The following is a 60,948-nucleotide window of genomic DNA, read 5'->3' as shown; positions in this document are numbered from 1 at the left end:
AGGATGGACAAATGTATTAAGTGCCAACTCTGTGCTAGGCACTATATAAATATTATTACATTTGATCTGCACAATAATCCTGGGAGGCAGATGTAATTAGTATCCCCATTTTATAGATAGGAAACTAAAACAGACAAGTTAAGTGACTTGCCCAGAGTCACACAGCTAGTAAGTGTCTGAGGCCAATTTTGAACTCAGGTCTTCCTGACTCTGGGTCCAGTGCTCTATCCACTCTACCACCTAGCTTAAAGATCTTCAGTAATGGGGAATTCACTGTGTAAGGAGGTAGCCCCTTCTGCTTTTGTCATAGTTGAAGAGGAGTGTAGTGGATAGATATCTTTGGGGGGCATGAAGATCTGGAATGTAGCCCCATCTATTAAATATTAACTATGCCACATGCCATCATCGTGCCACTTAATCTTTCAGTACCCATGAAAAGTCAATAAAACTAAGTCACAGGGCAGCCAGGTGGCAAAGTGGATAAAGCACTGGTCTTGGATTCAGGAGGACCTGAGTTGAAATCCGACCTCAGACACTTGACACATACTAGCTGTGTGACCCTGAGCAAGTCACTTAACTGTCATTGCCCAACAAAAAATAAAAATAAAAATAAGTTGCATATAAGTTTATGATCTGCATTTATGATATGCATTGATAGAGATCCTCACACTGATGAAATTAGAGGTCTGGTCCAAAAGAAAGTTATGAAGGATGTATTAACTTTGCTGTTTCACTCATAATTTGAGTTCTAACATTCAAGCTGAATAAACAATGATTTCTATAAAATTATTGCTACAAAAGTCAGTATTTTTTAAACAATTTAATACACATTCATTTCTTAGGACAGCATGAAAAAGAAGTGATTTGAATGTTTTGTAGAAGAATTCTTTTGTAATCCACAGATTATTATTTCCCCAATTATTTCCTGCTTTTTTTTTTTACTTTAAATTTGCAAGCTTAATAATGAGTTGCTTCCTGTTGCTTTAAGTAGCTGAAATTTCTTCTGGACAGATAAAAGTATCTATAAAGTTTATGTAGTGCTTTATGGTTTGCAAAAGACTTCACAAATTTTGTCCTCACAACGAAGATGCTATTATTACTCCCATTTGACAGTTGAAGAAACTGAACCAATAAAGAGTGGCTTGCCCAGGCTCACACAACTGATGAATATCTGAGGTCAAATTTGAGTTTAGGTCTTCCTGACTCCAGGTCCAACACTCTAACCCCTGTGCCACTTAGCTCTCTAGACAGTTATTTATTCCCAGAAATATGTAGGGCAGCTAGGTGGTGAAGTGAATAGAGTGCTGCTCCTGGAATCAGGAAGATTCATCCTCCAGAGTTCAAAAATCTGGCCTTAGACACTTACTAGCTGTGTGACACTGGGCAAATCACTTAATCCAGTTTGCCTCAGTTTCCTCATCTATAAACTGAGGTGGAGAAGGAAATGGCAAACCACTCCAATATATTTTGCCAAGAAAACCCCAATTGAGATTACAAAGAGCCCAACACAACTGAACAAAATAACTACATACACAAAGCAAAATACCACATTAGTAAGTAAATATGAAATACAAACAGGAAAGTGATATTTGATATTTGAGTTTCACATTCTTTCACTATTATTTTCTCAGGATTTTTTTTTTAATTTTATGTAATATATCAGTATGATTACATAAGAAGAGTACTCATGCTGGATTCCTTCTGGTCCCAAATGCCAGCTTTTCTGAGGAACTCTACGGTTCTCTATCACAAACAAATTTACTGGCAACTGTCCCAGATGTTTTCTGGAAAAATGTTCAAGGAAGATTCTATTTGTGTTTTTGTATAGTTAGGGACTGAGGATGTGTGTGGTAGTGTAGAGACCTGATTCCATTTAGTTCAGTATGATTGATGGAGTTTACAGGACTCAGAGGTAGAAAGGGAAACTTAGTGATCACTCTAGTCCAACCCCCTTATTTTACAAAGGATGGAATGTTCAAGATCACCCAGTGAGAAAGTAGCAGAACTGAGGAATTCAAATGCAGAATTGAAAACCTTTGATTTTAAATTCAATGCTTTCCCCCCATGTACTTCAAGCTACTTGGGGAGTACCCCAAATTGTGTCATAAAATCTGAATGCAAGCATTGGCAGGTCCAGGACACTGAGGCTAATACAGGTTGTGATTTCCCCAAGTCATATAGCAAGCAGATGGCAGAGCCCAGATTTTTTCAAGCTTTATCAAAGTACTGTTCCATCTTGGAGAGGGTATCTTCTTTAGCAATGTTTTCCAGCTTGTGAATAGAAATGGATAAAGTAGATAGTAATTATGATACAGTTATGGAGATTGGCATAAGATATATCCAAAGGTTCATACGAAAATGAGCCTAGAATTTTACTGATGGTAGCATTGAAGTGATTGATCATGAGGGGAAACTGGAGTCCAGTCTGGTTGGAAAATCAATGATAGTAAAAGAATACTAATGAACTGGGAAGATTCAGAGAGGTCAGATAATCAAGGTTCCAAGAGACCACTGGGAGACTTAGAAGATAAAGAGATTAAGGTCAGAGAGAAGTATAAATGTTGATCTCTTAGAGATAAAATAGTAATGTATCATGAAAAGATATACCATGTCGTATGAATTACTTGTTAGAATGTAATGTTAAATTTACTGACTTCCACAACAAACTTTACAACCTTTCATATTTTAAAATGTTTAAAATGCAACATGTCCCCTTTTTGCTGCAACTACTTTTCTGTACTATTTGATATTGAAAGCATAAGCTTTTTGAACATTCTTTAGTTCTTTATAAAGAAACTATAAATCATATTGGATATTAAGAGTGCCTTTAATGAACAGCCTATAACTCATAAGTTTTCAATGGGATCTAAATAAGATGAGTCCTCAGGTCTTTGAAGCAAATTCCTATGCCTTTGAAGTATCTGAATCTCTTGGATAAAATTCTAAAAATTTCATCACAAATCCATGGGTCAGGGTTATGTTATAATATCTTCTCTTTTTAGGAATTTATATATCTTCAATGGAGATAAAACTTTTAGGCCCACTGGAAATTTTTTTTTAATTCTAAATAATTTTTGGTGGTAAATGTTTTACAATCTTATAACCTTTTTCATAAATCCATTTTAATTTTTAAAAACTTATTTGGACTTTTTCTGATACTAGTTTTGCTTTAGGTTTGAATGAAAAAGTGAATTTCATTATTTAAAACACCCATGTCCAATTTTTAATACTCCTATATTTGTATTGTCTTGCCCCTACAATATAGTTGAAGTTAGTACAAATGAAAAAATGTACCTAGTGAGGAGGGGATGGTCTCTTGGGAGTAAATATTGGAAAAGTAGATGGCATAAATTACCCAACATTTGGCATACAGGGCCATAGGCTGTGGGCCTGGGACTGCATTTGAGGTCTCCCAGTTCTACTTCCTCATTTTTGTTGGCGCAGAAACCAAAACTCAGAAAGTTAACATGGCTTGCCCAAGTTAATAGACAATAAGTGTTGCAACTGATATTCGGGATTCAAACCAGATATTCTGATCCCCAATCCAGTTTAATCCAGTAGAACAAGCACCTATTAATGCTAGCTAATGCAGTTACATAGTAATCCCTGGTTGTGACTTTATAATTTTTTTAATCTGCAAATAGTAAACTGTCTTCTTGTGCACTTGTGTTGCCAAAATGGTTTATTAACTAAGGATTTATGTTAAAATCTAAGCCTTCATCCCCTAGGGCATTACAAATATGTAATGCCATTTTCTTTCTCTCTCTCTCTCCCCCTCCATCTTTCCCTCCTTCCCTCCCTTTCTTCCTTCCTTCCTCCCTTTCTTTCTTTCTCCCTTTCTCTCTCTTTCCTTCCTTCCTCCCTCCTTTCTTTCATTCTTTCATTCTTTCTCCCTTTCTCTCTTTCCTTTCCTTCCTTCTTCCATTCTTTCTTTCCCTCTCTCTTGCTTCTCTCCTTTCCTTCTTTCATTTTCTTCCTTCCTTTCTTCCTTTCTTCCTTCCTTTCCTCTACAGGTTGTTATTTTAAGACTTCTAAGTGTCTATTATGTGGAAAGGCACAGAGATAAAATACAAGGGAAGAGAAAAGGGAAACATAGTCTCTGTCCTCAAAGTATCCTTTTCACCTGAAGGAGCTTACATTATTTATTTAGGTCTCAAGTGAACTGTGCCCCACATATTGCATATACTAGGAATTTAATAAACATTTGCATATACTAGCATTTAATAAACTTTTTAAAAATTGAATTGAGCTGGTAAGTTAGCAGATAAGGAAGGTTGGGAAGGTTGAATAAAGAATATTTTGCCACAATATTTTGCCAAAGCACACCCAATTTCTTATTAATTTATTATTTATTGATTCACTGAATACAATGGGCAAGATAAAATAAGTTTATTATATCAATAAAAAATGATTAAGGTCAGACTCCCCACAGCCAGGGTGATGGAGTAAGCAGTAATCACCATGGCTCTCCCATTTTTGCCTCCAAAAAACCATATAATATCACCCCAAAACAAATCCTAGAACAGCAGAACCAGCAAAAAATGAGGCAAAACTATCTTTTTAGCCCAAGAAACTTGGAAGATCATCAAAAAAGGTTCATCTCACTTTGGTAAAAGGGAAACACAGTCCAGGACAGGAAGCATCCCCATAAGCCAGCAGCAAGATCCACCTCAGCAAATAATTAGGAGATACTGAGCCCCAGTGTGGTGGAACAAGCAAACACCAACACCTAGACACCTCCCCCCAGCTGCCTCAGCATAACCAGGGGAACTGGCAGGCTCCAACTCTGAGAATTGCTATGTGTTTCAGAGCAACCCAGGGCAAATGGGCAGCTTCCAGCATTCAGATGCTTCAGTGTAGTTCTGGGGAAATGCAGAAACACCCCACTGAACTCAGCACACACCAGACACTAGCACAAGGACCCTCAGCTCAGCACTAGGTAAGCTGCCAGACCACTAAGGCCTCCAGCAGTACCAGCCATCCCCCACCACACCCCTTCAGTGCACCAGACACAAGGGTTTGCTGTAGGCCCCAGGGCAACATCAGTGCTGTACCAAGGAAACATCTAAGGCCTTCAATCCCTTGCATAAGAAGACAAAGATTTCCCCTTGAACCCCAGGAGCAGAGCTTAAAATTTAAAAGAAAGGAAAAAGAGCAAAAAAGATAAGCAAAAAATGATGAAAAAAGAATCTGACTATAGAAAGTTATTATGGTGACAGGGAAGATCAATACACAAACTCAAAATGCCTATGGGCAAAACCTCAAAGAAAAATGGGAAGTAGTCTCAAGCCCAGGAAGAACTCATGGACAAACTCAGAAAAAAAAAAAAAAACTTTAAAATCATATAAGAGAGGTAGAAGAAAAATTGGGAAAATAAATGAGAGTAATGCAAGTATAGAAAAAGAAAACAAATGCTTAAAAAGTACAATTGGCCAAATGGAAAAGGAAGCACAAAAGCTAACTGTGGAAAACAACTTCTTAAAAGTTAGAATTGGACAAGTGGAAGCTAATGAGTCTAGGATACGTCAAGAATCAATCAAACAATTTCAAAAGAATGAAAACAATAGAAGTAAATATAAAGTACCTCAGGGGACAAACAACTGACCTAGAAAATATATCCAGGAGAGATCATGTCAGAATCATAGGACTACCTGAAAGCCATAATCAAAAGGAAGACCACAACAGCATCTTTCAAGAAATTATCAAGAAAAATTGTCCTGATATCCTAGGACACGAAGGCGAAATAGGCATTGAAAGAATCCACCAATCACCTCAGAAAAGAGATTCCAAAATAAAAATCCCAAGGACAATTATAGCCAAATTACACAATTATCAGGTCAAGCAAACATAATGCAATTGGCCAGAAAGAAACCAAATATCAGGGAGCCACAATAAGGATTACAAAGGATTTAGCAGCTACATTAAAAGTTTGGAGGTCATGGACTGTGATTTTCTGAAAGACAAAGGATCTTAGACTACAACCAAGAATCACCCACCCAGGGTAACTGATCATAATACTATGAGGGGGAAAATGGCCATTCAATGACATAGTTTTTATATGGAGAAGACCAGAATTGAACAAAAAAAAATCTGATCTCTAATATGAATACCCAAGAGAAGGCTAAAAAAGATAAAAAGAGAAAATAAAACAAAAGGGAGACTTGGGGATGTTTGAAGAAACAGGGAAAAAACCAGTTGGTAGGGAGAGGATGAGGATTTGAGAGTGGGGGGGGGGGTGATTGAGGATACAGTCTGTTGAAGAAGATAGGAAAGGATGGGATCAAGTACACATGTAGAGCATTTGACTTTGGCAAGGAGAAGGGCTATCTCTTTGTCAAAGACTGGTGGAAAGGAGAAGAGAATGAGAGATCATAATGTGGAGTTTCAAGAATGGGAAAAAAAGAAGCCCACATAGTCCTCAAAAATGTGTTCTTGCCAGTAGAGTGGCAAAGTAATAATACTGTTACTATATTCACATTCCAGACAAGGAAACTAAAACCCAAGAGAGGAAGATGATGTCAAACTGCTAACCAAGTTGTTAATGTTAGAGACAGAATTTGAACCCATGCTTCCTGATTTCAGGTCCTTCACCCTTCCACTAGCTATGCCATGCTGCTCCCAGGATCCATTTTTGAGATCCCTACACTTTAAACTTTATAGTCCTGTCATTCAGGGTCACAACCAATTTGCTCCTCTAAAATGCTTAGTCGCAATGACGAAAGTGGTACAGAGAGGTAAAATGATGTATTTCTGAACCTCACACAAAAGAACTAGCTGAGCAGAGACAATGAGTGGCTCATAGTGGACAGAGAACTACACTAGGAATCAGGAAGCCCTGGGTTTGAATCCTGATTTGGACACTTGATATTTCTATCACCCCGGGCAAATCAGCAAACTTCAGTGGTTATGAGAATCAGATGAGGTAACAGGTAGACTGTGTTATTAAGTGATCTTTTTTTTTTAATTTATTTATTTATTTATTTTTTTTTTTGTGGGGCAATGGGGGTTAAGTGACTTGCCCAGGGTCACACAGCTAGTGTCAAGTGTCTGAGGCCGGATTTGAACTCAGGAACTCCTGAATCCAGGGCCAGTGCTTTATCCACTGCACCACCTAGCTGCCCCTATTAAGTGATCTTTTAACTGAAAACAGCAAAACACAGATCTCTTCCCCTTCTGTCTCCCACAAATGAGAGCAAGCAGAGATTTCTGCCTTTGCTGACATGTCAGAGAAATGAGTTCCACAGTAGCATAAAAAGAAAAGGGAGGAGGGAGGAAGGGGGGAAACATCTCAGCCTTGATAGTCAAAGCAGATGCTTACTTTTGTCACATTTTAATTTTGCAAATTTGTGGATTGATCTGCAAATAATAAACTGTCTCCTGGACCTGCTACAGATTTGATAAAATAGTTTCTTAAGGATATAAATTTAAAGTCAGGCCCTTCTTACCCGAGTTATAAAAAAATAGTGTCATTATCTTTGACTCTAAGTTGATTCATCCAATCACATTTCAGTATGCAAATGATCCTCAGTCAGTCCAGAGAAAAAGGAACAAATAAAAGCCAAGGGTTCAGTCAGGACAAAAATGCAGAGCCTGTCAGCTCCTTAACTTCCCTTGTGTCTTTTAGGACCAGCTCAGAAATGTCGTCTAAGAAACAGACCTCAGCAAATCCAGCAGAGGGGACCATACCTGCCCCACTCACCAACTGCAAAATTCAATATACTAAGGTTAGTAGATTCAAATTGCACATGTTACCTTATCTTAGGTGGGTGAAAAGTACACTTATTTAAAGACTGGGAAGGTTACTTTAAAGTAGCCTTATTTAAAGTATCTTACATAAATAAATAGTAGCTATACATAATAGGAATTGGGGTAAAGAATCTTACTAAAAAAAAGATATTAAAAGAGAAAAAAATAACCTTAAATAACTTTGCTTGCATTTTCATGTTCAAAACTGTTAGCAAGTCTTCTTTAAAGGAGCTAGTGCAAGTCCCTTAAGGTGCAGAGTTAACCACTGTGTAGCCTTGTACTCATGGATGTGGGGAAGCAGGGCATATTTAAGGAAAATTATTTCAGTGAGCAAATTTGAGGGGAAAAGCTGAAGGAAGGCTAACATAAAGCCATATGCATCATGAATACATTTATTTATCTCACTAGGCAAGCATTACTATTGGAACAGATACCCAATAGCTAACTAAGTCAACATTATTAGTAACATGAAGCCAAAGCAGACCTCCAGCATTTCCACTTAGGAAGTTGTTGCTAAAGTGAAAATAAGGAATCGCTCCCAGCTTTAAGTCTAAAATGTTCCTGTGATGTGTGCTCATTCCAAACTGTTATATAAAAGCTTGCAAGTCAAATTGCAAAACCCATGAAGACGTTTTGGGGTTTTTTCCCACCTTAACTCTCTAAATTCATGATGGCTTTTTGTTATAAGATTTCAAACTTTTACTTTAGCTGAAGTAGCCAAAACTGAGAAAATTGATTATATTTATAGATGCTCATTTTTCTTTGTGAAAAAACTATTTTTAATAACTGAGAAACTGGCAAAGGAAAAAGGAGGGATCTGTGATTTATGGTCTTGGAGAATTTAGGCATTTTAAAATTTAGCATGTTTCTGTTTTCATAAACAGAATGCATGAGACAGCCTTGGTTACTTCAGTGTTTAGTTTCATTTTTTGAAAGTGTCAATTTCTGCAGACTATTCCTTTCAGAAATGCTTTCTTTGGGGGGTATAAATTTTCTTTTAACATTATTGCAAGTCAGGTTTACATATGAACTTTGTGAACTCAATGAATTTAATAAAAATCAAAATGACATCTATATTCCAATTGGTTTTCTTCTCCCCAACTCCAAGGTTTTCATAGATTAAGAGGAAACTCACCCTCTACCGATCCCCACAAGTTGACAATTTAAAGTGATATTTTAAAAAGTATAATATTCCACATAATATTAGTTGTTTGGTCATTTTAGTCTTCTCCTCTTCATGACCCCATTTGGGGTTTTCTTGGCAGGGTTACTGGAGGAGGTTGACATTTCCTTCTCCAGTTCATTTTACAGACAAGGAAACTGAGGCAAACAGGGTTAAATGACATGCCCAAGGTAACACAGCTAGTTTCTGAGACCAAATTTGAACTCAGGAAGATGAGTCTTCCCTGTGCCAGACCCAATGCTCTACCCATTGTACCATCTAGCCATTTGCTCCACATAGTAGCTGGCTTAATTTGGGTTGATTATTACAGGAATATGTGCCCTAAGTAGATGTGTGAAGTCAGGTAGATGACATAACCTCCCTGGTTCTCAATTCCCTTTTTGTTGACATAGTCTGACTTGGAATAAATTATATTTATCCCTTCTAACTCTCACATTCTGATAATGTCTGATCATTTTTGCTATCATATTCTGCTTTAGTAGAAGCATATCTCCTTAATCCAAACTAATAAGCCTAAAACCCAGCCCCTTAGCTGGTGGGAGTGGATAAATGGGGAAACTTTGTTCGTGGTCACTAAGAAACCTTTTGATGATCAATAATAGCTTTGTTTGCTAGTTTGGGCACGTAAGAATTAATAAAATCCTTTTCACTTTGCTTGTGTAGCTCAAGGAAGCTTTAATGTTACATATTTTCATCTTACAAAATAATAATAGTACATGAGACTTCCAGATCATAGAACACGACTAACAAGATAGTAAAGTAGGTAGTTACCCCATAATGAATACTAAACCCTCAAAAAGAATAAAAACTCTTTTAACTCATATTAAAAGGCAAAAGAACGTGAAGCAATGCCTAATGATTCTCAAGCTAGGGATGAATAACAAAAAGCAATTCCAGATTGGTTCAAAAAGAAAATAAAATCTATAAGAAAAGAAAGTGGGAAAGAAAAAATGTGAGAATTTGTGGATCTAAAAGTAAAAGTAACTAGATTAGGGGAAAATTAAATTCAAGGTAGTGTTTGGTTGTTTGTTTTTTCAAAGAAGAGAAAGGGGAAATTTTTTTAAATTAATAGAAAAACACAGAAGTGAAAAAAAATAGTCTAGCAGAAGGTAAAAGGCAAAACATTTTTTTAAAAGACACATGGTATCTATATAAGGCAGAGGCAATAACCTCAAATACAGCAAACAGGAATTCAAAGTAAGACTTGTGAAGGGGGATAAAGCTGAAAAACTTGCATGCCATATTGTAAGAATAGCAATAGCCCAGGGCTTCTGAATAAATAAATTAGTTAGAAGATGGAGCTGAAACTTGGTACATCTGTAGAAGCTTTAATTCTTTGAGGAACCCAAAGAAACTAAAGAAGAAATGTCTCTAAACTATGAATCAAAAAATAAAAGTTGAGAATATTTTATAGGAAAGAATTGTGAAGAGAATGAGGTAAAGAAATGCTTAAGAAAAAGAAACAATTAAACAAAATAAATTGGAAATAATAAGAGGATTTTGAACTATTCACCTGAAAGATGGGGGAGGAACAAGGGGAGAAGAGGAAAAGAATTAGGTAATTTAGGGAAATTTTTTAAAAAGAAATTAATAAATTAAATAAAACAATAAAACTAGGGGAAAAGTTGACAAATAGGAGACTTAGTGAGGTGGGGGGAGAACAGACTGTGGAAATAGGGTTTCATAAAATAAGATATAAGAAAAACTAATCATTGGGACAAAGTATTGGCCTAAGAAAAGGAACAGGAACCAATTTTTTTAAAATAATAAACATTTTTATTTAAGGTTATGAGTTCCAAATTTTATCCCTCCTTCCCTCCCTCCTCTCTCCCTTCGCTGAGGTAGTAAGCAATTAGATATAGGTTATACACATTCAATTATGTAAAACATTATCATATTAGTCATTTTGTATTACAAAAAAATAAAAGATGAAAGAAAGTGAAAAATAGCATGTTTCAGTCTGTGTTCAATCAATATCAGTTATTTCTTTGGAGGTGAATAGTATGCTTAATCATTTGTCCTGGGGATTGTCTTGGATCATTGTATTGTTGAGAATAGTTGTCATTCACAATTCTTCATCAAACAATATTTCTGTCAATGTTCTCCTGGTTCTGCTCATTTCACTATAAATCAGTTCTTATAAGTCTCTCCAGGCCTCTCTATAATCATCCTGCTTGTCATTTCTCATAGCACAATCAAAAAAAAAATTTAAGGAATTCCATAGACACAAATGGAGGAAAATATTAACCTAACTGTTAACTTGAAAGGTTTTTTTTAACCAATACAAAACGATGAGAATGACAGGTAGAATAAGAAAACAAAACCCTACAAGCTGACAGTTACAAAAAACACATATAAAAAGTGAAGATATATATCAAATAAAATTGAGAGACAAAAGCATAATAATAATTTACTATGGATCAGGTTAATCCCAAAAAGCAGGAGTTGTAATTATGTAATCAAACCAAGCCAAAATATAGATTCATAATGTAGAGATCACTGAGGAAATTACATTATGCCTAAAGGAACCATAGATAACAAATCAAATAATACTATTAAAGTTATATTCTCCAAATGTCATGGAATCTGTATCTGGAAATGAAAATACTAAATTGGAAAAAGGACTTAGATTTTTAATACCATAGTAATTGAAACCTTTAATGTTCATTTCTCTGAGTTAGACAAATATAAAAAAAAATAAAAGGGAAAAATAGAATTAAATTGTCAGATAATTTAGAATAGAATGACTGACTAATGATGGGGCAGCTAGGTGGTGCAATGGATAGTGCACTGGCCCTGGATTCAGGAGGACCTGAGTTGAAACCTGGCCTCAGATACTTGACACTTACTAGCTGTGTGACCCTGGGCAAGTCAGTTATCCCCAATTGCCTCACCAAATAAAAAAAAAAATGACTAATGATGCCTCACAAAATGGATCACTAAATAATATAGATTATCTATAAATCTATATTATTTAGTGGTATTCTATGTATTGGGATACATAGAATTTGAGGATAATTGTAAAAAAAAAGCAGAAATCCTAAACATATCCTTTACAAAATACAACACCATAAATAGTAATCAGTTAAGATAGCTCAACTGAGGTAGCACAAGTAAAAGATGAAAACCTAAATGGAGACATAATAGTGAAATCCTAAAGAATCAGATCAAAGAACAAATATCTAAAAGAATGAAAAATATATGAAAAGCATTGATAATTATAAGTCAAAATAGCAAAACTTTTGAGATCTGGCTAAAGCATTCCTCACAGATAACTCTGTAGCCAAATGCCACATACATTAAAAAAAAATAGAAAGTTTTGTTAATGAATATGCAATCAGCAAAATAAGAAAACCAATAAATAAGACAAAAATAATCACAGAAGGGAAATCTTAAAAATTAGAGAAATAGATAAATTGGAACCCAAGAAGACAGTAGAAGAGATAAACAAAACTAAATGCTAAATGAAAAGACTAACAATGAGATACTGAAACTCTAACAAAGTAATACATTTTCTGGATATCATCCTGAAATACATACTCTTATTTATGCAAAAGATTTTCTTCAATTTCATAAAACCAAACCTGTTTATTTTTCATTGTGTAATTGTGACCATTCCTTCTTTGGTTAAGTTTCAACTTTTCTCCATAATTATGAAAGGTATGTGATCTGCTTCACTTCTGATTTTTATTCTATGGCTATTAACAAGGGTGAATAAAATATGGCCCAAGAGCCAAATCTGGCTCACAGATTCTGTACGGCTTGAGAGCTAAGAACTGATTTTTACATTTTTAAATAAAGTTTTATTGTATTTTTTAATGTAAAATTCATTTTTACATTACTGGGTATACAATAGGTGTCAGGCTGGATGTGGCCCACGATTTGCCTCTTCCTAGTCTTTAATGTGCAGGTTGCTTATTCACTTTGTATTTATCATGAAATACAGTTTAAGATATTGCTCTAACCCTAAATGCTGCCAGACTGCTGTCCATTTTCCCTATAGTTCTTATCAGAAAAGGAACTCTTTCTTAAATAACTATATCCCCAAAAAGATGAATGAGCAAAATAAAAAAGGAAGATTAAAAAAACATGCATGAAAAATTTTGAAATCTGAAAAATAAGCAAACTTGAAGTGAGCACAAATAATTAAATCAGGAATGTTAAAGAATTATATTTAATCAAAACCAAAAACAAAAGTCCATAGAACTGATATGTAAAATTAATCCGTGGAAAGAAAGGACAGAGTAGAGAGGCTTGTTGGTGAGTAGCGCTGTTTTGCTGTTTTTCTTTACCAGAAATTTGGAGTTTGGTCTGGGAAGAGAGGTAATGAGGAGGGAAAAGCTTTAGAAACATTCTTAACTCCTGGACCATTGTCATTTTCTTACCTTCCAATGAAGAATAAATTGTAGCACCTTTCACAAATTTCAGATTCTATTTTAACCCAAGTGATTTAAGGGGAAAGAGGGTGTGTGTGTGTGTGTGTGTGTGTGTGTGTGTGTGTGTGTGTGTGTGTGTGTGTGTGTGTGCGTGTGTGCATGCACTCACAGATGCAGATGTCCCTTCTGCCTTCTCAACAGTCAACAACTGGGTACATATCTAACTAGCTGTAAAAGCTTATTTTACTGTCACTGTCTCTGAGAAATGTTTCTTCATAAGCAAAATAAATAGTCTTTTAGGTGACAACATTGGGAATAACCTAGAACCCTTGAAATATCTACCAACTATGCTACCTGAAATTCTACCATCACAGAGTCACTCCTTTGAATTTTCTGACATCTTCTTTCTAATTGTAAAGATCCCTACAAGAGCAACACATTAAACTGGCTTATGTCATGGATACCTTATTGCTTATCATGGGGTATGTCTATCATGTCACTTTCTTTCATTAAGAGCTGGCTGAGATAAGACACTAGGAAAATGGGGTCACAGAATCATAGAGTAGTAAAGGAGAGTTAGCATCCAGTGTATACCTGAACAGCAATCCTTTTCTATGGCAAAACCTAGGGATGTTCATTCAGCCTTCACTAAGGAGTAAAGGAGGATGCCTGATAACCCAGCCAAGTCAGGATCATTTATCTCTACAGAAAAGGTCACTACTCAGGGAAAGGGTTGTGATTATAGCACAAACCAGAAGAACAGATCATCCACTGTATATCATTTCAAAGGATCCTTTCCCTCTTCCAATATGAATAATTGAGGGTTTAGTTTATAAGAAAAACTTATTAAGCAGTAAGTGGCAAAATTCTCTAGCATTATTAACTACTACAGGGTGGTCCAAAAGTCACAAAGGTGTCTAATGTTTTGGAAAATTATTTTCAAATAACTTATGCCATTTATGAGATTCAATTTTTCACATATGATATAAATTCATTTCCTATAGAAACTGTATATGATGCTATGATAGTATAAATTGAAAACAAAAAATAAAGGAATTATTAAATATAGAAACACCTTCATGACTTTTGGCCTACCCTGTATTAGCCCTTTATCAAACATAACATAGATCCATTCCATTATTTTCTTTTAATTAAGTTTTATTTTTGGATCCAAATTCTCTTCTTCACTTATCCATTGAGAAGACAAAACAAAATGAAATCCCTTACAAATATATGTATCTAGTCATGCAAAATAAACTCCCACATTACCCTCTGATTCCATAAGCCCCCTATCTAAAGCTGGATAGCATGAGTCCTTTGGGATTATAGGTGGTCATTGTATCTTTCAGTGTTCATTAACTGTATCGTATTGTTATTATACACATTGTTTCCCTGGTTTTGCTCACTTCACTTTGCATCAGTTCATACAAGTCTCCTCATGTTGATGCATTGAATTCTTCAGTTGAAAATCTCTTGACATTCTCTAACAGTTCACAGCATAGAATGAGTTACCATCTTGGAGGTTCTCTTTGATGATAGGCATGTTTTTCTGCTCAAGAAGACTGAATGATCAAAATACAAACTTACAACAAAGATAAATTAGTAGTGTGTGAAACCAATTAATAACCATAACCATTCTTGGCTTTGAACAATGTTCAATAATATTTTAAATAACAAGGTCCCTAATGAATTTAAGTGGCTACCTACAGACTATTACCTGGTGGAGAGGGATATAGGAATTAATCATTGCAAGTGAAGTATTGGAAACCATTTTTCAATATAACTAATTAAAAGTTAACATGAAATACAACTGAAACCATAAATTGTAAGTTGGTGCAGAATCCTTAATATTTGTAGATTCAGTCTATATGAAACTTCCCAGGAACACATCTATTGTGTAAATTGAGGTATGTCTATATCCAGGATGACTGTTTGATTTAATAGCTATTTCCAGCTGCTGAGGGAGTCTAAAAAGGCAGTGGATCAAGTTGCCACTTTTAATTGCATAAGGAACAAAAGGCGACAGCCAGGGGCACATTGTAAAAGAATTATACTTAGAGAGATGTGTGAACAATCTTGGTTATATAAGTTATAAAACTGCTTAAGTCATTATATATTACAATTAAAGTACATGCCTGAAAACAAATAAAAAGAAACTCAAATATTTGCCCAAACTTGAAGTCCCATTCCTTTGACTTGCTCCTCTGATTTAAGAAGTGTCAAGGCTTCACATATATATTCTTTGTAGTGCAGGTGCAGAAAATGTTTACACTTGTTTTGGTGCTATTCTAGTCATTTTGTTTTCATTTTGATAGTGTACTTATTTGTGGAAACATGGTAAATGCCCCATAAACTCCACCAAATAAAACTTAGAAGGAATTAAAACATTAAAGCATTTGGGATATATTTACCAAGTTTTGGATTAGTTCTCCAAGAGCGCCAAGTACATCGTGAGGGTGATATGTTGACTTACATGTGAATTGGACAAGAGTGGGGGCAGAGCATTACGCATAAGTTAAAAAGTAATACACATTTGCTGATGTTGAGAGGCAGAAGCAGACGAGGGACAAGGTATCTTTGCTTCCTATTCAAAGTCTGAAAACCATACTTCCCCATATCTGAAATTGAAAATTATATTTTCTAGAATAAAAAAAAGTCTATTAAAAAGTTTCTCTTCTCCACAACTATCTCTTAAACCCTAATATTAATAAACAGCAGCTGGTATTTATAGAACACAATCAGGTTTGTAAACCATATTATCTGCATTGTTTCTTTTTGATCCCACAGCAACTTTCCATGATAGGTATATATAGGTACTTTTATCATTATAAAAATTTCTTTTAGAAATAGGGAAACTGAGTCTCATAGAGAGTAAGAGAGTTGCCTCTGTTACATGGCTAAAAAGGGGAGATATCAGGTTCTAAGTTGGTCTTTCCTGACTCTATTATGTCTAGAACATATTCTGCTACATTGTTCTTGTCTAACTAGTTGCCTCTTCAGCCTATACCTGGTCCTGCCTCTAAGAATTATTACTACAATCAATTATCCTGAGTTTAAGACCCAAAGGCAGGCTGCTATACTTTAAAGACATCTGGATTTGGAATCCAAGTATTTGGTTTGGAAAATTGACACTACAACTTAAGTTATTTAATCTTTCTTGGCCTCAGTTTCCCTAATTGTAAAAAGGTGTTATATTAGATGACCTCTAAGGTCTTCTGTAGCTTCTAATCTATCAGGAGATCATCTCTGCACTATAACACTTATTCGGCCATGTACTACTATGCAAATACTGGGAACATCAGGTTTCTTATCTGTAAAATGGATTATAATATTCCATTACTTCATGGGATCATGTTGAGAATCATTTAAGACAGTGTACCTGAAAATGTTTTTATAATCAGTAAAGCATTATATAAACGTGATATTCTCAGTTTTTATTTCTCAGTGGACCTTGATTTAACTTAAATGAGGCTTTTCAGTCTTTGTATTTGATTCAGTTTTTTGCCTTATCATGTTTATCATGCCCCAATATCTCTCTATTTAGTTTTTTTTTCTCTTATAACACGAAGGGAAATTCCATGCTTCAATAAATGTCCTTAAGTTTTCTCCCTAGGTATGTATTAGCTTAAACAATCTAATTGAAATGCCCACATGAACTTAACATTCCCTTCTTGGTACAGTGTATGTAAAGCTTTAGTGCCTTAGACAGGTGACCTGCTGAGTTATGCTGAATAGAAAGAGAGAACCTGTAAAACTGCCTGCCTTCCCCTGAAGAAATAGATCTCTTACTGGATATATTGATTCCAAACTAGTCAGACTGATCCTATCTACTTCAGGCATTGACATCGTGTCTCTGGAACAGGGTTTAGAAGTAAGCAACCAAGGTAAACTTCAGATGCAGAGCCTAAGGCAAAAATCATGGAGCATCAGGGGAAAGAAGAAACATGGTTCAAAACAGTCATTAGAAAAGTAGAAAAAGGGGCGGCTAGGTGGCGCAGTGGATAAAGCACCGGCCCTGGATTCAGGAGTACCTGAGTTCAAATATGGCCTCAGACACTTGACACTTACTAGCTGTGTGACCCTGGGCAAGTTACTTAACCCTCATTGCCCCACTAAAAACAAAACAAAACAAAAACAGAAAAGTAGAAAAAAGAAACAAAAACTCAAGTGACTAAATAACATGAAGGACTAATACAAGAACATCTCCATTGGGACTCAACTAGAGAAACAGAGCTTGCGCCATTAAAATCAAAGATCAGATGGCCATAAATATTTTCAATATAAATAGTGTAGCCTTGCTAATGAAAAGGATAGGATCTTTTGAACCAGATTCAGGAAAACAAAGGGGGGTCAGGAAAGAGATCAACCTTAACATCATCACACTAACTTCATCCTTGATACCTAATGGTCAATTTCACCCAGACTCAAAAAGAGGGTGATGGTAAAATTAAGACTGTGCAGTACAACTCTGGAGACTATATCTCAAGTTTCCATAATTTATCAATCTTTCTATGAGACATATTTGAGGGAAAGGCCTTTAAAGTTTGTGAAAGAGCTTTTACCTGGTAGATTGAGTGATAAAGACTATCAATATCTGGAGCACACCATGGTGAGCTTTCAGTACCTTTAGGAACTATTGGACTAAATGGGAAAGACTGCAGTATTGCTGTCTAATTCTAACCTATTCAAAAGATTAACCCTAACCAAAAAAGGGGGGGGCAGCTAGGTGGCACAGTGGATAGAGCACTGGCCCTGGATTCAGGAGAACCTGAGTTCAAATCCAGCCTCAGACCCTTAATGCTTACTAGCTGTGTGACCCTGGGCAAGTCACTTAACCCCAAATGCCCTGGGGAAAAAAGACTATCAGGACACTGAAAACAATAAACTAGAATCCGGTGCCTACACACTCTGATCATCCATTCAGCCTGTATAGAAGACCACTGGAAAATAGAGACAAACAGGAGGAATGGGTACCTCAGCAGCACTGACTTTTCAAACTCAGGAGTGATTCCTAGTACTGGAAGACTGAAAGAACTAATTAAGATAGAAGCCAGGGAAGGGGGACAGACTTCTGGGCATTCCTTAATTGGCAGATGGGATATTCTTGAGGAGCAACTCACAGAATTTAATTCGTTAATGCATGACCATTCTGGGAATGATCTACAGAGATTCCTTTAAGATGGAAAACCCCATAAACCACCCTAAAGAAAGGCTAAATGACATCATCAGAGAATCTGGAAGACTTTATCACTTATAGTGGTAGGACTAAAGCCAAATTTTTAAACTATATGAATGTGTATAGACTATTGAACATTGAATGAAAGAACTAAAATGGACCGGCCACAGGTTCATGATGTACTAGGTTATCTGCTAGGCAGCCAATTGTTCTTCTTAGATTTACTCAGTGTTTACTATCAGATTCCTATGACCAAAGAAGACAAGGCTCTGTCAAACTGGATTTGAGAGTACCCACCAAGTCATCCCAGGGACACCTGCAACTTTCCAGTGCCTGGTCAGAAAGTAGCTGGAGACATGAAGTACCTGAAAATATTGCTGTGCCTTGTTAATATCTTTAATTCCTACCACCAACAGAGGACAAGGACAGACTGATTAAAGTCTTGGATCATCTGGAGCTGTCAAGAAACAAGTGTCAGCTTTTCAGAGCTTCTGTCAAGTGTGTGGTTCATATAGTATCCCAACAAGGTGTAAACACTAACACGGGGAGATAGATGTTCTTTGGGCCATATCCAACAAATCTTTGAGAATAAAGGACAGGGGTAGCTAGGTGGCACAGTGAATAGAGCACTGGCCAGGATTGTGAGTGATTTCCTTACTGGTACTGGGAAACAGTTAATTCTTCCCAGAGTATATCACGGCTATAAGCTGTGAAAACTTTACAAGATGATTTTCAACATATGAGTCAAGAAAAGACCTGGGGTCTAGATGAGGCCTCTCCCTTTTTTTCTTGCTCCCAGAGTAGGGATGAAATTTGCAGCATGAGGCACAGGGAATCAGTAGAAGTATTAATTCTCACTGAAGATCAAAAAACACTTTGGAAGCACTTTGAGGTAGAATGCCTCAGCTAACTTAAGTTGATAAGCTACTAGAGAGATTTTAAGTAGAGAGAAATTAATAACCTAAAGTGAATCAAAAGACCCTAGACATAGTAGAATAAATTTGAAAGTCAAGAATCCAGGAACACAGAGATATATTATCATATGTACCACATGGGTCCCTTTTATGACCCTTTAACAGGGTACATGGAGCACTCCATTCATTACCTTGCATATCCTTCAATTTGCCTGTGAGTGAGAGACTCCCTTCACTTACCACCAATACCTGTTCACATACAAATGCATATGTGTTTACATATGGGTGTGTATATATGGAGATATCTGTCTTGTATTCCTGATCCCAGTATTCTAAAACCAAATCATTCATCCTATAATAAGGATAATAAACATAGTAGAAGAATATGCAATTATCCATGTGGTCTTACCCCTCCAAAACCTGCTCTTGAAACAATTTGTGAGAACTGAGTGAAGTCATTATTTTTAGGAACTTCATTTTACCATTGTAGTGCTTGCCTACATTCCTTAATGATATTTTCAAAGAATATACTGTGGTTCACATTTTTATATGCCCAAAATAAAGTAAAGGGAGAAATGGAAATTGCAGAATTGTAGCATCTTTGAGTTAGAAGGGTAAGAAAGTGATATCATTGAGATATGTAAATAAGATGTTTTGAGTGTTTCAGGTTTAATCACTGTGGGAAACCTTCAAAGGCCAATGCACTATGTATATAATCTTAATTTCCTTTTATATTTCCCAATAGATATTTATAAACAATGAATGGCATGATTCAGTGAGCGGCAAGAAATTCCCAGTCTTTAACCCTGCTACTGAAGAAAAAATTTGTGATGTGGAAGAAGGAGATAAGGTAAGTTTTTTCACATGAGAGTTATTAGGAAAGCTTGCTTTCTCTCTTTAGTCCAAGTTTACAAACCATTGTATAATCAGTTAGCATTTTATTAAAAAATGTACTGGGGGTGGGGTAGCTAGGTGGTGCAATGGATGAAGCACCAGCCCTGGATTCAGGAGGACCTGAGTTCAAATCCTGCCTCAGACACTTGACATTTACTAGCTGTGTGACCCAGGGCAAGTCACTTAACCCTCATTGCCCCACCAAAAAAAAAAAAAGTACTAGATAGTTTGAGATTTAGATTTGGAAGGAACCATAGAAACAAGAATCCAACACCCTTGGTGTTACAGATGAAACTGAGACCCACAATGAATGACTTGACCATGGGCACACAAGTAATAACTCCCAGAATTTGGATTAAAATGAAAAATCATGCTCCAAGTCCATTTCCTTACATAACCTCTCAGAGGAAAGTCAAAAAGGTTTTATAAATATCCTACACTGTTCCTTATACAGAATTTCTCAATAAATATTTGTTGGTGATGCTTTGGTTTAAATGATCTTATTTCTAGTAGTGTTCTACTCTTTTTCTCCACCTTAAATTTTAATGGATTATAAATCAATATGAAAATAATAAACAAAGCATAAGAAAATTTTAAGTGTGAGGTGTTGCTCCCCAAAATAATGTTTATCTCTATGTTTGGAGGTTACTTAATATAATAGAAAGAACTCTGAATTTGAACTCAAAAGACTTCCATTTCTGTGACTTAATAGGTGTATAACCTTAGGCAAGTCACTTAATTTCTCAGGGTATATGTAAGTACACTCATTCCTAAAATGAAGGGCTTAGAATAGTCAGCTCTAAAGACTCTTCTAGTTCTGGCATTGTGTGTTTAAGGATACAGTGACAAGTTCTTCATCTACAGTTCAGCGGACAGAATTTACCCAAGTATAGAGAAGCTTGATTCATGGCTTTACATCAAAGGTATTCATTTTATGTATGTTTATGCTTCTAAGTATGAATATATACACATATGCATATATCTACACAAATAAATACATACATTAACCCATTATTTAAGTAATCAACTTCCTGAATTTTTTAAAATGTATTTTAAATAGACCAATAGAAAGTTTTTAATCTTTTTATATCCCACTTAAAGTTTTGCCTTTAAAAAAAATTTTATACAGATATATATGTAGATAGATAGATATGCATATGCACACACATATATATACATATGTATGTGTGTGTGTGTGTACAAAAGTATAAAACTGAAAAAGAATTTAGAGATTTTCCAGTCCTGACATCTCATACTATATATAAGAAAAACAAGGCTCATTGTTCCAAGATCAGGCTGCTGCTGAGTAACAGATACAACTGAGCTCATTTTTTTCTGACTTGGTTCCAATGTTCTTTCTGCCACACTATGCTTTTTAATTTGATTTTTTTTTGTCATAAATCTTTGTATGCCAAATGGATCTTCCTAAAGCACAGGCCTGAATGTGTTACAATCTGCTTCACAAACTCCAGTGACTCTGGATTATTATATAAGATTAAATTGGAAAGCAGGTTCAGATTTGCATTGGTAAAGGGAATATTGTCACTAGAGGCTCCAATGAAATCACAGAGCCAGTAGGAAAAAAAGGAGGAAGACCATTAAGAAAAAGCAATTGAAAGGGGCAAAAATTCTGGTTCCTAAGACCTACAGCATCAGTCCACAAGCATTTCCAAGGTGCCCACTGAATGTCATGTACCAGCTATTCAAATATAAGACTCCATAATTCCTACTCTCAAGGATATTACATGGTTATTTTTTAACCTGTCATAAAGATCCAGGTCAGAACTCATAAGGGCAATATGAGGACTTTGGATGGCATTCTTAAAGCTATATGTACATTGCTTTCTCTAAGTTGTTTTATAGGTCATCTGAAGAATAGCTCAGATGTCTTTCAAAATACTCAAGGAACCATTTTGCTGATTCTGTTAACAAGTCTTGCTTGGAAAAGCTATTTCTTCTATGTAATGTTCAGAGGGCAGGGAATATTGATCAGAGCTCTAACTGGGGTAGGACAACCCTGAGCAACAACCACTGAGGGAATGTTGGATGTTTTATTCCCACAGCAATCCTGGGCCCACCATTCCCATGCTTCTCACTGCTCTTCTGACTCTTTACCATGTAATTTGACTTTATTGCTGCCCCTGCTCCCTCAACCCAGGCTCCTTTAGGATGCCACCCTTAAGCTCCCATCACTGCCATGTACCCTCCTATTCACATTGCCTGTGATATTCTCATACCTCTTCCTCCTCATATGGCTTGGTGGCATCAGAGGTCATAGGGTGTAAGCTGGACTCATGAAGGGATGATGATTCTCTTATTGTGGCAAGATGACCGTAACTTGAGTTGGTTTGAACCAGAGCCAAGCCTGAATAATAATAACAATAATAACCACAAAAACAAGTAGCATTTATACTAGGTTTGTACAACACCTGACAAGATTTACCTCATTTTATCATCACAACAACCTTGGGAGGTAGGTCATTATATTATTATTATTTCTATTTTACAGATGAGGAAAGTGAAACATACAAAGATTAAGTGACTTGCCCAGGGTCACACAGGGATTGAAGTGTCTTAGGCAAAATTTGTCCTCAGGTCTAAGTGACTCCAAGTTCCATCTCTATCCAGTGTGCTACCAAGTTGCTTTTCATGAGGAATTTCCTGAATCAGCAATGTTATGCCTTCACACAGGGTAAAGTAGGGCCCTAAGATCTTCCAAACCCTGAGGTGAGTCCCCTCACTACCATCACCACCACAACTGAATTTGCCTTCGGGGACAGAAGTCCTGGCTACTATTCTATTAATATCCTTATAATTTACTTCAGTATCTAAAAGTTAACTTGCACACAAAATCAAGCAGTCTGAATCACTTTCTGATTAAATTCCTCAAGGCATTCAACTGTTCACTTAACATTCAGAGCTCTTCTTGTAGTTTTCACCCCTCAGGGACAGTCTAACAACTCATTCTGAAAAAGCAAATGGTTGCCTTTCGGCACAAAGGTTCCCCTTCTGTCCAACAATTTTTCAGACAAACGTGCAATGATAACTGCTGTTATCTACATTCTGCTTTGCTTAGTGAAATATATCAAGTTGGTGAATTACACGGCCATTGGAAACCTAATATTCTGGAAGTGACTCTTTAGATAATGTGCCAAAAAGTTTTAGAAATTTAATTTGTGAGTAGAGTAGAGCTCCCAAAAGCCTATGTATTTGCCACTCAAATTTTGTTTTGTTTTGTTTTGTAAAGTAGCTGGGGGCAGGGTAGAAAGGACCAAATGGAAATTATAAAGCATAGACTGAGATGTGGGTGGAAACTTTATCTTTTCAGTTCAGTGCTTCCTTCAGGTTATATTGACTAATCCTGAAGACAGTTTATAATAACACTGTATGATTCCACTCATATAAAACATAATCACCAAAATTTAAAGTGAATATTCACTTAAAAAAATAAGTACCCATTAAAAAATAAATGCCTCTATCAGGTATAAAAGAAGTGAGTAAATGTAATCTGTAATCAGTTTTTTGTAAGTGTCCATCTTTAAATCAATTTTATATATATATAAATAATTTTTTTTTTTGGCGGGGCAATGAGGGTTAAGTGACTTGCCCAGAGTTGCACAGCTAGTGTCAACTGTCTGAGGTTGAATTTGAACTCAGGTCCTCCTGAATCCAAGGCCAGTGCTTTATCCACTGCTCCACCCAGCTGTCTCTGAGAATTCATTTTAAATGATATCTTGGTGGCTTGACATTTATCTCTTCAATGTTAGCATTTTTGTAGCTTTTAGAGATGCCTTATTTCTCAATTCTAAATAGAAACAAAAATAATACAGAAAACCACATACCATGTGGCTGATGCCAGAAGAGATTACAAATCAAGATTAATAAGAGGTAAACTACTATGGTGATATAGAAGGAAATTTAGGGCAATCGACTTAACCTATAGAATATATGAGTCTCCCCTTTTCAAAACTAAGGTAATACACATCAACCTCCCATAGCTATTTAATAGATAAATAAGCTAGTAGGTGTAACTGTGCTTAGAAAATATGAAAAATACTCTGTGACTATAATAAGGTCTGATCACATCACCCTATCCCAGCCCCGTCTGTTTGCTGCTGAGTCATTTTTCAGTCCACTGGCACCAATTGCTGGTTATTCAGTAACTTCAGTGGCTCCTGATTGCCTCCACGAAGAAATATAAAATCCTCTCTTTGACTTTCAAAGTCCTTCATAACCTGATCCCAGCCCCCTTTCAGTCTTCTAACACTATTCAACTATGGACTCTGCAATCCAATGACACTGGTCTCCTTTTCTTTTCTTCTCTTTTTTTTTTCTTTTTGCATTTAAAAAAAATCTTCATTAGACTTTTAACTCTTCAGATTTATTGGAAGATTACAAGCTTGAAAACAAAGAACAAAGCATATGATTAAGAAAAAATGTATTGCAAACATAAGCTTATATTACATAATACAAAATATTACATTTGTAAGATGAGTATTGAACATACATGGATTGGTCAGTGTATGAGATAAATACATAAATATATGATCTGGGATTTATTCCAACCTGTATTCAAGTCTGTAATTTTCTGCCTTTGTGAGAGTAAGAGAATGTCTGTGACCAATCACCCATTCCTTCACTTTCCTATCTCCAAGATGGGTATTGGTCTAGAATTGTACATTTATACTACACCTCAAATATTTGTAGTCTATAAGTCTGATCCTCTATTAGGAATTTGGAATAAAAAGCCACTTTCACTGATCACTCTAAAGGAGAGGGTGAAACAACTTATTCTTGGCCAACTTATCTTCTTCCCACCTAACACTACACAAAAGATGATCATAGATAGAGTAATATATTCAAAGAAAACACAGTAAATAGGAGTCAGGGAAGTTAGAGATATTAAAGTAGTTGATAGAATGCACAAAATTAATCACACTTTTCAATTTAGAAGCAAGATACAATCTTTTTTTTTTGTGAGGCAATTGGGGTTAAGTGACTTGCCCAAGGTCACACAGCTAGTAAGTATTAAGTGTCTGAGGCCGAATCTGAACCCAGGCACTCCTGACTCCAGGGCCGGTGCTCTATCCACTGTGCCACCTAGCTGCCCCAAGATACAATCTTATGAAGAAAATTGTGTCAGTGACAAAGTCTGCTCTTAGACATTACTGGGACAGAGGGCTTGGGAATCAAAGGAGAAATGATAGGAGCAGGCATTTCCCAAGAGTCTAAGATTCTGGGTGCTCTCATATACTGTGCAAAAGTTTATACCTCTCTAGTATATCTCTGTCAAATTCTGAGTCTCCAAAATCTCTTCATATTTAGGGAGTTCCATAAGCTCAAAGGCCTCCCAGACAATGTCACATTTATCTCCTAGGTAGCAACACAAAGCTATCTTTCAGGGAACTATCTCAAGTTGTCATTGGACAGGGATGTTACACAATAAGGGATTAAAAATTTTTTTTTTTTTGGTAAGGCAATTGGGGTTAAGTGACTTGCCCAGGGTGACACAGCTAGTAAGTGTTACATGTCTGAGGCTGAATTTGAACTCAGATCCTCCTGAATCCTGGGCCGGTGCTCTATCCACTGCACCACCTAGCTGCCCCTTTAAAATTATTCAAGATCCAGAACAAAGAGCTTCAAAATGTTCACATCACCACAGAAACTCACTGGTAAAGTAATTAGGAAAAATATGAGGAAATACTCCCTCAGAGACATTTAAAATTATAACCAAGATCTCCTCTGATAAAAATAAATATGATGACTTTTTTTATTTTCCCTTATCAGATTTTTGAAGTATTATATAATACATTTATAGTATTTATGTTCTCTGTGCATATATAGATAATATATTTTGGTTTATATTTGTAATTTGCAATATATATGATATCCCCATTCATTCTCCCCTCCAATTAAAAGACTGAAAATTCCTTTAGAATTGGAACTGTGTTATTTTAATCTTTGTATCCTAAGTTGCCTTGCAATTAGAAGGTGCTTAATAAATGTTGGATCCAAAGTAGAATTTAATCCACCCACAGAAATGCTAGCAAATGAGCATAACACTAGGGGTAGCATAAGAGTTGCTCTGATTGCAGCTTCTTTGCAGGGCACACATTGATATGCTTGCCTATTTATTGATATGTTCTCCTTAGGGAACTGTCAATATTATTGTAAGGATCAAATGAAATAACATTGATAAAGTACATTGCAGAAAACTTTGCACATAGTAGGTGCTTAATAAATGTATGTTTCCTTATTTTTACTGGCTCATGCTGACTCATCTCTCCTTCAGGGAACCTTGCTACAAACTTATCAGATACAGCCATTTTAGTTCCAAGGAGAAATTATTATTTCTAAACACTGATGTTTGGGCATGATGGAGAAGTCAGAGATGTCCCAGAGTAGTATAGCTCTGGAGCTAGGAGGCTTTTGCAACAATAATAATAGCAGCTTCAGGCCCTTACCTCAAAGGCAGTAACAGGATTAGACAACTAAACAGAGATTATAGTGGCCCCCTTTACTAGCACTGGGAACAGGATTAGGCACTGTTTGGAAACTCTACTATCCATATCCAGTTTCTGGTTGTAGTTCCAGGGCAAAGAAAAATACTAGTGCTTGCTGCTATAAGTGACCAGGGGCCCTTCCTGCATAAAGACCATAGCACAGACCAGAAGAAAAAATGACCACTCCTCTTCCCAGATCCCAGATCCTTGGAAGCACCAAAAACTTACAAACTCTAAAGAAAATAGAAGAAAAAGTCTGAAACTTTGGACAGTCTCCTCCCCAGCTTGAGCAAAGACCAACTTTAACATAAAGTTCAAAATCAAGAAATACCTTAGGGGAAAAGGAAGAAATAGGCTAGAAAAGATGAGCAAATTGAAAAAAGAACCTGACTATTAAAAGCTACTGTGGTGTGGCAGCTAGGTGGCACAGTGGATAGAGCACCGGCCCTGGAATCAGGAGGACCTGAGTTCAAATTCGGCTTCAGACACTTAACACGTACTGGCTGTGTGACCTTGGGCAAGTCACTTAACCCCAATTGCCTCACCAAAAAAAAATAAAAATAAAAAGCTACTGTGGTGATAGTCACTATAAAGATACAATGATCCAAGACAATCCCAAAGGACTATTGATGAAACATACTATCCACCTCCAAAGAAAGAATTGATATTGATGGAACTCGGATTGAAGCATGCTAGTTTTTACTTTCTTTTTTTACCTTTTATTCAAGTTTTTTTATACAAAATAACTAATATGGTAATGGTTTACATAATCATACATGTATAACCTATATCTGATCGCTTCCTGCTTTAGGAAGTGGGGAGGGGAGGGAAGGAGAGATAAAAATTGGAATCCCAAACTATAATAATAATAAAAATGTTTATTATTTTTTTTTAATTTCAATTACTCTAAACTAATAAAATCTCCCACTGGGCTAAACAAAACAAAACAAACAAACAAAAAGGATAAAGATACAAGCTGAGAAGATGACAACAATGTGAAAACAGGTACAAAAAATATTTGAAAAAAAATGTATATTAGACACCAGCCAAAAAGAATTTTTATGAAGAGCTAAGAGCAAAATAATAGTTTAAATGAAATAAGTTTGGTACAGGAAAACTGGGAAAAGAAATAAGAATGTTGTAAGAAAATTATGAAGAGAATTAGCAGGTGGAACAAAAAGCACTGAAGAAAATAACAGCTTAAAAAAAGAATAGAAAAAATAATAAAAGAGGTACAAAACATCACTGAGAAAAAGAATTCTTTAAAAAACAGAATTGGTGGGGGCAGCTAGGTGGCGCAGTGGATAAAGCACCGGCCCTGGGTTCAGGAGGACCTGAGTTCTAATCCGACCTTAGATACTTGACACTTACTAGCTGTGTGACCCTGGGCAAGTCACTTAACTCCCATTGTACACACACACACACACACACACACAAACCAGAATTGGCTAAATAGTAAAAGAGGTACAAAACTTTTTTGATGGCTGTGAGTTGATTATGCTAGATGATCTCAAAAAAAAAAAATGGATGATTAAAAAAGAGAGATGTTGGGGCAGCTAGGTGGCACAGTGGATAAAGCACCGGCCCTGGATTCAGGAGTACCTGAGTTCAAATCCGGCCTCAGACACTTAACACTTACTAGCTGTGTGACCCTGGGCAAGTCACTTAACCCCAATTGCCTCACTAAAAAAAAAAGAGAGAGAGAGAGAGATGCCCTGAGAGAAGAGGGAAGAGAGAGGAAGAATGAGGGAAAGTATTTAACATAAAAGAGGCATGCAAAAAAGACCTTTTACACTACAAGGGAAAATGGAGAAGTGGTGGGTTAATGCTTGAACTTCACTCTCATTGGAATTGGTTTAAAGAGGGAAGAATATATATATATATACTCAGCTGAGTACAGAAATTTATCTTATCCAACAGAGTAGGAGGAGGCAAAGGAGATAACAAAAAAGGTGGAAGTGATAAAAGGGAGGGTGGATCAAGTGTTGCAGTGGTCAGAAACAAAGCAGACATTAAGAAATAGTAAAAAGAGGGAAGAATAAATAAAAGAAAATAGGTTGGAGGGAAATACAAAGTTATTAATAACAGTGAATGTGAATGGGATAATTTCATCATAAAACAGAAGCAGATAGCAGAATGGTTTGGAAACCAGAATTCAACAATATGTTGTTTTTAAGAAACACCCTTAAAATAGGACACCCACCGAGTTAAAATAAGGGGCTAGAGGAGAATCAATTATGCTTTAGCTGAAGCAAAAAAGGTAGGGAGTAGGAATCAAGATCTCAGAGAAAGCAAAAGCAAAAATAGATATAATTAAAAGAGATAATCAAGGAAACTACATTTTATTAAAAAGTAACATGGACAATGAAATAACATCAAAACTAAACATATATGCACCAAATGGCATTGAATACAAATTCTTAAAGTAAAAGCTAAATTAGTTACAGGGGGAAATAAACAGTATTATTATACTAGTGGAAGGATCACAACTTTTCCCTCTCAGAATTAGATAAACCTAACTATAAAATAAGTAAAAAATAAGGTAAGGAGATGAATAGAATTAGAAAACAGATATAAAGTTAGATCTCTGGAGAAAATTGACTGAAAATAGAAAGGAGTATATCTTTTTCTTAGCTATACATAGCATATTTATAAAAATTGGCCTTCTCTTAAAGTAAAACAATATCAAAATAAATACAAAAAGCAGCAATATTAAATACATCCTTTTCAGACTATAATGAAATAAAAATTACATTCAATAAAGGACCTTGGATGTATAGATTAAAGCAACTGGAAAATAAATGATCTAATACTAAAGAATGTGTGTCAAAGAACAAATCATAGAAATAAACAATAATTTCATTAAAGATAATAACAACAATGAAACATACTAAAATTTGTACATCAAAAAGTATGCCATGTCCCAGTTTTCTAAGAAATCCTGTTGATCCATGCTATGTAAAAAACAATTCTGTGAAAAAAATGTCAATGCTAACACATTTTTCCTCTAAAGTATTAAATATAAGAGTATATATGTATCAAAAGAGCAACTGATTTTGAGTAAGGGATGAACACAGCATATATCATGAAATGAGCACTGCATTGGAAATCAGAAAATTTTGATTCAACTCCAGCTGTCAAAGTGTATGATATTGGCAAGTCCCTTTAATTCTCAGGGCTTCCATGTTCCTTCTTGGTAAAACAAGTAACTTGGGCTAGATAATCTTTAAGGTCATTCTAGATTTGCAACAAATTAACCTGAGAAGAATGGCAAAAAAGAAAAAGAAAAAAGGGGCAGCTAGGTGGCGCAGTGGATAAAGCACCGGCCTTGGATTCAGGAGGACCTGAGTTCAAATCCGGCCTCAGACACGTGACACTTACTAGCTGTGTGACCCTGGGCAAGTCACTTAAGCCCCATTGCCCTACAAAAAAAAAAGAAAGAAAAAAGAAGAATGGCAAAATTTTCATATTAATATAAGATCAGGTTTGTTAAAAGGTCCCTTGTAGCTCAAAATCTATAACCCTATGATTTGAAATTATGTAATCAACATTTGGAAAATATGAAAATCAGTGAAACTAGACATAATTTTTGCTCTTTTTCTATGAAACTCCCTCTAATGCTCTCTTGTCAGAGTGATGTTTCATACTTAGCCATCATATGAATTCCATCTCTCTATGTTGTTCCATAGCAAAATTATAATGAGAAATGCTTCAAGTATTCTTCTGAACTTAGTTTTCTTTGACTTTTTAGGCAGATGTGGACAAGGCAGTGAAAGCAGCAAGGCAAGCTTTTCAGCTTGGGTCCCCATGGCGGACAATGGACGCTTCACAGAGAGGACGGCTCCTGAACAAACTGGCTGATTTAATGGAAAGGGACCGTCTGCTCTTGGCAGTAAGTATGCACCAGATGAAGCAAGGGATTGGTAGAGGCCTCAATTGTTCCCTTTACTGTGATCTGGTTTTGTTTGCAATGATGATTTCATGTCCTCAAAAAAAAATTTTTCTAGATTATAAGGCATGCCTTTTGAGAATGTATTTCTCCTATTTTCTGTAAGTGTTGAAGGAAATCTTACTGGCAGGTCCTTTTATAAATATTAGTATTAATAATAAGTCAATGTTTATATGGAACCTTTAAAAGGTGGTAAAGTACTTAATCACAAAATTAGAAAGTGTCTAGAGAATATCTAGTTCAACCTTCCTTCAACTTCCCCAAGAATGTCATCTGGATTTTGCTTGCAGACTTCCAAATATTATTCCCAATGCAACCTATTCCATTCTTAAATAACTTTTATCTTCTAAGGAAAAATTCTGCCATTTCTGCCTAGTTTAACTAGAACCAAGCAGAAGAGGAAGTCAAATCCCTTTTCCAAGTTGCTTTCCTTCAAATGCAATAATAAAATGAGACAGTCTACCAAAACAAAATGCTACCTCCCTTGTCCACCAAACAGTATTGTCAACATTAAATGATGTGTAAGAATGAAAGGAAGAGGGGCAGCTAGGTGGTGCAGTGGTCAGAGCACCAGCCCTGGATTCAGGAGGACCTGAGTTCAAATCCAGACTCAGACACTTAACATTTACTGTGTGACCCTGGGCAAGTCACTTAACCCCAATTGCCTCACCAAAAAAAAAAAAAAAGAAGAAGAAGAAGAACAAAAGGAAGAGAATAAGCATTTTTAAAGCACCAACTATGTACCAGGTACTATGCTAAGTATTTTTTTTAACAAATATTATCTCATTTGATCCTCACAGCCAACCTATGAGGTAGATGCTATGATCATTCCCATTTTATAGTTGCAAAAAGTGTCAGTGACTGTTATATGACTTGCCCGTGGTCAAACAGGTAATTAATGTCTAATTAATGTCTAAGGTAAGATTTGAACTCAGGTTTGCTCAATTTCAAGCCCAGCACTCTATTGTTTTTTTTCATTGTGCCTCTAGCTACCTGAAAATTGAGCAATTGTAATAATACATATGAAAGTAGTCTTTAAAGCATTGAGTACTATATAAATGTCAGTTTTAACAACAACTCCTTGAATGAGTTGTCACAAAGAACTGTGCCCAACATTTTACATAAAATAGTCGACACCAAAATTTTGAGAACTATGAATCTTCAGAAAACAAATTATTCATTCTCTGACCATCAAGTGTTATTATGTCCAAAGCACTGAGCTTAGAAGGGCAAAGAGATACAACAATATTGTAATTAAGGCATTGCCTCTTGGGCAGCTGGGTGGCGCAGTGGATGGAGCACTGGCCCTGGAGTCAGGGGTGCCTGGGTTCGAGTCCAGCCTCAGACACTTGGCACTTGCTGGCTGTGTGACCCTAGGTGGGTCATTTGGCCCCGATTGCCTCACTAAAAAAAAAAAAAAAAAGACATTGCCTCTTCCTACATTGAGGTTACAGTCTACTGGAGTTGTGGAAGAGGAGAAGGAATATGACATATGCATTCATGTGTGCCTACATGTATGTATAAGTGTATGTGTAGCTTTCTTAATAGACCTGGTCATGTCAGTCTTCTGTTTAAAGTTTCTTAGTGCTTCTTATTACTCATTGATTATCCTTAGCCAAGGCCCCCACAGTGTGATCCCACCCAAACCCCCACCACAGCCTTGTCCAATACTGCTCTATCCTATGTATTTGCCTTTCAACCTGTCAAGATAAAAGACCATCTGATGAGTACCTTAGCCGTGTCAGATCTCTCAGAACATGAGATAAGCCCCTAAAAATACGTTTTCTAGAGTAATCACAACACAAGTATGTGATGTCCTCAGTGGGAGGAGCTCCTGAACTGCTAACTCCCACTATCCTTCAGAAGACAACTCATTTTGGAGATAGGACCTAGGGTACTGGCATAGGCACATAGAGCTTAAGTGCCACAAGCAGGGTCACTCTACTAGTAGGTATTAGAGGAAAGAGTTAAGCTCAGTTCTTCTTGACTCCAAGTCTAGCAATCTACCACTCTCCACTCTTTCATTACTTGAGATTGTTGCCTAAAAGAGTATTAGTGTAATTTTTTTTAAATCTAAAAAAAAAAATCTAGACATAAATATGAAACTCAATTTCAGGCCTGATCTTTTTTTTTTCAGACAATAGAATCAATAAATGCTGGAAAAATCTTTCCCACTGCCTATATGATGGATTTAAGTTCCTCTATAAATGTCTTACGCTATTATGCAAGTTGGGCTGATAAGGTTCAGGGTCGTACAATCCCAATGGGTAAGTAAATTTGAGAAGCACTTTTTTTAAAAAAATGTATATTAACACTTGTTGCTAGAATTATGTTTGGCATATTCTTCCTCTCTTTGCTCCCTTTTTCTAGTCTCTCCTCCTTTGCTTCAGTCTCTGACAAAAATACTCGGCATTTGGGGGCAGCTAGATGGTGCAGTGGTAAAGCACCAGTCCTGGATTCAGGAGTACCTGAGTTCAAATCCAGCCTCAGACACTTGACACTTACCAGCTGTGTGACCCTGGGCAAGTCACTTAACCCTCATTGCCCTGCAAAAAAACAAAACAAAACAAAAAAAAGATACTTGGCATTTAAAGTCCTGGACCCAACCTATCTTTCTATGTGCATGGGACATCCCTTTCCTACACTATATGTCGTAGATAATCCGATCTGTTCTGTTGCACACACATGACACTCCATACCCTTCTCCATGCCTTTGTAATGGCTATCTCCTATTCCTATATTGCATTCCCTCCTACCTTGGCCTCACAGAGTCCCTTTATTCTTCTAATATTCAGTTCAATCTTCTGTATGGAGCCTTTCCTGATCTCCCCAATTTCTAGTGCCCTCTCCCCCAAATTACTTTGTGCCTATTTTGTATATGTTTACTATTCTCTACTATATGATATTATATTTCTCAAAAAAATTTTCTATTTATTAGCTTTACATATCTTTTTGTATGCACTAGTTTTCTCTTCCACCAGAATATAAGCTCATCACAAGTAAGGATTGTTTTGTTTGTTGTATGTATATTTCAAGATCCTAGCACAATGCCTGGCACAAAATGATGCTTAGTAACTAGTTGTGGAGTGATCAGTTTATTGATAATGATAAATTTCCACTGCTAGGATTTGTTAAGATTGATTACATGCTTTTGAGAGATTCAGAAAGATTATTGTCATTAACAGGCTTGGGAATATTTTAATAAATATGAAATATATTATAAGTACATTATTGAAAAGAGTAAAATTTAACATATACATATGCATGGGTGAGACTTTTCACAACTGATATTTAATGTTATGCCTAAATTTGGGGCCTTTTTTATTTTTAATCTGCAAAGATTCATTGTGCTTAGGTATCAAGTAGTTAGCTGGCATTCTTTCCTTTCTCTGATAAAACAAGGATACAACTGTAGCCTAACTTTGTTCTATTGATTTAATCTCTCGCTGAAAGTCATTAACTCAGAGAAAGATAAAAATTAACCCAAGACCTTGAGTTTCAGTTCATAGAAGAGTGAAAGGATGCATCTTTTGTTTGGTTTTGCTTGTTTTTAATTGGGACATGCAAAAAACATAACGAAATGATAAATAGTTAGAAATCTGGAAAACAAGAACTGTCAGCAGAATTGATCTCAGCAGAGATTGAATTGAGTTGAATACAGCAGAGAACAAACATGAAATGTCATACTGGTCTAAAAGTGAAGCAGAGGCAGAGTTTGAGCGTAAAGTCGGGAGATCAACTGATAGTCTAAAACCTGCTTCTACAGAGCAAATGGAGGAAAGTTATCCTCAAGACATGCTCTACTTCTGGCATATAGGACTAACCACTCTCCAGCTTAATGAGCCTGATAGTTGAAGATTCAATGGAAATTATCTTTAAGTTTCCCCAAGGATTTAAATAACCATAGCAATGCTGAAACTACCTAAAAACTAATAAAAGAGTCCAGTCAAGGTAAACCACAGATATGAGACAGAGATTGGGCAGGTCAGAGGCAATGAAACATAGAATGGGATGACAAGAGAGTAAGGAAATAGTGCTTTGCAGACATGGGGCTTCTTTGGGGAATCAATTTTCTATTTTGATAAAATGGGAGAAGGAATAAAATGTACAAATAGATTGAATGGCTATTAAAATGAAATAAACATTTATTAAGCACCTATTCTGAATAAACTCATTATTCTGCTAGATTCTTGGGAAATACAAAAAGGAATTTTTTTTTAATGTAACAGGAAGAGCAAAATTGAATATTAAGTCAGTCAGTTGTCTTTGGAGAGGGGGAGAAGAAAAAAAGAAGAGGGAGGGAATGTTTGTGAGATTCTGTTTTATTATTTAAGTCATTTAGAACAGCCCACTCATGAAGGTTGTACCACTAGCAAGGGAAATTTAGCACAAATATTTTAGGAATCTTGAACTCCAGGATGACATTTTATCATGCTCCCTGCCTACTCACTCCCTCCACATACATGCCATTCCCTCTAATTTTCCTATTCATTTTCTAGATATCTTTGCAAATATGTTTCAGAATGTTGAGAGTCTGGATTACACCACTTTTTAGAACTTTTCCAACAGCTATCTGTGTACTTGTTCTGACGTGACTTGGGTGTATTGCTCACATGACATCAAATACCATACAGTATTATAAAATCCCCTTTTTCTACATAGAAAATAATTAACTTGTTTGTTTCTCCTGGCTATTTCAGAAGAATATTTGTCTGATATATTATGTTTTGTTTTCTATTTCTGGTTTGTTTTAGATGGAAATTTTTTCTCATATACAAGACATGAACCTGTTGGTGTTTGTGGCCAAATCATTCCTGTAAGTTGCCTCCATATAAGAAATTTTGAAAATTCTTTTATTGAGAAATGAACCAGTTTCCCTTTACTGCACAAAGGAGTGTTTAGAACTATACCAAAAGTGTAAACTGTGAAAGGTGGTATGCAATAAGTCATATTGTACTTCATTTTCCCTGTGACTAAATTGCTTTCTATATATAAGTTAGGAATCCTTGAAACCTTTTAGGTCAGTGGAGTATTTTCTAAAGTCACAATATCATTGAATCTAACTTATCTTATAATCACAAGAATTTGAACTCTTAGCAGGACAAAGGTGGATTTGTTATTTTTTGATTTGTGCCCTTTATTACATTCCTATCCAGTATGTTTCAGTTTGCATAAGCTTTCTCATTTTGGTATGAGATAAGGTGATAGGGACAGGGACTGGATCTGTGCTTTCATTGGCAAAGGGAACTCTGGTATTGAAACTCCCCCTATCAATACAGTTCAGCACCTTCACTACAATATATAGTCTTACAGAGCTGTCTAGGATACTGAAAATTAAATGACTTATCCAATGTCATACCAGTATATTAAAAACAGACATGTTCTTTGTGTAAGAGAAATCATTCAATTAAAGAACCAAACTTGGGGCAGCTAGATGGCACAGTGGATAGAGCACCGGCCCTGGAGTCAGGAGTACCTGAGTTCAAATCCGGCCTCAGACACTTAACACTTACTAGCTGTGTGACCCTGGGCAAGTCACTTAACCCCAACTGCCTCACTAAAAAAAAAAAAAAAAAAAAAAAAAAGAACCAAACTTGCCCTTCCAAATCTACCCCACACACAGTGGTTGGTTTTTCTAAAAGTTCTTTAATATATGTATGTATATGGGTATATATATATATAATGCAAATATAAATATAAAAATTATATATATATGTATAGAAATGAGTTCTCATTTACTCATTTTAAGTCTACAAGGGCATAAGTCAAATTAATACTACTATAATTATTACTATTTAATGCTTGGAAATGTTGAATGTATGGGAAAGATAGTAGCTGTTACTAAAATTAAGTTTATTGTTTTAATACTTGAGAGAACCATGATTTCAACAGTCTGGGCTCTCCCTTCTTTGATCCCAATCACAACCTCTCTGTGTAAATATTCTTCCTAAATTGTTTGCTTCAAGAAAAAAAATCTTCAGGTGACAGCCACTCCTCTGTTTAGCCTCTCCAAACACAAGTATGTTGGTCTTCTAACTATCACCTCCCCTATAATGAAAAGCACTTTAGCTGGATAGAACCTTCCAAAACTTCCACTCCATTGCTCAGAGTCACTCCATGCCACCATGAGGCACAAGGGTATGGTTTTAGCAGAAATGTGATTCAGTGACTTAACTATTCTCAGTAATACAATGATCCAAAACAGTCCCAAAGGACTAATGATGATGCATACTATCCACCTTCAAAGAAAGAACTGATATTGATTGAACACAGACTGTAGTATGCTATTTTTACTTTCATTTTTTTCTTTTATTCAAGTTTTCTTATACAAAATTACTAATATGGTAATGTTTTACATAATTACACATGTATAACCTATATCTGATTGCTTACTGCCTCAAAGAGGGGGGAGAGGAGGGAGGGAAGGAGGGATAGAATTTGGAACTCAAAACTTTGAAAATGTTAATTATTTTTTAAAATTTTAAATAAAGTCTCTTACAACTCACAAAAAAATAAATGTGATTCAGCATCAATGAGTAAAAATTGATGTACATCTATTTCTTTATAGTGGAATTTCCCTTTGCTTATGCTTACCTGGAAAATTGGACCTGCCCTTTGCTGTGGAAACACTGTGGTTGTGAAACCAGCAGAGCAAACTCCACTCACCGCTCTTCATGTAGCATCATTAATTAAAGAGGTAAGTTTGCTAAGCCACAATGTGCCCTCTAAAAATATGAAATGATGATAATAATGAGGTGATTATAAGCAAGGTGTTTTTTTTTGGTGGGGCAATGAGTGTTAAGTGACTTGCCCAGGGTCACACAACTAGTAAGTGTCCAGTGTCTGAGGCCGGATTTGAACTCAGGTCCTCCTGAATCCAGGGCCTGTGCTACCTACCTGCCCCTGAAAGGTGTTTTTCTATTCAGAGTAGTTTCAGAACCTTCTTCTTTAGGATTAATTTGTAGCTTTCACTCCTTTAGGCAGGATTCCCACCAGGAGTAGTGAATATTGTGCCTGGTTATGGACCCACAGCTGGAGCCGCCATTTCTTCTCACATGGATGTAGATAAAGTGGCCTTCACAGGGTCCACAGAGGTAAGTCAAATTAAGGTATTCCCATTGGTTAGTTTAGTTATTCTATGCCTACTCATTCTGTATAATTCCTGATCATTTTTACCATGGGAGATCTAACAAAGTACTGGAGGCCTTCCATTTATTATTTTAGTATCTCCTGGGTAATCATATACCAAATGGACTTTCTAGCTGTTGTTTCTTATTCTTGCTACCTGACCATTTTCCTTTTAGCATTATCCATGACCTCAGTTTCATCTTTCATACCTCCAAGAAATCATTGTTGGTGATGTTCTGTAGCCCACTTATAGATGCCTCATATTTTTCTGTTGTTCTTTGGACTATTTGTAATTATAATTCTTTTTGGAAATAATGATGATGAAGAGAGGAAACCATTTGAGATCGCTGAAAGTACTATGAATTTTTCCAAAAGGAATCCAGCCTGATTCAATTCTTCAAATTGTGCATGTAAGCACATGTAAGATACATGTAAGCAATTCTAGGCCTAACTTATTGCTCATCTGCAGTGATTGCTGAACTTATACATGTAGTCAGACTTATTTAATAGTCTACTCATCCAGCTGTATGACAAACTCTGGACAACATACATATTTCGTATACTTTGATTATCCAGTATTTTTCTTTGCAGGTCAATAAGGGTTAAGTGACTTGCTCAGGGTCATATAGCTAGTAAGTGTCAAGTGTCTGAGGTCAGATTTGAACTCAGGTCCTACTAAATCCAGGCCTGGTATTTTATCTACTGTGCCAGCTAGCTGCCCTTGGTTCTCCAGTATTGATGGACGTTTACTATTAAAAAAAAACTTGGACTTCATTAACACCCACTCAGTGTTTTTCCCCTGCTAGTTGAATTAAAATAGAAATGTGTTACTAATATACATTTTTACAGCATCAATTGACACTTTTTGTTTGTTTTTGTTTTGATCAATTGACATTTTAAGAACTCTATGTGTTCTTACTCAACAGCTGAGTTTGGAAAACAACTTGCTAAATATTAAGTATTGTAAATAGAAAATGTTTGAGATTGTTATACAAGAAGATAAAATGCAGTTATTTGGGTGCAAGCAAAAGCCATGCAAATGCTTCCTTCCATTTTATACCCCACTATATGTTCGTAAAAAGAAGAATGAGATAGTGAACCCAGAGAATAAAGGAGATGATCGAATCGCACAACTTTCAAATTGGAAAAGATTTTGGAAAGCAGTTAGTCCAGTTTACCATCTGAGTAAATACAAAAGAACAAACAATTTAAATAAGGAAACATCATGAAATATCCATGACTTAGAAATTCAAGAGTTATGAATGGAAACCAACCAACTTCATCTTTATGTTCTCTTCCAGGTTGGCAAGCTAATTAAGGAGGCTGCAGGAAAGAGCAACCTAAAGAGGGTTTCACTGGAGCTAGGGGGAAAGAGCCCTTGCATTGTATTTGCTGATGCTGACAGTTAGTATAATTAATATATTTATGTTTGTTTTACTTTTACTATATTTCAGAGCAATCTTTGACCAATCTTCTACAATGAGATAAATTCTTTCTAGCTAGGGGATTCGTCTTTTCAACTCAATAAACATTTCCCCTCCTTAGCCTCTCCTGTATTTAGTGTTTATACAAAACACTTGCTTAGTTGTTGGAAATACAAAAGACAAAAACCAAAACATGTCCTCCCTTCAAGGGGCTTACATTCTACATGAGTTTCTATAAAAATAAAACACACACACAAAAACCCACATTTTTTATTTGTGGAAGATAACTGAATAAAACTAAAACTCAATGAGTTATGCTTCACTTGTCTTGTAGAACAGGACTTCTTAAACTTTTTTCAGTGGCAACCCTTTTTCACCCAAGAAATTTTTACATGACGCCCGATATATAGGTATATAAAAAAGGTATACAAATAAGACATTTACTGCCAAATTTTTCACAACCCCCACACTCAGTTACACAACCCCACATGGGGTTATGAACCATAGTTTAAGAAATTTTGTTATAGACCTTATAAAAGCAGCAGGAAAATTTAAGTGCAACTATGAAGGACTCATGGCCCTTTGACTCATGGTACTGTATCATCTGCTTCCTGATATTTTTACCTGTATCACTTTTTAGATGACACTGCCCCTATTGAATTCTCTGTTCCATCCTGAGAGATGCTCACTTTTTATAAGTCTTTTTCCCCAATATTGTTCAGAAGAACTTTAAGAAGAAGATAAAATTCCATCAATTAAAGAAAAGTGAGTATTTAGGCTGTTAAAATGATGGTGATGATGACTATGACAACAACATCAACCATTAACTCTTTAAGTTTTGGAAAGTAAATTACAAATATTATCTCATTTGATTGTCATAACAACCCTGGGAGGTAGGTGCTACTATTATCTCCATTTTACCCCTAAGGAAACTGTGTTTAAGTGGTATACACAGGGTCATACAGCCAGTAAATGTCAGAAGCTAGATTTGAACTAAGGTTTTCTTGACTTTAAGCTTAGTGCCCTTTCCACTTTGCCGTTTATTGTCCTTTCAGTTAGAAAATAAGTGAATCTTGGCAGAATGTGTAACTCCAAAGCTAAGCTTCCAGGAAATTAGTCTATTTAAAGACTATATTGTTTTCTAGTACAGAATTAATGATAAAAAATACAACTTTTTAATGGACATGCAACTATCTCAACAATTCACGAGCAGGTGTTTGTTTTTAAAATATGTACCCACTTTTTAAAATATTTTCTTTTCCTCCAATTACATGTAAAATAATTTTAACATTCTTTTAAATTTTTTTTTGAGTTTTAAATTCTTTCACATCCTTCTCTCCCTTCTCCCTGAGACAGCAAGTATTCTGATATAGGTTATACCTCTGCAATCATATAAAACATATTTCCATATTAGTCATTTTGTTAAAGAAAACTCTAACCAAAAAGATAGAAAGAGAAAGAAGGAGGGAAGGAAAGAAGAAAGGGGGGGAGGAAGGAAGGGAGGGAGAGGGGGAGAGAGGGAGAAAGGGAGAGAGGGAGAAAGGAAGGAAGGAAAGAAGGAAGGAAAGAAAGAAAGAAAGAAAGAAAGAAAGAAAGAAAGAAAGAAAGAAAGAAAGAAAGAAAGAAAGAAAGAAAGAAAGAAAGGAAGGAAGGAAGGAAGGAAGGAAGGAAGGAAGGAAGGAAGGAAGGAAGGAAGGAAGGAAGGAAGGAAGGAAGGAAGAAGGAAGGAAGGAAGGAAGGAAGGAAGGAAGGAAGGAAGGAAGGAAGGAAGGAAGGAAGGAAGGAAGGAAGGAAGGAAGGAAGGAAGGAAGGAAGGAAGGAAGGAAAAGAAAGAAAGATGAAGAAAGAAAGGAAAGAAAAAATATGCTTTTGTCTGTATTAACTCTACCAGTTCTTTCTTTGGAGTTGTCTCCGATCATCGTATTGATGAGAATAGCTAAGTCATTCACAGTTGGTCATCTCGTAATATTGCTATTACTGTGTACAATGTTTTCCTAGTTCTGCTCACTTCACTTTATGCCAGTTCATGTAAGTCCAGGTTTTTTTAAAAACAGACTGGTCATCATTTCTTAAAGCACAATTATGTTCCATTACAATCACATACCACAACTTTTTCAGCCATTCCCCAATTGATGGATATCCCTTCAATTTCCAATTCTTAGCCAGCACAAAAAGAGCTGGTATAAGTATCCTTATACAAATAGGTCCTTCCCCTCACTTTTTTCATCTCTTTGAGATACAGACCTAGTAGTAGTTTTTCTGGGTCAAAGGGTATGCATAGTTAAATAGCCCATTGGCATAATGTGGACACACTTTTTGAAGCATTGTGAAAGTTTCTTTCTGGGGATCAAGATCAAAAGATTGCAAGTGAAAAAGAAAACTTTAGATTCTACTCCAGTTGTCCCTTTTCCTGCTGCCAGAGAGCAATTACTTGAGTCTTTTAGAAGTGATATTTTGATGCTATTGAGCACTGGAGACTTGTAGAGTTATTTCAGGTTTTCCCCCACTATATAGTTTTAATGCACTCTCTGAAACAAATATTCAGTAACAATGAGGTCCAAAGGAGACATAGACTATGTACTGTTTATTTTAAGGGTTAAAAGACACTTCTTTTTCTCTTGGCAAAAAAAAAAAATTATCTTTTGGGGATGTGTTCTTTTTGACTGACCTGAGTAATGTTTCCTTTACAGTGGATAATGCTGTGGAATTCGCGCACCAAGGTGTTTTCTTCCATCAGGGTCAATGCTGCACCGCTGCATCAAGGCTTTTTGTGGAAGAATCTATCTACAATGAGTTTGTTAAGAGGAGTGTAGAGCGTGCCAAGAAGTATACACTAGGGAATCCTCTGAACCCAGGAGTACAGCAAGGCCCTCAGGTTGGTAAATAAAGGAATGCACATAATAGAAAAAATGGAGTTTATCTATATTTGCTTTCTCTGTGTCTAGAATTAAATGAGAAAGATGCTTGCTGGCTGTGCTTGTTTTCCTGGGCAAGACTGGAACAGATTCAAAAGATGTGCACAGTTAAGATTTCCCAATTTGGGCCAAGAAACAAAATTTCTTCCCATGTTGTTTAAGCCTAATGACTGAACTAATCAAGGGAACTAATTTGGAATTAAGACTCTGAGAAAGTTTTAATTTAAAAAAAAGAGGGACAGCTAGGTGGCACAGTGGATAGAGCACTGGCCTTAGATTCAGCAGGACCTGAGTTCAAATGCGACCTCAGAAACTTAACACTTACTAGCTGTGTGACCCTGGGCAAACCAGGGGAAAGTAGAAAGTAGTTTATAAGGAAGGAAAAGGTGATGGAGAAAGTTAAGAATGTCTTAGACCTGAATTCGGGGAAGCAGCTTAGTAAAGGGACAATATGATTTTTAAAAATTGAACTATAAGTCCTCACTGTGATCTCTCCACTTCTATGTCTCCCATCCCCAGTAAAAATGTTTATGAAAAAGTTTTATTTTTCAATACCCATGTTTCTCAAAGGAACTAGCATGACTCTGGTTTCATAAGCTTTATTGATTTCAGGGGAGAATGCGAACTTGCTGTAAACAAACATCCTTCTTAATTGTAGACCCAGTTCTAGATAACTCTAGAACTTTTTTCTTTTTTTTTCTTTTACGAAATAAAAGTAAACCAAGATTAATTGGAGGTTTTTCCTTAATTTTTAAAGCATACTAAAATTGATTTTGGTGGAATTATAATTGGATAAAATTACTTTGTTTCTCCAAAGCTATTAGTTCAAGATGGTTTAGAATTTCTTACATTTATATGAACACATTCTTAGAGTAATTGAATAACAGCCATGTAAAATTTTTTAAAGAGGGGGTTTCTTTTTCTCTTTATTTTAGGCTCATGTCAAAGATTCATTTAAATTAACTAGCCATAAGATTCTTCAACACAAACATTTTTCAAAATAAAATTAATCATAACTTACATTGATGTAATATTTTAAGGTTTACAAATATAGAGTTAAAAAAACAAACAATTAACTTTCAGGCTAGGGAAGTTGTTTAGATATGGCATTTGTAATATTTAATAATATTCTGTTGTTTTTAAATCACAAGTTCAAAAACTCACTGTTATGCTAACTTTTGTTTTTCTTTCCTTTCTATTATCCCTCCCTCTCCTACCCCTCATATTTTCATGTAGATTGATAAAGAGCAGTACACCAAAATACTTGATCTCATTGAGAGTGGGAAGAAAGAAGGAGCCAAATTGGAATGTGGAGGAGGACCATGGGGAGGGAAAGGTTACTTTGTCCAGCCCACAGTTTTCTCCAATGTTACTGATGAGATGCGCATCGCCAAAGAAGAGGTAAATGACTTGGCTATATTCTGTTCCTTCAGTTATTTTCTTTTTTGTCTACACACTTGCACACAAAGTGTCCATTTTCAAGACAAAACTAGTTGAAAAACTTTCCCAGTGGAATTGTATCTTATTCCCAGCAGAATCTTATTTATTGATAGAATTATAGCTGTTGCCATCTAGGCTAAGGGACATTAAGTAGTGAATTGGATTTAAGTGAGGGAGGGCTGTGCAACCTCACTCTCTCCTCCAGGGCCATCTGGGTCTAATGGCAAGATATATATCAGGATAACTGGAGATGGCCCCAGATGTATAAGGCAATTAAGGTTAAGTGACTTGCCCAGGGTCACACAGCTAATAAGTGTCTGTGGTGAGATTTGAACTCAGGTCCTCCCAAGTTCAGGGCCAGTGCTCTATCCACTGTGCCACCAGCTACCCCTCTGATTGATTAGCAATTAATGAAAGAAAATGAATATTGCAATGAGAGGTAAACCTATTCTAATGAGGGCCTGGGGAGTGTAATTTTGACATGTCATTTACTTCCAAATTGCCCAGCCTTGCACAATCTAATCAAAAAAATTTTCCCTACCCATACCTAGGTGGGTTTCTCTGCCTTAGATTAAATTCCTTATAAGGTTGGGTGGGCTCTGAACAAAATAGATAAGAAGGTTAATTAAATCTCATTATCAGCAATGTTTTTCAGAGACTGTCTTGAAATAAGGACTTTAGAAAAAAAGGAGGGAACTCTGGATCTCCGAAAATCATTGGTTATTAATAATTATTTCTCTCAGAACACACTAGTTGCACCTTCTTCACAAAATAAAACAGGATCCTCGGAATTACTCCTTAGTTTTCTCCTTTTCTTAGGCCAAATAGATCCTATTTACTTCTTCCATTAGCCACAGACCTATTTTCTTTTTCATTCCTTTAATTATTCAATCAAACTCTTAGGATCATAAACTCAAAGACTTAAAGTTTGAAGGGACCCTGGAAGACCTTCACACCCTGTTATTTTCCACATGAAAAAACCTGAGGCCTTGAGATAATAAATGACTTGCCCTATATCACACAAACAGCCAGCATTAGGTCCAAGAAGTGAACCCATATCCTTTGACTCCAAAGGCAATGAATGCTATTTCCATTGAACTACTCTGAACCCTCTCCAGTTTGTAAATATCTTTATATAGTCAGAGACAAAAAATAAAATAAAAAGCCACCATATTTGAAGACAAGAATCTCAATAAAAGATAATGTACTAGAAGTACTGCTCCTCAGGCCTAAAAGAGTAGCTAATAGTAATGTCTTTCAGGATCACAATAGGGGTTATTCTGGCTCTTGAAAACCAAATACCAAATGTTCATCTTGAACATTTACACCTTAAAAAAAAAGAAAACAAAAAGAAAACTTACAAATTATGGTTTGATTTGTTGTTTTTTTGGCTGACCAAACTTAAGAAAGTGATGAAGGAAATGTTAATAATGAAAACCAAAACTAATACTGAATCACTATTTTTAGAAAACCATTTGTGAACATTTCCCAGTATACCCTGTGTCCTGTCCTCATAAAACACATTTAACTTTTCAGAGAGTACTTGAATCTCTGATCTCATTTTATCTTTACTCACACACACATCATGACATTACAGATAGGTGTTTAGACTCCCAGTCAAAAAGACCTAGTTTTTAAATCTTGCTTCTTAAACTTACTAGCTATGTGGAGATGTCATTTAATCTGATTCAGCCAACTCCTTAGGACTAAGTCATAACCTGACAACACTCTGATTTTGTTGGAGGGAATTCCCAATACTGGTAAAGTCACAGAGCCTTTATATATTTCTGTTACCTCACTCACTGGTGCAATTGCCCTTTTGACAGGTAAGATAACTGATGCTTAGTGATGGCAAAGTGACTTGTCCAAGGTATCACAGCTAATTTATGGAAGTATAGGAACAGAATTCCAGTCCTCCTTACTTTTACCAGCAAATTCTCTGTATTATTCCATTGATAATGTTCTTTTTTTTTTCTCTTTATAACACTCAATCTACATTGCAGCTGTATTCAATTCTAAGGACCTATGGCCATGTATATGCATTCATTTCTTTTTCAGAAAGGAACAACTTTACTTTGAGAAAATAATTTATCTGCCTTTATTTAAGGAATTCTTAGGCACCTATTGATTATTAGTCCAGTCTTTTCCTAATGCCTCTTGGCCAGACCTGAATTTAAATGTTAGGTGTGTAGCAGAAGATTAATACTTAAGAACATGTGATATTTACAAAGTGCCAGACATTGTGGTGAATCCTGAGGATAGAAATACAAACAAGCAATACTGTCATTCCCCTCAAGAAACTTATATTCTAATGAGAAAGGACAACATATTAAGGGGTGTTAAAAGTGTGTTTGTGTGGGGAGTGCAATACTTATTTGAGACCATGGGAAGGAGAAGCAAGAAATTACATGGAGGCCTGGGCTTCAGTAAGATCCCTCAAAATCTCACCTCTCAGAATCAGGGTAGCCAAGAATTGAGTCCAACTTTCCAATTGAGTAGAGATTATCATAAAATGTGGTCATAGTAAGGAGACAGCTGGGAAATGTCATGGAGACCTAAGCCCTAGCAAGACTTCATCTCTCAAAGATTTGGCACCCAGGATTGGAGTCCATATTTTCAGTAGGGTGAATATGTTGAAAAAAGCCACAGTGAAATGACACTTTAGAGCCATGGAGATGAGGCTAGAGCAAGGAAATCTGCAACAGAGAAACATCTTCAAAATCACTGTGACTCTGGGGGCAGCTAGGTGGTGCAGTGGATAAAGCGCTGGCCCTGGATTCAGGAGTACCTGAGTGCAAATCTGGCCTCAGACAATTGACACTTACTAGCTGTGTAACCCTGGGCAAGTCACTTAACCCTTATTGCCCTGTCCAAAAAACCAAACAAAAAAAAAATCACTATGACTCTTTCTTGCCTGAGACCAATTCTCACACACCTTTGCCATAGTCAAATTTTACAATTACCAAGAATCAAGGTATTCATACAACAAACTCTTCTTGGCCATAGTGGATTTAGGTGAGAATGCCCAATATACAAGCTAACCATTTGCTGGGACATCCAGGCATAAGTTACTTCAGATGGTTTTTGGTGACATGGGGATGGGGCTCAGAGCAGGTAGGCAGTATGTAGCACAAATAGTCTTTTGCCCAGTTTTAGCTCAGGGAAGAAGAGGGAATCAAGCTCATGCTATCCATTCCTTTTCATAATAAACTGAAAGAAGTGAATGGAAAAAATATACTCAATGCTGGGCAAATTATAGGTTACAGTAAACAAGTGCCAACACAAATTAATGGCATTACAAGCTGGTCCATTCTTTGATGTTCACAAATATTTAAATACCTTACCTATCTCAATCCATTTCTTTCTCAATGATATATTCTAATTGCTTGGCTTCAACAAGACAGAAAGAGGGAAAGAGCCAAGATACTGTTTCAGAATTGTTATAGGATTCCTGGAAGGTAAGTATCAAGAAATATCCTCAAACCTGAAGTTGACTACAAATGCTTAAATATTTATTCTGTTCATTGCTATAACAAATCACTTTTTGCTCCTTAAGAGGCACCCAGAGTGATTTCTGCAGACATTTGGAAATACTAAAGCATTTTTGAAGCATTAACATTTATTGATTACATTTGCTCCTATAACTTAGTGTGTGATATCTGCATTAAAAAAAAAAAACTCTATTTAAGTACATGTTTTTTTCAAACCCCTCCCCCAGCTCTAAAACCACAAGTATGGAATGGAGGAATAGCCAGGCTAGGGTAGAATCATAATATTCATAAGATTTAGGGCTAGAAACTACCTTAGAAATTATCTAGTCACACCATCTAATTTCAGGATAAAGAAAATGGAGGTCCAGGGTCCTTTTGTTCATAAGCAAAAGATAGGATTCTTTTTATTGGATCATGTGTCCATTCAGAGACCGTAGGAGATGAAGGAGTGTAGCTGAGTTTTTGTTTGTTTTGGTTTTGATTTTGGTTTTTTGGTGAGACAATTGGGGTTAAGTGACTTGCCCAGGGTCACACAGCTAGTAAGTGTCAAGTGTCTGAGGCTGGATTTGAACTCAGGTCCTCCTGAATCCAGGGCCAGTGCTCTATCCACTGCACCACCTAGCTGCCCCTGTAGCTGAGTTTTGAACAATCAAGTCACTCGTTAGTTTTATCTAAATCCTTTCCTCCATCCTAGATTCAAAACTAGTCAAGTGACTCCTGGCTATGAATCTAGGATGTATAGGCTAGTGCCCAGATCATAAAATATGCTCAGTCTGACAGAATACTTATAGCTAAAATAGTTCACACCCTGATGAATACCTTCTTCCAGAAGATGGGGTGTTGGCTTCTCTGCTTTATTCACTTTGTAAGGAGTCCCAAAGTCCTAGCGCAGTTTTAAGCTTTGATAGTGGCTTAAGACTACACCAAGACTTTGGGGATATTTATGCAATTTTCATCAAAAATTGAAAGTAGGAATGAGCAGTTTAAAAAATTCTCACCTGAAATTTGACTTCTGATACAAATGCAGTAAAATGTAAGTATAGCATCATAGATTTAAAGCTGGAAGAGGCATTGGATGCTATCTATTCTCACCCCCATCATTTTACAAATAAGTAAACTGAGACTGAAAAGGGCAATGTGATCTGCACAACATCAAACAGGTAGTTAAGTAGCAGAGCTAATGTGAGAACCCAGGTCCTCTGATTCTGATTCTGACATCCTCTCCACTGTACCACAGTGCCTCCTGACCTGTTTTCTATTAGACATTCATTCAACAAGAATTTATCAAATGCCTGCTATGCACAAGGTACTTTGCTAGTCACTTGGGAATACAGAGACAAATCTAAAACTGGTCTCTGATCTTGAGGTGCTTATAGTATGCCTGATAAAAAATGCTTTCCATAGATATAATTCTAACACATGACTATGGGGACCTATTTACTCCAAAGTGATTTCATATGTCATTTTAGGAAAACATCCATTCATAAAAACATCATCAAGCTTCAAAACAGAGCCCAAACTAAATGAACAAACAAAAACAACCTGTCCACACAACCACAAAAAAGCAGTCAATTTGATTTGATTCATATTTGTGTGCTTTCCCCCTCTCACCTTTTTTTCCTCTCTCTCATTGCCTCCACTTTTCCCCCTCTCTCCTTCTTTCTATGGAGCAGATTTTTGGACCAGTGCAACAAATCATGAAGTTTAAAACTATTGATGAGGTGATCAAGAGGGCCAACAACACCTACTATGGCTTAGCAGCAGGCATTTTTACCAAAGACCTTGATAAAGTCTTAACAATTTCCTCTGCCCTTCAAGCTGGAACAGTCTGGTGAGTCAAACCTTATCCGTGTGGCAATTAGAAGATTCTATCACATCTCAAATCATATTAAGAGAAAATTACTTGGACATTTGAAAAACAGCATATGATAATTATAAAGTGCTTAGCACAATATCTGACACATAAGAAGTATTATATGAATGCTAGGTGGTGGTGGTAGTGGTGGCAGTGGTAGTGGTAGTGGTTGTGGTGGTAGTGGTGGTGGTAGTAGTAGTAGTAGTTGTTGTAGTAGTAGTAAACAACTACAATGTGTCTTATTTTTCATGCATCTGTTTTAATATATTATTCCTTCTGATGTTATTGTTATTTATTTTGCCTTATTGTTAGGTAAATGGTTTTATTTAAAACTCAAAAGTGTCATCATTAGGAGTAGCTGGTTTGGTTTAAATAGAAATGCATCATTGGGGGCTCAAGAGCTAACATGGTGAGTGTAGAAAGTGTTTATCTCCCAAAGCATGATTAACCCTAGGACCTCAAGAGAGTTTTAATATAATCACATTGTAAATAGTCCATTTCAATGACAATCTAGACCATTCACTGAGAAAACAAGTTGAAGTGAGTGAAATAGTCCACAGAGTAATTGTCAACATATCCATATGAGAGGTGTGATATATTAAGTATGGGTTACTACCCCCTTTACTTATTATACTAATAACATCAGTTAATATTATTTAAGTATTCACAACATAGCTTATAAATAGTACAAGACTCTTGTGATGCAATCCTTTAAAATGTAATCACACAGGATGTGAAATGAGTGGATGGGCATGTTCTCCTCAAATAAAGGGAGTACCCACTTTGATGAGATAGCAATGCCATTGAATTATTGAAGTAAATATAGAAATTGTTCTATAGTTAATAGCTAAATAGTTAAATGTTTTCACCTTTGTAGTTCATCTAAACTTAGAAGATTTTTCATTAATTACCTACTATGAACCTTGTAGAGAGGGAGTTTGTCCTAGTAGATAAAGAGACGGCCTCAGAATCTTGAAGACCTTGTTATACTGGCCATAGCTCTGGACAAGTCATTTAATTACTTAGTGTCATGGGGCAAATTAAGACTATATGTTGCAGAGCAGATGTAGATTTGCTTTGGTAGAGACATTTTTTTTCACTGTGAATCCTGTATGCCAATGAAATTATAGGTGTGATCCAAAAATCAAAAGAGATAATATTTGTAAAACACTTAGCACATGATATCTGATACATAGTAAACCTTTAACAAATGCTTATTTCCTTTCCTTTCCTCTCTTCCTTTCCAAAAAATAAATAAATAAATAAAATGAACCTCATACATAGTATGAACTAAACAAATGCTGGTTGAATTGAATTGAAATGCTAGTGTAAAAACTCTTGTCTTTGCAGGGTAAATTGCTATGGTGTGGTTTCTCCTCAAGTTCCTTTTGGTGGATTCAAGATGTCTGGAAATGGGCGAGAATTGTAAGTAAGCCATTTTGACATTTTATGTGGCAGATTGATGATACATGTTATTTAAAATTAGTCTTCATGATAGTAATTGTTGTTACCTGAGTACTCAGGAATAAATTCAGAACCTCTATTATATCATGTGGTCTCCTTCATCTTTCTTAGGAACCTGTTAGCCCAAATAGCTCATTGAATCTTTTGTTCTATAGATAAGTATGATAGAGTATGCAAATACTTACATTTATATATACATGTATATATGAATTGTTTCTAAACAAAAGATAGGAGTCAAAATTGAAATATATCCATTTAAAGAATAATACAACTTATTTTTATAAATTCATTATTATAAGAAAAATGTATTAATTTTGCCACCTTTTAAAATATATAGGAGGGGCAGCTAGGTGGCGCAGTGGATAGAGCACTGGCCCTGGAGTCAGGAGGACCTGAGTTCAAATCCGGCCTCAGACACTTGACACTTAATAGCTGTGTGACCCTTGGCAAGTCACTTAACCCCAATTGCCTCAACAACAAAAATAAATAAATAAATAAGTATATAGGGTTTATGTTAGCTTCTTAGTGTTCTAGTCAATTCTCTAAGATGAAATAATAAATATTTAAGTGTTAATTAAGATGACTTAATGAGAGTAGCTAGGTGGTGCAGTGGATAGAGCACCGGCCCTGGATTCAGGAGGACCTGAGTTCAAATCCGGCCTCAGACACTTAACAATTACTAGCTGTGTGACCCTGGGCAAGTCACTTAGCCCCATGTGAGATTTAAAATTGGATATAAGAGCATTAAACTCCCCTTTAACCTTTCCCTTATATATCTCCCAGACCAGTAAGAGAAAGAAGCCTCTGAGCTTTAGTTAGAGATGGATTACTTAGCTTTTATTGTTTGGGAATTAATTAGCCAACAAACAAGGTGATGCTGATTAGAGAAATAGGAAAGTAGAAATACAAATAAATAGTCTTAGATCTAAACTTAGTCTATATTCCTTATAAAACTCACCAAATCCCAAAGCCACCTCTGAGGCTGAGAACCACGTCAAGCACCTGCTGTTACGAAGGACCAGGCCGATCACCAGACCATGCCGTCAAACCTGAGACAGCGTGTGTGTGCAGAGCGAGAGAGACCACTTCCGTTCTCTCCTCGTTTTTAAGCTCACACCCTGGAAGTGGAGTGCTTGGTCACACTCTCCCGAGCATTAGCAGACACACGACGGTTCGTCATGGTCTCCTCCCCGAAAGGGCGGTCCTTCAAAAACTGGCATCCTTCAGTTATTGTTAACCGACTCTTAAATGTTAGTTAAAAGCTTTCATTTTTTACCACACCCAACTGTCTTATTCCAAAAAAAAAAAAATGACTTAATGAAAGCCAAATTTATTAGACTCAATTCTGCATATCTAATCCCTGGTTAATGCATACTACTCTAATTCAAATCAATTAAAGAAGCATTTATCAAGCAATTACTAGGTGCTAGGTGTTTGAAATACATAGAAAAAAAAAGAAAAACACTTACTGCCTTTTTTGGACCTTAGATTTTTTTAAAAATTAAAATTATGGGACAGCTAGGTGGTGCAGTGGATAGAGCACTGGCCCTGGAGTCAGGAGTACCTGAGTTCAAATCCAGCCTCAGACACTTAACACTTACTAGCTGTGTGACCCTGGGCAAGTCACTTAACCCCAATTGCCTCACTAAAAAAAAAAGAAAAAGAAAAAGAAAAAAAAATTAAAATTATACCTTAGAGTACATTGTAATTCATTATCATGATCCACACACTGCTAAATGCAATCTGGGGATTGTCTTTCTATCTTACCAGGCATTAATAACCTTAGCCACCTACATCCAAAATGAAAATAACCCCAAACTATTCTCAGTGAAGTATCATTTGATATACCTCTCAGCAAAGTGCAGAGAAAACAGCAAGGTTTAGAAATTACATGGCCCCATTGAAATTTAAATATTGGAACTACTGTATGTTATTAATCCATTGAAGGATTTGACCATTCACTGCAACAAAGCAACTTGACATCACAAAATAAATACATATTCTCCATCAGAAGCAGAGTTTTCCTGACATTCAGAATACATGCATTTTCAAAAATTGCTTCTATGTCTTTCTCCATCTCTCCCTCTCCCACTTCTTACTTACATTATCTACCCCAAGTCCTGGTTTTTCTTTTTTGGGTTGCTACAAAGCATATCTGTCTACTCTTCAAAGTTTTAGTGATATGAAATAATGGAGTGATACAGCTTTTGCTGTAAATGTTAGTTTCTTCATCTTAACAATGAAAGGATCAGACTGGAGAAACTCTGTCATCCCCCGCAGTTCTAAAATAATATGATTCCAGATTCATCACACATGAGAGTCTGGAAACACTGAAAATTAAATAGTAAATAACACCAAGGACTGGAACATGATAGACTAAGCATTTCAGAAATATACACAGTTGCACCATTTAGCTAATTCATAATGACAAGGCACAATGAAATCAAATAACAGAGATAAAAAGTACAAAGCTTTCCATCCCATAACAGGAATCTCTTTATAAACTAAAAAGTAGCTTCAGTAAGTTCTCCCATAAGAATTCAGAGAGAAAGACATCTCTTTTGAGATTTTTGGCTCAAGCTACAAGCACCACTATTGGCTGAATTCTCACAGGAGCCAAGTTTGTGATGTTCCACTGACAAATTATTTGTTGTAGAGTACTAGAAGAGAGCAAGGTAACTTCATGACCTTCAAACTTGAAGGAAAAAAAATGGTTAGTTGAGATTTAAAACCCCAAATATTCGCGCATAGTGTGATTCTTAAAAAAAAAAACAAAAAACGCTATTTCAACCCACATGTATTAGTTCTATCTAGACTCTCATCAAAAAAGGCATAAGAATTGCATGAAAAGGGGCAGCTAGGTGGCGCAGTGGATAGAGCACTGGCCCTGGATTCAGGAGTACCTGAGTTCAAATCTGGCCTCAAACACTTAACACTTACTAGCTGTGTGACCCTGGGCAAGTCACTTAAGCCCAATTGCCTCACTAAAAAAAAAAAAAAAGAATTGCATGAAAAGACTCTAAATACAAGCAGAGTTTTAACCAGATAGACTTCCATTATTAAGAAATGGGGGGAAAAAACTTAGTATAACAGGCTTTGCATTAAGTGTATATAGAATATCTAAGAAGCTCTTGAATGAATCAGGAAGGGTTCCATGTAAAAATTACATGGGTTGGGGGCAGCTAGGTGGCACAGTGGATTAAGCACTGTCCCTGGATTCGGGAGGACTTGAGTTTAAATCTGGTCTCAGACACTTGACACTTACTAGCTGTGTGACCCTGGGCAAGTCACTTAAACCTCATTGCCCCACCAAAAAAAAAAAAAAATACATGGTTAGCATCTTGAAGGGAAGAAAGGGACTCTAGGAAGCATAAGTAATGAGCAAGTACATTTCTGGCAAATGGGACAAACAATGAAAAGTTATGAAAATTGAAAGTGGAGAGTTGGGTGTGAGGAACAGTGAGATCAATTGGACTAGAATGCACACTACACAATGCCCAAAGAATTACTTGTCCCTGTTCTTTCACTAATCTAAACAGGGCAAATAAGTTCAAAGTCTTTCAATGTTACTGAATCAGTAGAGGGGAGAGATTCAGAATAGCTCTAATGATTTTGTGGGGAGTTAAGGATATGTCTATATAAAATGCATTTAATTGTGTTTTGGAGGGAGGTAGAGGTACCTGGAGAGAGAGAGACAATTCAGTCCTAAGGAAATGGTTGGATTTGCACTTGTTTTCTGCTGTTTTGCTTGCTTTGTTTCAAAACATATGTATGTGTATATAGACACACCTAGATTTTATAAGTAATCAAAGGTCTTTTCATTTCATACCAGCCGAGATAAACATATTGTGGAATATTGCTGGTTGGTAATGAATACTTGAGCTTTAAATTCTTCTGTAATATTTTTATGGTATTTGCTTTTTTAGAAGTATTGATTTCTTCTAGTTTGGCTGTATCCATTTTGTGGTGTTTATTTGAATGAGTATTAGAAGTTCTCAATGTTAAATTTGTCTACTGAATGCTCACCTTTAATCTCATGATAATTTAATATTTTAATAATCACTGTAAAATGCCTCTTGCGTGCTGTGAAGATTAAGCTCACTGTACATTATTTACTTGTTTTTGGAATTCCACTCACATAGAGATATAACTCAGGAAAGGGTGGCTAGGACTTTGAACCATGTGCCAACTTGAAATGAAAGGCATACTCACCTTCTCCGTGTTATAAATATCCCCATACTCCCTGCCTCCCTGGCTGCTAGCCTATACTTCTTCAGGAGTTTGGAGATAGGATATGGGCTCTAGGAGACAGAACAGGCTCACAGCTCTAAGAGGACTAACAGGGAGGCAGACCACCCCCTTTCCCATTGAAATTATACATAATTGAACTGTCCTCTCTATATGCTGTGTCCCTGTCCCCTCCAATTGTTCTCTGCACTGGGTTGCTATCTCATGCATCTCCTTAGCCTCCACCACCTACCATTTACTTATGTAACTCGATACTCCCCTGCACTTTACTTTGGAAACATTTCATAGAATGTCAGCCCTGTGTCTGATGAAGAAATACCTGTATTACTTAACTGTAATATGAACTTCGGTGTTAACTTCTAATTTCTAAAACAATATAGCTAGGCATCCAAAAAGTTCATAACTTATTATATCTTTTAATAGGAGATGAATCATTAGTAAATAAGGTGCCACTGATAGTCATTGCTTTTATTCTTGATGTTTTTGAGAAGATAAAATACTTCTGAGAGTAATAATCCTAAGATTTTGTGGAGGGTCCATAGAGGGAATTTTATTACTGTGTGTAATTCCAAACGGAGAAATATCTTCTACTGATCTAGTTGAGCAAGTCATCATTAATTTATATTCTTTGAGATTTGAGGGACTTAGACATTAAGTGACTTACCCGCAGCCACATAGCTAGCATGAGTCAGAAGCAGAACTGCACTCTAGCCACTATCCTACCCTGTCTTATATCTACCCTATTGAACAGGTCCAAATTTATACTCAGACATAGATTATGGATAACAGTATCTCAAATGCAATTTTGGATTGTTTTCCCTTCTAGGGGAGAATATGGTCTCCATGAATACGCTGAAGTCAAGACTGTCACAATCAAGATTTCAGAGAAAAACTCCTAAGAATGGCACAGGACAAGGTTCTCCATATCTTCAATAGCTGAGAATCTCTAACCCTAAATCATGAAGGATATTACAGTTGCCATTTTCTCCTGATTATTTACATTAGCAGCATAAAAAATTACTTCGTGAACATGCTATATGCCTTCTTACTATCATGTAAACATGGTCAATCTATTCTGCCTGAAATTTAAGAATAGGAATTAAGTCATGATCTTTCAAGCATTAGAAAAGTCATGAGGTTTTCTTGGTAAATGATTCTTGCAGAGTTTGAGACACTAAAAAAAATGAGAGGAGCATTTATTATTTTACTTTTTCTTTCTATTAATGTTTAATGACAACTTACTGCACATGTTAACTTACCAAATAGATGTACCCTAGTTCACTGATGTCTTCTCTGCCTTTGAAAACAATGTGTCCAATAAAATAACCACTTTGCTTAACTTTCATTTCAATGTCCATTTAATTAAAACAATCTTTATAACACCAGGTACATATGGATATTTTAAGAACAGATCTTCATTGTGGAGGTTTCAACTTCATATTTGGTGCTGAATAAGGCATGCATTTTATTTTCTAAGTCAAAGACACAGGCTCCTGCACTTTTCCTCATGAAGAAAGTGTGTTGTTTCTTTTTTTAAAAAATTTCACTCAAATATTATGATTACCATGTTGAAGAGTGTAGAGAAGAATTGGTGAGCACAGAATAAACATAGAGGAACATCAAGGGAGATTCTTATGGTGCAAGTTATCATTCACATTCTCCATGGAATTTCAAAATTTCAGAGTTATAGATTTGAAAGGTAATTTGGAAATCATCTACATCGACCTCCTCATTTTACCAATAGAGAAACAGGGCAGATAGATGAAATAGTTACTAAGGTGACAAATGTGACAAAGCTGGGACTTGGACCCCGGTTCCCTGGCTCCAAACACAGTACTCATCCCCGCTATACCACCTCTACAAATTGTGAGGAAGAGGGAAGGTAGCTGGCAGCTGCTTTAGATATCAGCCCTGATAAGCCTTCAAAGTTGATTTGTTGATCATAATAGAATTATTGGGAAGCTCTGGCCTAAGCAATAATAATAGGCATTTCCTTGACATTGACAGCCCTGCCTATCCTCAATTTCCTACAAACACCGACGTCTTCCTACTGTTATAACTTCCCATATGAAATTTCCACCTTTGAGGAACTCAGTGTCTTGTCTTCTAAGAATATTGAGAGTGGCTGATTCATAGGATCACAAATTTAGAACTGGAAAGAATATCAGAGATCATTCATTCCAATTCCCTCATCCTATAACTCAGAGTGAGGCAAAGTAATTTTCCTGGATCACAGAAGTGGTATCAGAACTGTTATTACAACTCAGATTCCTTGACTTAAAGACTGATTCTGTCTGTCCTGCATGAACACTTCATCAAAACAAACCAAAAATGAAGGCTAATATTTAGCTTTCCAGCCCTAAGAGGAGGGAAGCAGAGGGGTCAGAAGAAAGGGCAAAGATGAAACTCCCTGAGCAAAATCTTCTTAGACTAATGTAAACTTATTAGTAATTTGAAAATGTTTTCTTGCCAATAATTTGAAGCTAATTATTCTGAATGTCTGAAGAACTGAAAAGACAAGAGAATAAGCCTCAACAAACATCAAAACTTAGTAAATAATAACAAACTGAAAAGAAAAAAGTTCAAATGCAAATTTTTACATTTCAGGATTGCCCCACCTCCCTGACCACACACAGACTAGACCATGTCCCATTCATATGGCCAAGTGTCTTCAATGATTTATAAAATAAATGACTTTCTCACCAGATAAAATAATGTTATGGGATTCAACCAGAATTTTGCCTCCAAGAAAACATAAAAAAGGATCTTAGCCATAGAACAAGAGGATTGACCAAAACCAAAGCACTTTAAACATTTAAAAATAAAGGCCTCATTCTATGAATAAGGCATTAAATGATCATACAGAAAATATCTGTTTGATGTTTGTACTAAATCTGTAAACATATTTTATGGCATATGATGCCAAATTTCATAATTATAATTATGATAAATTCTAATAGGTAGAATTTAGTCATTTCCAGATGCTTTAATTTCTAATTTTAGAGAAAAATTCTGAAAGAATCTATAATAGTTTAAATTCACTCCTATTTCTTATCACTGCCCATACTGTAATAAATAGGATGTTAGGATAAAAGATTTAGTTTTAGAACAGACCCTCCAGGTCCCTCCAAGCTTCTTTAAGCTATGGGCTACAACCCCATATAGGGTCCAGTAACTGAATGTAGGGGTTGTGAATAAATTGGCAACAGTAAAAGTATACCTATTTTTATACCTATATATCTGGGATTATGTAAAAATTTTCTGGCAAAAAGGGGTTGCAAGTGGAAAAATTTAAGAAACTCTGTTTTAGGCTAACCACCTTCTTATGCAGATGATGAAACAAAGTCTCAAAGAGTTTAAGTCCAAGGGCTACTCACAGATAAAAAGAGAGATAAGTGGTTTTTAATTCAGGGGCTATCTCTCCAGATTTGGAATTCTTTCCACTGAATCATACTGTGTCCACTAATTTTATCCCTTTTATATAGATGAACATTAATGGTAATATTAAATAACCATGTGAGAAATTGCTACAAATTACTAATAATAAGAAGAAATGAAAAATAAAATCATCCCGAGATTTCATCTTACTCCTAGAACACTGATAAAGATGACGAAAATGAAATGAGAATAGTCTTGGAAACATTAAGGAAAGAAAGATACAAGAAAGTAATTTGTATTTATGTTAAGAAAGTGACTACAATGTACATGTCATTTGACCCAGATAAACTATTGCTAGTAAGATTGCATACAAGGACAAAGATAGAAAGAGAGGTCCCATAGACACCAAAATAGCAGGGTTTGTTTTGGTTTTTTTTTTTATATATAACAAAAAAAAACTAGAAAAAAATACATGCCTACTGATTGGGAAATGGCTTTAAAAATTATGGCACATGAATATAATGAAATATTACTGTGCATTTTGTAAGTAAAGAAACATGGACTTTCAAGAACTATTGCAAAGTAACATAAGCAAAACCAGAAAAACAATATGCAGAGTAACTACACCACCATAAATGGGAATAATTACAGCAACAATAACAAGACTTGAACATTGTGTCTATAAGACACAATGGGAAACTGGGAACATCCTGTCCACATGCACACACAACTCCAAGTTAATTGGCTGGTAGCTTTGATAGACAGTACCCACGAGCAAACGTCACTTCCTGACGCCAAGGAAAAGCCGCATGGCCTGCCCTCAGATGCCTTCTCCTCATGGAGGAGCTTTAGGTGGCATCACTCCAATCGTTACATGTCATTATACTGAACAAACTTGGTTCCAAAGAGATACAGTCTGAAAATAGACCTCATTTCTTCTTGACAGATTTTAGATTTTCTGAACTACTTCCTCCCGCCTCACTCTTTATTTGTTCCTTGTTATAAGGAACACCTTCCTGGGTAGGGAAAGAGAAAGATAAATTTAAGGGGATAAAAATAATAAAAACTAATGAAGATAAAAACCTAATTACAATAATGACAACATTTATATTTACGAAATATTTTATGGTTGTGAATCCATATCAGATAAACTATATAATTTTATTCTACAAATTCAACATTTTCCAAGCAACTACTCTAGACAATGCATCATGTTAGGAGGTGAGGGTCCAAAAATAAAATAAAGCAAAGTTTGGGGCCTTAATATTTTTATAACAATAACCCAACAAATTAGGTAGGTAATGCAAATTTTGAAATCTGCAATTTGTAGATGAGGAAAATAAGGCTCCTGTAAATTGTGTTGTTGCTCAGGATCTCCAAACTTCTATAAAAAACTTAAACAAAATCATGTAGGACCATTTCACGGTCATTATAATAATAGTACATAATGAATAAAATTATTATTAAAATAAATAGTTGGATAATTAATAGTTATAAATATCATTTATCATTTTAGCCTCACAAAAACTTGAGAGGTAGGTAGATGATTATCTTCATTATACAGATCATGAAATAGAGGCAAAATAGCTTTAGGTCTTTCTGATTCCACATCCAGGTTTTATCCACTGTACCATCTAGTTCTGATTCATGCCTAATTTGGAATTCATACTATTATGTCCCTAGCTTGTTTTTATTTACATTTCACTTGGAAAAATCTCCATGGATGGGAAGCTCTCTACCTTGCAAGGTAGCTCATTCCTAAATTCAGTCTACAACAGCTCTAAACATTAAGAAATCATTCTTGGGGCGACTAGGTGGCGCAGTGGATAAAGCACTGGCCCTGGATTCAGGAGTACCTGAGTTCAAATCTGGCCTCAGACACTTGACACTTAGTAGCTGTGTGACCCTGGGCAAATCACTTAACCCCCATTGCCCCGCAAAAAAAGAAAAAAAAAACCAACAAAAAAAATCATTCTTTATATTGAGCTAAAACATTCCTATTTTCAACTTCTACTCACAGCTCCTAACTCCCCCAAGTCAAATCAAATGGTTCTCCCACATGACAACTTTCCTAATGCCTGAATAAAATGAATGCATATGTGCTAAGTTTTCTGTTTTCTAGGATAAGCATCTTTTAACTTAAGCATTCCTTTAATTTATCACATGACTCCCATACTATCCTATTCACAGGATTATAAAAGATATAATTAGTTCCCCAAAATTTCAAAGGCTGCCTGGACACAATGCAAACATAAGGAATCTAAAAGAGGAAAGTCTCTTTAATCTGCCAGTCAGTTTGTGGTGTGTTTTATTTTTATTCAGAATTCACAACTTATTCAATGATGATGTGCGTTTAAATAATCTTGGTCTCAGTGACTTTCATGAAAAGTAAAATATTCATAATCCACTACCTTTCTGCTCCAGAGAGACTGTAACATGATTTTGCTTTTCTTACCCCTGAGTGTCTTGAGGTAGTCAAAGAGAATTCCAACCATCAATAAAATCGTGTATTTAAACTATTTTGTCCCAATAAAATGTTCCATGAATGTCACATATCCTTACCATTCAGGATGACTAGAAGGTCTGCACATTTCTCAGATTCCTCAAATGGAAGGAAGAAAGGAAGGAAAAGGGGCAGCTAGGTGGCATGGTGGATAAGGCACCAGCCCTGGATTGAAGAGGACCTGAGTTCAAATCTGGCCTCAGATACTTGACACATACTAACTGTGTGACCCTGGACAAGTCACTTAATCCTCATTGTCCCACAAGAAAAAAAATTGTGAGAAAGCAAGGAAACAAGAATTTATCAAGTGTCTACTATGTTCCAGGTACTATGTTCAATGATGTACAAATAATTACTTGGC

General features: G+C 36.0%; 1 protein-coding gene across 1 annotated transcript; it reads left to right on the top strand.

Moving 5' to 3' along the window:
• Nucleotides 1–7,570: 7,570 nt before the first annotated feature.
• LOC122735085 (retinal dehydrogenase 1) lies at nucleotides 7,571–56,045 on the top strand. The gene is made up of 13 exons (XM_043976358.1): nucleotides 7,571–7,724; nucleotides 20,141–20,245; nucleotides 30,544–30,684; nucleotides 32,879–33,008; nucleotides 35,496–35,557; nucleotides 37,310–37,438; nucleotides 37,722–37,835; nucleotides 39,171–39,273; nucleotides 41,984–42,168; nucleotides 43,445–43,609; nucleotides 48,813–48,970; nucleotides 50,345–50,419; nucleotides 55,533–56,045. The coding sequence occupies exons 1-13, from the start codon at nucleotides 7,638–7,640 to the stop codon at nucleotides 55,603–55,605; spliced, it is 1,527 nt and encodes a 508-aa protein (XP_043832293.1). The 5' UTR covers nucleotides 7,571–7,637; the 3' UTR covers nucleotides 55,606–56,045.
• Nucleotides 56,046–60,948: the final 4,903 nt, after the last annotated feature.

This window comes from Dromiciops gliroides, chromosome 1 (genome assembly GCF_019393635.1).
Source record: "Dromiciops gliroides isolate mDroGli1 chromosome 1, mDroGli1.pri, whole genome shotgun sequence".
In the NCBI taxonomy this organism is placed as follows: Eukaryota; Metazoa; Chordata; class Mammalia; order Microbiotheria; family Microbiotheriidae; genus Dromiciops; species Dromiciops gliroides.
Note: the sequence above shows the minus strand (reverse complement) of the source record. Positions and strands in the feature narration are given on the sequence as shown.

Excerpts from the sequence above, each read along its gene's own strand:
- LOC122735085 (XM_043976358.1), top strand. The coding sequence starts at position 7,638 with ATGTCGTCTAAGAAACAGACCTCAGCAAATCCAGCAGAGGGGACCATA. Across the intron at positions 35,558-37,309 it reads TTTGTGGCCAAATCATTCCT|TGGAATTTCCCTTTGCTTAT; the intron begins GTAAGTTGCCTC and ends ATTTCTTTATAG. Across the intron at positions 37,836-39,170 it reads CCTTCACAGGGTCCACAGAG|GTTGGCAAGCTAATTAAGGA; the intron begins GTAAGTCAAATT and ends GTTCTCTTCCAG.